Here is a 72,089-nt window from a genome sequence, read left to right on the forward strand (position 1 = left end):
TTGCAGTACTGTTCAGCCCCATCTATTCTCTAGTAGTTTAACAAAAGTTTATCAAAATTACAAACCGTAAAATGATACCTGTTTGATTGCAGAATTCTGTCTCTCTTCCTCCCACCCCACCCAGAGCACTGAGGTGATGAAGCATGATAACATCATTGAAATATTTTGTTCTAAAGTGTAGTGTCACAATTTTTCGAGGATGACCTCTGGAGGGAGTTTATTACTTATTGGCAAACTAAAAATGCTTGTCCTCTTCAGGTTCTTTGTGAATATGTATGTGGTAACCTTGAAAAAGGGTGTTGCCATCAGGTTTTTACTACTTGTTCTAGTAACTAATAAGCTACAGAAAAAGAAAAAATGTTACAGAATTTTGAATTCTAGGAATTATAAACATAATTAATAATCTGTTTTATGGAGGTCTTCTTGAGATAATGTCTCAAGTCTTCAAATACACTTTTATATCAGCTACCATTTCTCCTGCTGTACATTCAGATACCAAAGAATGGTTCTTTCTGTTGATGCTCGAACCAAGTGGCTGAGAGCAGTTTAACAGCACACACTTCCTGAAAAATCTAAAACATATTTTAGTTACTGCAAACTTGCTTCAACGGCATATTACTTTGTTAATGCTGTTGCAAGATATTGTTTTTCTTACCTAATACATTTCACACCTATACATTTAACAGATGCTTCACTTTTGTCTCCTTTTGAAATACAAGGGTCTTTTTTACTAAAGGAAAATAATGGCCACCAACAGATGTTACTGTGGAGTTGCAGCCAAATGAGGTTCCTGCTGCTTTAAAAATATTTTTACAAGCATATTGTGACTTTTCACTATGTGATCAATTCTTCAATATGACATTTCTCCAGCTGTGTATTTGGTTAATTTGTGAATATCTAAACTTTCCCCATATTTTGGTAGACACCTGCAGATATTTGACATTTTTCTTTCTTCTTATAGTATAATATAATAATAATACTAACAATAACTCTGTTATTTAGTAGATTTCATCTAAAAATCTTCAAGTGCTTTACAAACTTGAATGAATGTTGCTTCACAACATTTTTATAGTACAGGCAAATGCTGTAATTTAGAAGCATTTAACAGATGTGGAAATGGAGTCACAGACTTGCTGTAGGTCACAGTGAGTAGCAAAGCTACGAACATTATTTAGGAGTCTTAAATTCTAACCATTAGTCCAGACCCTCAGATTATGTATGGCTGTTGCACAGGTGTTCAAGGGAGGGAAGTGACATAAGTAGCCTCCGTGCTATCTTTTGATGTCACCATAGAGAGACCCTGTCACAATTACAGTTCTTCTGTTCAGCTGACTGCAAAGATTGCTTCTGATCAGCATTGTGATGGCTCTCCCCACAGGCCACATAGGGGAGTACCCCTTGCTCCCCTTTGAAGGGCGACACAGCAGTCACACTCCTGTGTGCAATGGGAACTGCCAGAGTCATCAGGCGTCCTTGAATTGCAGCTGGATTAGAATGGTTCTGCAATGTCCCCAGAAAAGGGCTGTACCTTAATAGTCTAATTGAGCCCCATTTTTATGCATACAATTAATTGTGGGAAACACTAGAAAAATACACTAAAGAACAATTTATAAATAGACGCTCTGTCAATGAACAATTCAGTAATGCTTGCTTATAATGCAATTGATTCCATCAAACAACCCCCTCTCTCCTCAAACAAATTTATTCTCTTTAAGGGCCTGATCCAAAGTGTATTGAAATTAATGGGAGATTTTCTATTAATGTCCATGGGATTTGGATCAGGCCTTAAATTAAGATATATAGATTATATATATTATACACACACACACACACACACACACAGCACCTTTCATCCAGAGATGACAATACACTTCACAATTAACTAACCCTTATAACCATATTGTGAGATCCTGTAGGTAACTATATTTATTTTACAGGTAGTTGTGATGAGGCAGGTAGAAATGATATGATTTTTCTAAGGTCACATGACAAATCAGGGGTATGTCCAGGACTGGAATCCAAGTGTCCTAATTAGCAGTCACCTGCTCTAACCATCATCCTCAACTCCCCCCTTCCCAAAAACATCATATCACATATTAAAAGGCAACATTTTCCCGTTTAAGTTACACAAGAATCTTTCTTCCCATCAGTAACAAGATACTGATTCTGACTTGCACTCCTTATTTTCATGCAAACAGTGGCAAGTGATGGGGTGAGAATGTATCTCATGACACTTGATCAACAGCAGCTGGAACATCTATCAACAGACAGAAATTGGAAATACGAAGACTGATTTGTCCAGAAGGTTTTGTAATTCCCTCAGTTACCTCTGTCTTAATATTCACACTTTGACTGAGTTGTTATCTGACAGAGATGCAACTAAAATTAGGAAAGAGTGGGAACTAGACAGTAAAAAATGCACTGCTTTCTTTGAGAGAAAAGTTAAATCATTATAACCTTTTAATAATATAAATGGTATGCCTGGGCTCAAATGCAATGGTGACAATACTTATGCATTCTGATCGCTAGATTTCTTTATGCAAAACACGAAAACTGTGTTCCAAAAGAGGTAAAAATTATAACGTGTTGCCAGCAACCATTTGAGTACCACATTCTGGAACTGCACTGATGGTAGAACTTAGAAGGTAAGGTTTTTGTTTGTTTGTTTGTAAACCATGAAACACCAGGACATTACAAGGCATCTCTGAAGGACCATGTGATTGTTGCACATTCTTTGACTATAGAGTCTATGTTGTATGAGACACTCAGTGAGTTAAAAGCATACTGATTGAGGTCACTTCAGCCATGAATACAAATCTTTAGTGCACAGCAAATGCACATTTGTCCTGAATGCCCTGAAAATGATTCCCACATCCTCTTCTCTCAATCTGTTCTCTTTTCAGGAATGGTACAGAGCAGTCTTCATATATTATAGAAGATGAACTTCTGACATAAAATATCCCAGGAGTGTCACACAGAAAAGCTATTTTTCACATCCTGTGGTAAAATATCATGTAGTATTGTTCTGAGTTGTGTAAGAAGGTCCCTTTTTCCACATAATGGTGGGAAAATCTCAAAAGGGTTGAACAAGTACCCAAAATGTCATATGCTTTTCTGAAACTTACCCAAATTACTTCACATTTTGTTGAGGGGTCCCCAAATGGTGCAGCTTTCCCCCTCTAGTCCCCACACCAACAAGTTCTGACAACAAGCCACCCTTTTACATGGCGGTCTTTTGGTGGTCTGATTCTCCAAGTCTCTTTTGAATTCTCATTGACTGCTGCTTCCTCCTTTAACTTCAGGAGGTCAACTGAGGGCTCATCTATGTCTATTTCTGGGGAAGGGTTCTCCTTCTTGAACCTCTAGGCTCACTCCCCTAATTAACCCTTGTCTCTTATCATGACCAGGAGTACTTCAAGAAGAGCTTTTCTTACTTAATTTCAGCACTTTGATTTCCAGCCCTAGCCAGAAACTGGAAATGTGGGGAGAAAAATGTTAACTGACCATTTCAGAAACTCAGGTTCACTTCAAATTTCGTTCTGAAAATCAATGAAGCTGCAGGTGTGCTCATATTTTATCCTAAATAGTTCACCCTGCCCTCAGTCAGTCCATTCCAACTTTCTTCTGTCCACTTACCTCTACACACACACTGATTTCAATGGGAGCCAAGATAGGCTAACTCAGAAACTTTTGAAAATCCCACATATGTATATTTCTGCACAAATAACATTAGTTTTGAGTTAAGGTTGCTATGGGGCATATCCTGCCAGCTTAAACTGTAGAAAGCCAGGAAATAAGTAGTTTTGTCATGAAACATTCCATCTACACTCCTCTTCACCACTATAACTATCTCCTTCTTCTACCACAGTCCACAAATTTGCACCTTCATCCTGGTCCATAACTGGTCACCTCTCCATGCCCTGTTTTCATGGAAACTCATGTAGCTAGGGGCTGGTTAAATGATGCCCTTAACTAAACCTTTCCTAACAGGTTCACTTTCCTTTGAAGGGTGGATGAGTTTCTGGACTGGGTCCTTTTTTTTTTTTTTTGCCAAGACTGTTTCTTCCATTCTTAGCTAAAATTCGAAGTTGGGATCCACTAGCCAGTTGTGAAGATGGGAGAAAGAAAGCTATAATTATACAACCTTCATTTCCCCTAAAAAGTCTGGTTTCTGCTTGAAAAGAGAGCAGGGAGGGATATATGACATTCTGTATACTATCAGGAAAATGTGTTCAATAAATTGTTTAGCTCTTGGAAGAAGAAATATTTTAACAACTTCTAAGGCAGACTGCACAATGTTTTGATTTTATCCAAATGAGGCTTTGATCCAATAACTTGCAACATGTATTCAGGTAACTTCAGTCTTTATAAATAAGAATGTTTGTCAACTAATTGAAATTTATGAAAATGCACATTGTTTCCCAATGAATTAGTCTTGTCAACTTGTATTTTTTTCTTTTTCCCAGAAATGTAGTCACTAAACAAACTCAGTTACTATATCAAGGGGGGCGGAGAGAATTAGTCTCAATTAAATAAGTCATGTAAAATAATATATTATATAAATTTATAAAATGGTTGAAGTTTTGTTGCCTTTGGATTTGCCACAGTTTTTTTAAATCAGCTACTATAGTAAGTATAATATGTACAGTTAATTCAGCTGAAACAGCAAAAACTTGACATATTTTGTAAATTTGAAACAAAGTTGCAAAACTGTAGATAGTGCTAATAATGAGGAAACAGTTAATGTATCTCTTTAGTACACAAATTGCTGTATTATATTGTGTACAGAGTGCTGGCAATCAGTAGATAAAATTTTAGAGTAAGGTGCAGTATGTGTAGATAGATAGGGAATAGTGTGAAATTCTGCTTTTTAAGGACCAGATTGTGGTAGCCTGAATCATGCTGAGTTATAGCTTACACCACAAGTCCCATTCACTTCAGTCAGACTACTTGAAAAATGAAGGATTTCTCAGTATGAGTAAGGGTATCAGAATCTGTGTTAAAGATGCACTTGAAGTCTTAGAAATAATAGAATCACAGGACTGGAAGGGACCTCGAGAGGTCATCTAATCCAGTCACCTGCACTCATGGCAGGACTCTAGACCATCCCTGACAGGTTTTTGTCTCACCTGCTCTTAAAAATCTCCAATGATGGAGATTCCACAACCTCATTAGGCAATTTATTCCAGTGCTTAAATACCCTGACAGTTAGGACTTTTTTGTCCTAATGTGCAACCTAAACTGCCCTTAAGCAATTTAAGCCCATTGCTTCTTGTCCTATCCCTAGAGGTTAAGGACAACAATTTTTCACCCTCCTTCTTGTAATAACCTTTTATGTACTTGAAAACTGTCCCACCTCAGTCTTTTCTTCTCCAGAATAAACAAAACCAATTTCTTCAATCTTCCCTCATAGGTCAAGTTTTGTTTTCTAGACCTTTAATCATTTTTGTTGCTCTTCTCTGGACTTTCTCCAATTTCTCCACATCTTTCCTGAAATGTTGCACCCAGAACTGGACACAATACTCCAGTTAAGGCCTAATCAGCACGTAGTAGAGCGGAATAATTACTTCTTGTGTCTTGGTTACCACACTCCTGCTAGTACATCCCAGAATGATGTTCGCTTTTTTAGCAACACTGTTACACTGTTGACTCTTATTTAGCTTGTGATCTTCTATGACCCCCAGATCCCTTTACGCAGTACTCCTTCCTAGGCAGCCATTTCCCATTTTGTATGTGTGCAACTGATTGGTCCTTCCTAAGTGCAGTACTTTGCATGTGTCCTGGTTACTTCCAACTCAGAGCAGCAGGGAGACTGGGAAGGAGATTCTGACTTGGGATGCCACAATCTCCTTCTCAGGGTGTTTCAGCATTAGCACAAGGTGCTTCCCTGTGGTATAGGCTGGATCACAAACTGATGATCTAGCCCTCTATAAAGTCGTAAAGGTCAGACGAGACCAATAGATCACCTAATCTGATCTCCTGTATATCACTGTCCACTAGCACCATCCTGCACCCACACACTAAACCCAGCAATGCAAATTAGACCAAAGTATATAGCCCACAGGAGGTTAGACTGGCAGAGAATAGGAAATATCGAGGTGCATCAGTGCCCTAGGCCCCTGCAGTGGCAGGAAATGATTAAGTGAGATATACCCAGCAAGCGACCCACATTCAGTGCTGCAGAGGAAGGTGAAAAAACCAAAGTTCACTGCCAGTCTTACCTGGGGAAACTTCCTTCCCAACCCCATATATGGTGATCCATTAGGCCCGAGCATATGAACTGCCAGCCAAGCATTTAAGAGAAAGAGAATGCTCGGTATCACCCAGAGCACTGGCTCACCCTGTCCAGTGTCTCATCCTCAGCTGTGGCCATCCGTGATTCCTCAGAGGAAGGAGACCGAAAAACAAACAAACAAACAAACAAACCAAATTGCAGTGATTCCTGCAGTGGGCCTCTGAAGTGCCGAGGCATGAGTTTCTAGGAACATAAGACAAACTGGATGTGATCTCCAGGGCTTCTGAGTCCTGTCTCCTACCACCAGCAGCAACCCCATCATGCATATTATTTATACCACACCATAGTTGTTTAGGCACTATATAAACAAATAAAACTGGGAGATTTGCACGGCTTACATTTTTAAATTGTATTTACTCCTATACCCATATAATTCTTCCTGGGAAGAGGAATGGAAAAGGAACCAGATATGAAGGTTGCTAGTCTTGGGAATGATTTTTAAAAAATGTCTAAGGGATTTAGGCACACCAGTCCCATTAAAAAAATAAATGGGACTGGTGCATCTAAATCCATTAGAGGTTATTGAAAAGTTTTCCCCATAGTGCTTATTGCATCACTGGAAGGTGCTCAGATATCATGCTAAGGGGTGCAGTATAAGAACCTAATTAAAATAGAATAAAATACATACATACATAGTATATTTAGTGCAGATTAAACTGATATAGTAGATATTATACAAATCCTTTGTAATTATATCTACTTAAATTCCCCATTACACAAATACATTTTTGTTTTTAACAATGAAAAGGTTACCAAGAAAATATCTATTATACACACTTACACCTACACATATTCTTTTTGCTCTGTGTTTAAATCAGCACATTCAATTATTTTTGTTTAGTGAAAATGGTACTGGTGTACTATCAACAGTTATGACAGAGAACTGAATTTCTCATGGATTGTTGTATCACTTGTGTATATCAGTAAAAAGCCCAGACTAGACAGGAAGACATCTCATCTGAGGGAACAGCTTAACACGTTAAGGATGATTAGACAAGGGAAATTAAATATCATGTTTTAAGGTACATACTGATCATTGTGGGAGAAATTCCCATTTCCCCCACCCCCTTCCACAACAGTATTGAACAATCAGTGCATTAAGTGGAGGGGGTCACAGACCCATTTAAAAAAAAATGATGAGCTGGTTTGCTAAGTGGCACACTTCAATCACTGTCTGACTACAGCAGCTGCTCCCAGATTACGATAGAAGACTCCCCCATGCACACACTCTTTTTTCAGACCACTGTAAACACTCTGAACAATTGACTGGGCTCAGTCTGGCAAGGTGTTGTGCACTGTGTCCCAGGTCTAGTGAAACATTTAGGGCCTGATCCTCCTCTCACTGAAATCAGTAGAAGCTTTTCCGTTAACTTCAGTGGGCATTGGATCAGACCCTTAGAGCATGTGAATAACTTGAAGCAAATGAGTAGTCCCATTGACTTCAAAAGTTGAGTACCTGCTTCACTGGATCGGGGCCAGACTGCCCAACACCTTGCAGGAAGGATTGCATTACAGGAACACTGGACTGAATGGACCTATCCTCTGATCCAATATGGCTAATCCAATGATCCAAGAAGATCAAAAGGGAGTGTTGTCTGACTTGACATGTATCTAGAACAGGGGTGGGCAGGGGTGGAGGGACAGCACGGGAGGGCCGAGGGGGCTAGTATCTCCGGCCGGGAGCTCAAGGGCCAGGCAGGACTGTCCCACAGGCCGGATGTGGCCCACAGGCTGTAGTTTGCCCACTTCTGATCTAGAATGACTCCAGAGTCAAATTCTGCCCTCATTTACATCTATGCAGGCCCACTGACACCAATGGCCTTGAACCAATCTAACTGAGGGCAGAATCTGTCCACTATCCTCTTGTATGTCTCGGTTCACTCATCTACAAAATAGATATAATAATTCATATGTACTTTTGAGCAGTTTAGTGGGACTTAATTAACTAGTGTTTGGGCTCCTCAGAGTAAAGACACTCTGTGGCACAGATCCAGCCATTTGGATCCAAGTGGACAATTTCTTGTGGAGTCCCCATTGACGGAACTGGGTTCTACACAGGTCTGGGGTTTTCCCACACTGATCTAATTGCAGTCTGAGGCCTATGGCCAAGATTTTCAAAAGTGACTAGAGATTTTGGGTGCCTCATTATTTTGGGTACCCAACTTCAGATCCCTGAAAGTACTGAGCACCCATCATCTGAAAATCAAATCCCTCAGAAGTGTCCCAAAAACAGAGGCAGCCAAAATCACTAGTCCATCTTAAAAGTCTTAGCCTATGTATGCACATCATAACAGAACAAAACAGCACTGAATTAATATAGTAGTTATAAAAAGCTTCTAATTATATTTAGTGTATATATTAAAAGCAGAGCGTAACCATTGATTTCTTTTATTCACAGACCTTACACAAGTCACAAAACTAGTGCTAGCATTTTGCATCAATTATTAATCTGCTAAAAAGACTTTCAAATGAAACTCCCTGCTTTTGTTTTGCAAAGAGATTACAAAGGCTCTTAAAAGCAATATACACTGTTTGGTTATGCAGTCCAGACATTGGGCAGCAGTTCTCTTGCTGCACTATTAGAACTGATCTATGAAAGTGCTGTTTGGCTTGGGAGGTCTATTTACCCATGGCAATTGCAGGGTTTCTACAAAGAACAAAAATAGGAGTTATGAATGTACCCCAATAGGAGGGTACCCTTCTTGTCCTTAATGAAAGGTAGAGCTGAGTGTGTCCCAATGAGAAAAGTAATGGCTGCTATTGGCAGCCTTATAATATATCTCCTAGATGTGACCAAAAAAGCTAATGAAATGCTTGAATCCCTAGCTAAATTATTAACTCTCCGGGTGGCCACAGTTAGCTCTCTGAGCAGAGATAAACATCTTTGTAAAAAGGTATAGATTTCAATATATTTATCATTATTTCAATATTTATCATTCAACTGGCAATTGCAAAAAACTATGGGACTTGGACCACTTCCACATATCTTAAATATATAAGAAAAGTCAAAAGCAATTATCTTTTTTGTTATAAACTGGTAGTGCAATGGCAGAGGAATTAAAGATGATAATACTATTACTTGCCTTTATTGGTCATAGATCTTATAGCATTACACAAAGGAAGGTAAATATCATTAGAATCATGGGATGAGGCAGACTCACAACAATTGCCCAGAGAAAGTTGAATTAGGCCAGGCAGGCCAAATCAACCAATTAAGCAGCAAACGGGGGGGGAAGATGTAGGCTCTGAGGAGGCTGCTGGTTGGAAGAAATCCCTGTGAGGAAAATGGTGGGCCTTACATAAAGCCAAGAGACTGGCAAAAGAAGAAGGCTGCGGGGTGAACAGCGGCAGTCACTCTCCCAAAAGTAAGGGAGAGGGAAGAAAGGGTAGTAATCTCTGAAACCTAGTAGGCTCTAGGACAGAAGGGTCTGACTAGGAAGACTGGAAGCAAGGTAGGAAGTCCTCCAGGGGTGAAAACACTGAGGTTAGGGGAACTGCAGACTGACTACTTGGCACAGAGACCAGGACTGGAACCCAGAGTAGAGGCAGGAGCTGGGTTCCTCTGTCAACTACTTCAGGGTGGTATTTCTTGGGGTAGTGAACTAGAAGACTGACTGGATCACTGCAGGAGTGAAAGAGTCAGGGTGGCAAGCATGAAGACTGCCTGGCTCTGCCTGAAGAGAAGACTTTTAAGGATTCCACCCTGGAAGGGGGAACCACTGAATGACCTGGCTGGAGGGCTGAGTCACAAAGACGATGTTGCCTCTCCTGAAGCAAGAGAGGGGCTGCAGAGAGAGACAGGGTGCAACAGACAGAAGGAGGTGCCATTGAGCGGTGAGTAGAAATGGTGCCCGATCACACACCATTTTACAGATGAAGAAACAGAGGCTCAGAGAGGTGAAGTATCACATAACCGGTCAGTGACAGTACCAGAAAATAGAACCCAAGTCTCTGGAGTCCCAATCCAATGCATAATCTACCAGAGCCTTTTTGCCCATCTCTTTATACTTCTAAAGGAAATATTTTTTATGAATGATGGACATAAAAAGCAAAAAATGGAATGCATTATAATGGGCATAATAGATCTCACCATTGGTCCCTCTAGCCCAGTGTCTTGTCTAATAGAGGCCAATGCCAGGTGCTTCGGAGGGAATGAACAGAACATGCCATCATTGAATGATCCATCTCCTGTCATCCACACCCAGCTTCTGACAGTCATCGTCCAGAGACACCCAGATCATGGGGTTGCAACCCTGGCCATCTTGGCTAATAGTCATTGATGGATGGACCTATCCTCAAGAAACATATCTAATTCTTCTTTTGAATCATGCTGTAGTTTGGCCTTCACAACATCCCCTGGCAATGAATTCCACAGGTTGACTGTGCATTGTGTGAAAAAGTATTTTCTTTTATTTTAAACCTTCTGCCTACTAATTTAATTGGGTAACCCCTGGCTCTTCTGTTATGTGAAGGAGTAAATAACACTTCCTTGTTCATTTTCTCCACACCATTCACAATTTTGTAGACCTCTATCATATCCCCTCTTAGTCATCTCTTTTTCCAAGATGAAAAATCAGTGTTTCTAATCTCTCCTCATATGGAAGCTATTCCATACCCTTAATCATTTTTGTTGCCCTTTCCTGTAGCTTTTCCAGATCTACTATAACTTTTTTGAGATGCGGTGACCAGATCTGTACTCAGTATTCAAGGTTTGGGTGTACCATGGATTTATATAGTGGCATTATGATATTTTCTGTCCTATTATCTATCCCTTTCCTAATGGTTCCTTACATTCTGTTAGCGTTTTTGACTACTGCTGCACATTGACCAGATGTCATCAGAGAACTATCCACAATGACTCCAAGACCTTTCTTGTATAGTAACAGCTAATTTAGATCCCATCATTTGGTATTTATAGTTGAGATTATGTTTTCCAATGTGCATTACTTTGCATTTGTAACCCCCCTTTTCCTCCCTGGGTTTGCTCGGTAGCAAGCAACACTCACCTTTGTGCCCAAGCACTTGATGCTGACAGGAAAGGAGATTCTGAGTAAACCAGTGGTGATGTTGGCTAGGTGGGAATCCTCTAGCCACCCCTCTGCTGCAGTGGGGGAGGGTAAAAGGACCGGGAAGCAGGCTGCCACGACTTACCAGCGGGTCCGCCTCTTCCGTGACTCCCTAATCACCTACGGGGTAGGTCACGGATTGTTGTGCGGCCCGTTGGGAACCGCGAGCGTCCCTGCCGGCGAGGATCCCCCCCAGCCCTCCTCATGGAACCCCTTACCATCGTCACGTTAAACACCCGGGGCTGTAGGATGGGTCTCCGCAGGTGCCAGGTGCTCTCCTTCCTTCGGGAGGGGGGGTACTCTGTGATTTTCCTGCAGGAGACCCATACGGATCCGGCCGCCGAAGCTAGCTGGCGGCTGGAATGGGGGGACAGGGTCTACTTTAGCCATCTCACAGTTCGTACGGCTGGAGTGGCAACCCTGTTCTCCCCCGACCTATGGCCCGAGGTGCTGGGGGTCGCCGAGGCTGTGCCGGGTCGCCTGCTGCACCTCCGGGTCCGTTTGAAGGGGCTCGTGGTCAATCTTGTCAACATCTATGCCCCGACATCGGGTCCAGAGCAGCTACGTTTCTTTCAGCAGGCGTCCGCCTTCCTCGGCACTTTGGATCCTCACGAGTGCCTGGTCCTGGGCGGGGACTTCAATACAACCCTCGAGGAGCGGGACCGCTCGGGGACCGAGCAGTGCCCGGCCGCCGCGGACGTCCTCCGGGAGATAGTTGACCATCACTCCCTGGTGGACGTCTGGCGCGACCACCACCCGGACGACACCTCGACGTTCACCTTTGTCCGGGTGGAGGCCCGTCGGTTGCGCTACTCCCGGTTGGACCGCATCTATTTATCACGTTTCCACCTCTCACAGGCCCACTCCTCCAGCATCCGGCCGGCCCCATTCTCCGATCATCACCTGGCCACCGTGACGGTCTCTCTCTGTGCAGAGAGGCCGGGGCCGGCCTATTGGCATTTTAATAACAGCTTGTTGGAGGATGTGGGCTTCGTGGCGTCCTTCCGGGAGTTCTGGTTGGCCTGGGGAGGGCAGCGGCATGCCTTTCCCTCGGCGCGGCGGTGGTGGGACCAAGGGAAGGTGCGCGCCCGGCTCTTCTGCCGTGACTACACCCGGGGCGCCAGCCGATGGAGGGATGTGGCGACAGGGCAGTTGGAGCGGGAGGTCTTAGAGCTGGAGAGGCGTCTGGCCGCCAGCCCCGAGGATCCATCCCTCTGCGGAGCGTGCCGGGAGAAGCGGGAGGAGCTCCGGGCCCTCGAGGACCATCGGGCCCGGGGTGCTTTTGTTCGATCCCGCATCCGCCTCCTTCGGGAGATGGATTGCGGCTCCCGCTTCTTCTACGCCCTGGAGAAAAAGAGGGGGGTCAAGAAGCACATCACCTGCCTCCTCGCAGAGGACGGCACCCCCCTCACGGATCCGGTGGAGATGTGCGGGAGGGCCAGGGCCTTCTACGCAGGCCTTTTTTCCCCGGATCCGACCGATCCTAACGCTTGCAGAGTGCTCTGGGACGAACTCCCGATGGTCAGCGCGGGCGACCGAGACCGGCTAGAGCTGCCTCTCACTCTGGCCGAGTTCTCGGAAGCCCTCCGCTGCATGCCCACCAATAAAACTCCGGGCATGGACGGGCTGACCGTGGAGTTCTACCGCGCGTTCTGGGACGTCCTCGGCCCAGACTTAGTTACCGTCTGGACCGAGTCTTTGCAGAGCGGGGTCCTCCCTCTTTCGTGCAGGCGAGCCGTGCTCGCCTTATTGCCAAAGAAGGGGGACCTCCGCGATTTACGAAATTGGCGTCCCGTCTCGCTCCTCAGCACGGACTACAAGGTCGTAGCGAAAGCCATCTCGCTGCGGCTAGGGTCCGTACTGGCGGACGTGATCCACCCAGACCAGACCTACACCGTCCCGGGCCGCACCATCTTCGACAGCCTGTATCTGGTCCGGGACCTTTTGGAACTCGGGTGTAGGGACGGTCTGTCGTTCGCCCTCCTGTCCCTGGATCAGGAGAAGGCGTTCGACAGGGTGGATCACGGGTATCTTCTGGGCACTCTGCGAGCGTTTGGCTTGGGTCCCCAGTTTGTGGGTTTTCTCCAGGTGCTGTACGCCTCCGCAGAGTGTCTGGTCAGGCTCAACTCGACCCTCACCGAACCGGTCAGCTTCGGGCGAGGAGTACGGCAGGGGTGCCCCCTCTCGGGCCAGCTGTACGCTCTGGCGATCGAGCCCTTCCTCTGTCTCCTCCGCAGGAGGTTGACGGGGTTGGCGCTACGGGAGCCGGAGCTGCGGCTGGTCCTGTCGGCATACGCCGACGATGTACTCCTCGTGGTCCAGGACCCGGGCGACTTGGCGCGGGTGGAGGCTTGCCAGGCTGTGTACTCGGCAGCCTCCTCCGCCCGGGTCAACTGGGTCAAGAGCTCTGGCTTGGTGGTAGGGGACTGGCGGCAGGCGAGCTCCCTCCCACCCGCGCTTCAAGCCATCCGGTGGGGCGCGGGTCCGCTGCTCTATCTCGGCGTTTACCTTTCCGCCACGCATCCATCTCCGCCGGAGAACTGGCAAGGTTTAGAGGGCAGGGTGGTAGAGCGGCTCCGGAGGTGGACAGGACTGCTCCGGTGTCTGTCCTTTCGAGGGCGGGCACTGGTGCTCAACCAACTAGTCCTGTCCATGCTCTGGTACTGGCTCAACACCCTGGTCCCGGCCCCGGATTTCCTGGCCAACCTCCGGAAATTGATTCTGGAGTTCTTCTGGTCAGGACTGCACTGGGTCTCTGCAAGGGTTCTCCATCTGCCTCTGGAGGAGGGAGGGCAGGGCCTGAAGTGTCTCCGCACTCAGGTCCATGTCTTCCACCTCCAGGCCCTGCAGAGGCTCCTTTATGGTGCAGGTAGTCCGGCGTGGAGCATATTGGGCACGCCTTTTTGCGCCGCCTCCGAGGGCTCCGATATGACCGGCAGCTCCTTTATCTTCATCCGAGGGGTCTTCCGCGAGACCTCTCCGGGCTGCCGGTCTTCTACCAGGACCTCCTCCGGACCTGGAAACTCTTTGCAGCGACCAAGTCCGTGGCGGCCTCCATGGGGGAAGATCTCCTCGCGGAGCCCCTGCTACACAACCCCTACCTCCGTGTGCAGGCGGCGGAGTCCCCCTCGGTGCGCCAGAGGTTGGTCCTGGCAGAAGTCACCAAAGTCGGAGACCTCCTGGACTACGACCGGGGAGACTGGCTGGATCCCCTGACGCTCGCTCAGTGCATGGGGCTCTCCAGACCTCATACCGCCCTGCGCGTACTTCAGGAGGTGAGGGCCGCTTTGCTGCCCGCTGCTCGGGTTTACCTCGACCGGGTCCTGCGAGAGGGTGCGCCCCGCCCACCCTCCACCCCAAGCCCTCCGGACCTTTTCATCGGGCCCCTGCCCCGTGGACCCGCCCGACCCCGCCGCCCCTTCACCGTGAGCCGGCTGCAGGAGCTGCAGCCGGTCCGGTTCCAGACCGCGCCAAAACAACATCTCTACACGCTCGTGCTCCACACCCTTCATGTCCTCACCCTCGCGTCCCGCCCTGACACAAAGTGGCGGGACCTCCTGCCACCTCTAGAGGGTGAGGAGACCCGGTGGGCCAGCCTCTATTCCACCTTAGTCCCGAGGCCCACCGGGGATATCAGTTGGTGGCTCCTTCACGGGGCCGTGAGCACGGGTGTGTACTTGGCGCGGTTCACCCCGATCCCAGACACTTGCCCCTTTTGCGGCGTGAGGGAAACCCTGGCGCACGTCTACCTGGCGTGCGCCAGGTTGCAGCCCCTATTCCGGCTCCTCACGAATATTTTGTTGAGGTTTTGGTTGCACTTTTCCCCTCACCTTCTTATCTACGCATTCCCTGTCCGTGGCCCCACTAAGTCGCGGGACCTCCTGGTCAACCTCCTCCTGGCCCTGGCTAAAGTGGCCATCTATAAAACCAGGGTGAGGAGGTTGGCCGATGGAGTCTCCTGCGACTGCGGGGCCTATTTCTGATCCTCCATCCATTCACGCCTCAGGGCAGAGTTCCTCTGGGCGGCGTCCACCGACTCCCTTGACGTCTTTGAGGAGCGGTGGGCGCTGTCCAGGGTTCTCTGCTCGGTGTCCCCGTCCGGTTCCCTTCTTTTGACCCTTTGACCGCACTCCTGTCCCTGTTTTTCATTAGTTGTCCCCTGTAATTTTTTGGCCTCCAGGTCCTGTGGATCTCCCCCTTAGGCTGTGGGGGGGGATCCTTTAGCAGTGGGCGAGCTTTGCCCGCTCACTTCCTAGATCCCAATAGGACCCCTCTGCTGCAGTCTTTTAACTTGTAAAGGAAATTAAAATTGGCAGTGCCTCCACTTGGCTGTGTCTTGTACCCACTCAATAGCCTGCCTTGGGAGCCTCCAGGAATAAATCTAAACTAATCTGTGCAATGGGTCTTACTCAAAAATGCCCATTTTAAACTATATCTAACCAATATACTGTGGTAAACCCAGGACAAACAGCTACAAAAGGGGGGTAGTAATTAGTCTCAGGGGATTAAAAGGCCCTTCCCTATCCACTGAGGAGAGACAACCAGGGGTCAATAAGGTTCAGCTGGAAAAGGGGTTGGAAAGAGAACCAATTAGGTTCAGCTGACTCCAACTACTTGGGACCTTTTTAAGCCCTCCCCTGGGTGGAAGGAGGGGTAGAGTGATGGAGTGAGAGGAGCAGGGGAGCTACCAGTAGGCTGTTTGCAGCAAGACACCAGACCTTCCCAGTAGGGAGGCTGCACTTGCTCCCTAGAAGGGAAGGAAAACAAGCACAAGGGACTGACTGAAGAGAGGAGTAGCAGGACCCTGTGCCTCTTATAAGGATTCACCTTGCCCCAAACCTGAGTCTCCAAGGCTAAAAAGGACTGAGCCTGCTGAGGTAAATAAGGTATTTTGCCACAATAAATTTAAATTAAAGTTAGCACACTTTTATTTAACTTCAGGAAACATGGCATTTGAGATTGAATGTTACCACTAATATAAATCAGCAGGGGGAAGGTTAATAAATCAAATAACATATATAATTTATAGTAGTAAATCTAACTTGTCTTTACATGGCAACCATTTACCCCACCTTTGAATGTACATGCCTCTGGATTTCAGAGTTCTAAACACTTTCTTGCAAGGTCACACTTGAAAATGTTGAAGCACTTTGTTGGTACAGTGAATCAGTCCAGTGAAGGCAACAAGGGGGCCAGAATGATTCTAATTTGGGATTATGCCATGCTGTAAATCCACTCTGAAGATTGCAGTTGTTTTAAACAGATCAGTTCTGATTTGATGAGAAGCCCACTCCATCTCTTCTTAGACTTAGACAGCCCCTTATGGTCTCTTTGGTGTTTCCCTTCCCCTGCAAGCACTCTCCCAAACAAGGATAGTGGTTACTCACACTGATATTGGGGGGAAAAAACTTTCACTAGGAGGGTGGTGAAGCACTGGAATGCGTTACCTAGGGAGGTGGTGGAATCTCCTTCCTTTTGAAGTTTTTAAGGTCAGGCTTGAAAAAGCCCTGGCTGGGATGAGTTAGTTGGGGATTGGCCCTGCTTTGAGCAGGGAGTTGGACTAGATGACCTCCTGAGGTCCCTTCCAACCCTGATATTCTATTACTAAGGAGTATTCTCTTACAAGTATTCTCTTATGTTCATTGGAGCACTGTGGTTTGGTGGACACATTAGGAAATGCCTAATGGTTACAGATGAGAATCAAGTTCAAGGGATTTAAGGTGATAGAACATGATTCTTCATCTCTTTTTCCATGGTACTTTCAGTACCATCTATGTATGATAGTTTGATTGGAATGACCCAGGATTCTAGAACAGTATGGGTTCAAGAGGGTAGTAGGTATTTTGACTGTAGACTACTTCTGTACAGCTGAGGTACCGTGGTTAAACTCAAAATGTTTCCATAATTTGGGAGCGTTGTCTTGGCCCAGATCCCCAAAGATATTTGGGCAACTAAGTCTCATTGATTTAAATGGAAGTTAGGCGCCTAAATACCTTTGAGGATCCGGGCCTTCCTCTATATACAGTGCGGAATACCAGTAACACTAGTATAGTTTTTCAAATCAGTAGAAGCTTTTTATGTATATGCCTACTGTATAAAGAATTCTGCCTTAACCAATCCCAAATTGTAATAATGACCTGGATGAAATACTGGGAAAGCAGCTGACTGACTGAATTACTGCAAGTTTAAAATAGCAAATATACCTAGTGAACACATTTTTGATAAATGGATAGCAGATTGTTTCCATAGTTTGTATAAAAGACTACAGAGAAATCCAGAAATAGTCTTTGACAATGGCAGTGATTTAGATATCACATTTTCAAGATTTAAAGTAATGTAAGTCAAATCACATAAAAAGGTTTTAGTGAAAATAGCCTGCATTATGAACCTGATTTATGTACCTGAAAATGTGTTATATTAGACACAAGAGCACATCACTAATTCCACTGGTACTATCTTCCATCAAAAGATTCTCATATTTGTCCATAAATTACATGGAAGACTTTTTGTTTCAAATGACAATATAATTGAGATTTTCATTTCTTAGATATTCTTTGGTTTACAGCTTCTATTATATTTTGACATGGTGCAGGAAAATAAATGTCACTTAAAGGATATATTTGTGCTAGACTTCAGTCACCAATATATATTAAAAGATGTAAACAGGGATGAAAGCACAAAGCCTATTGTTTTGAGACACTTCAAGACTTCAGTGACAGAGAACAAATTATAAATTTGCCTCATAGACTGTGGTAGATATCACTATCATGACAGTATTTTAGGAGAGGGAGAAGTGTTTTCCTCAAAACTAAAAGGATTAACGGCATTTTGTGAGATTAACAAGTCCATCAAGGATGGATTTTATCATAATAAAGATTGCCGGTAGCTCTCTCTTTTAAATGTCCTGTGATTGCATTGTTGAACTTCTGGATGGATAACCATTTATCTGATTTATAATTTGCTTTTTCACTTCTAATACTATGCAATGTCTGTCCAAATAACTGGAATTGGCAGGTATGGTACAAACTGCTTTTAAAGGTTTGCCAGATAGGTGTCACCTCAGATGATTTTGGGGGGGCACAATAGGCTAGCCCCAAGGTTTTACTGAAGTCATTAAAACAGATGCCTTTATAGGCAGAAATGGAAGGAGCTGCTCAAATGGTCTGTCTACACCAGGTGCATTCACTTTGACAGAAACATCAGATGCACATACATGTCATATGCTTTGTTTGTCCCTTAAATGTTGCAGCACGTATATACTACAAATCCTCCAACCATTACTGTGCTAGTTCCTGTGGAATCCTATCCCATAGCTTCTGTTCCTTGGAATAGTGGGATCTGGGAAATCCTGCCATGTATCCTAGTACCGGAAGGGAATTCTGGATGATCTGTGTAAATATCCCAGTAAGCCCCAGTTATCAGCATCGTTACCGGCATGAACCCTCAGCATGCAGCCCACCTTTCAGGAAATGTACTTTTTTTGGCACTGAAAGATTTTTTTTTTTCCTGCTGATTGGTTGAGGCCTGTGGTCATTCCTATATGTTTTGCGAACACAAATAATGACCTTGAATCACTGTACTCTCAGAACAAAATGCAAAACTCAGCTGACTTAGCTTCCCTCCATACATTTATCACTCATAGGGTACATCTACCCTGTCGCTGGAAACATGCTTCCCCACTCAGGTAGACAGACGGTAGCTGGATTCTTTTTAATGGTTCATAATAATTGCATTGATTACCAATTGTTACTAGTTTAATGTGCTGGGGTAATTGAGTTCTTGTCTAAGAATCAGAATTAAAACTGACAAGTTCAATATCTTTAAGGGAAGCTTAGGCTGTATGGCAATGACACTCACACAGAGCAAAGCAAAGCCTCGGCTATTTTTATTAAAATGATCAGTAAAGAGATAGCTTTGTCATTCCCTGCATATGCTCAAATACATATATATTCACAACCTTCTCGCAGTTGGAGAGAGATAAAGAACCAGTCCTGTCTCTGGCATGCCAAATGCGTTTGATGGTCCAGGTTTGCCAATGCTCGAAGATTGGTGGTAGATAACAATGAAGAGCTGAATGGTCAATGATGGAAAAGCTAACCCCTGCTACATAGTGGCTTGGCCTATTATAGGGCATGGGCACTATAATGAATATTCATTCTAATATCTAGCTTTCCGTCCAAATCTAATTTCCTCACCCTCATAATATTGGGGTGCACTTATCCTATAGGATAACATATTAATGCTATTTAGATCATTATCATATACATCACCTATTGTTCAAGCAGGTTTGTGGCTAGACATCTGCCAATGATTCTATCCTAAAATATACAAGCCCAGTGTTAGTTCAGTGTTCCTGCAGTTGCCTGCTATTATGTACCAATTCCCTTTCTTGAACAAGGTATTCCCAGCTCCCCAAAATCTAGGGTAACTGTTAGGCCATGTATGTATGCTAAGGGTCATAGGCCTACTTTATGTATGCTAACTTGCTTAAGCCAATGTTTTACAGGATACAAAACTGTAAGTTCCTTGTGTTACTGCTGATTAAAATAAAAGGCTAAGCTAACTCTATGGGCTACAAGACCCATGCTAGTTATGCTCGAGTTAGTGCACTAAAATAGCAGCTTAGCTAGGGGTAGCATGGTCTGTAGCTTAGGCTAGCCTCCTGAACACAAACCTACCTGTACCCCTTCACTGCATACTTAGGCGGCTAACCCAAACCACCACTACTATTTTTACTACACTAGCTCAAACAAAGCTATCATGTCTCTCTCTACCCAGTTGTGGAGGAAAGCTCCAGGCTGCAGTGTGGACGTACCCATAGACCTACAGATAACATGCGCACTCACATATAGAGACCCAAAGAAACTGTGAACTAATCATGCTTTTTCATCTACATGCTACAAGAACCTCAGCAGATAGACTCTGCCCATAACTCTTCAGGCACCCAAGAAATGGGAGGGGACTGAACAAAATTACTGTGCTTGTCATTAAGACACTGTGACTAAGGAATCCCCAAATTGAGCAGAGCCCTGGCTCTGTCTCCATACCTCTGTTTGAGGAAAATCTTTATTTAACTCCATTTATCTTATTATTTTATCTGTTTAACAAACTCCATTTAAGAGATCCTGAAATCCAAGACTGTAATAACTATTAAGCTAATAACTGCTACTAGGGACAAGTGCTGATGGGAGCCTCAAGAAACAAAGGACCTGACTTCAAACATCAAGGAACTTATGATCAATAGAGAGAGTATGGGGTCAAAGGTGAGGGAACTGAAAGAGCCCTCCCCAAAGGCTGCTGCAAGGAGGCTGGCTGTGTTCAGTGTGGGCACAGGGAGAGATGAAAAAATTGAAAGCTGCAAGTCCTGGTTAAACCTTCCTATTTCCCTTTTTTCTGAGAAGCACGTACTATACCATACAAATCAAATGAGGTGGATAACATAAACTGTTCCTTTGAAGAAGCCAGAGTCCAGTTGTTTTAGGTATAAGGGTGCGTATATTGTGAAGTTTTTATTAATACAGAATATCATTGTGTTACTCTGTACCCCAGGGGAACACCCTGTACCCCCATGTTCATCCTTATAATATGATTGTGTGGTATCCAATGCAAAGTTTGTCATGCCGGCTGTCTTTGGAAGGTTCATGATGCACTAAGCATTGTTGTTATAGTGATGTTATAGTAATTGTTGTTACAGCAATGTTATAGTAATCTTATAGGTTGTAATTTCATATATATATATATATATATAGTTATAAGGCTGAAAATGTGTCCACATGACTTGAAACAAGCCCAGGCAAAACTCTCCAGGAACAGAGGGGCAGTTCACACCTCATCGGGGCATGTATGGGACAAACCCAGCTCAGCCTCACAGGAACAAAGGACACTGACCTAGGCAACAAGAACAGGTCTGTTGGACTCTAAAATTAGTCACCCCACCCCCTTTCCCTTGGTCAGTTTGGGACTACGATGAGGTAATGCTCACCTGACTCTGAAGGGGAGAGGTAAAGCCAAGAGGGAAGAAACAACATGATAAAAGGGAAAGACATTTGCCATGCTCTCTCTCTCCCACCTCCATCTACAGACACAACCACCAAGTGGCTGAAGCGCTGATCAAATGGGAGAGCCTGGCTGAAGGGCAACCAGCCAGCCTGGGGTGAGAAGCATCTAAGTTTGTAAGGGCCCTGAAAGTGTTAAGATCAGCTTAGAATGTGTGTTGTGGTTGTTTCATTTGACCAAAACAGATTTGTTGTGCTTTGACTTATAATCACTTAAAATCTCTTGTGTAGTTAATAAAATTTATTTGTTCTACCTGAAGCAGTATGTTTGGTTTGAAGCATGTCAGAGACTCCCCTTGGGATAACAAGCCTGGTACATATCAATTTAACAAAGAAATTGACAACTCATATAAGCTTGCAGTGGGCATAACTGGACACTGCAAGATGGAGGTTCCTAGGGTTGTGTCTGGGACTGGAGATATTGGCTAGTGTCATTTGGTTGCACAATCCAAGCAGTGGTTGGCCAAAAGTGCTCACTCACGTAGCTGGGAGCAGCTTACATGCTAGAGGCTGTGTGGGAACAACCCAGGAGTGGGGATTATCATAGCAAATCAGGGTAAGGCTGGCTCCCAGAGTTGGGGATTGGAGTGGCCTAGCAGATCACCAGTCCAGATAACACCAGGGGAACGTCACAGTGAAACAGCTAGCATGATGTATGTACAGCTTGTTACTCCAAGTGGCGTTCACACTTTAAGCACTGATATTTGTGATTTTTTTTTTTTTTTTTTTTTTAAAGGAGGAGGTCACAGGTTTGTTTGTTTTTTTGCGTGAGGGAAATAAGCACAAGACAGCAGAAAAATGACTACCAATGAGGAAGCTACAAAATTAGAGCTGGCCAGACTAGAAGCGACAGAGAATGCAAAGAACCATGAGTTTCAAATGTGGCAGGCAGAAATGAGGCTCAGAAAAGAGGAGGCTGCACGCAGAAGGGCTATGGAAGAAAAAGAGAACACCACGTGGACCTGCTAGAGAAGCAGAACCAGAGGCCCCCAACCCCAACGACTCCCATCAATCCAAAAATCCACAAATGGGAACATTTATGTCCTTCATACAGTGAGGAAGAAGATATTGCTGAAAATCTGACTACCTTCAAAAGGCTGTGTGAAATACATGAAATCCCTGATTGTGAAATTAACTGATAAAGCTCGAAATTTATTCAATGGAATGTCTATTGAAGATGCTTTAGACCAATGGTTCCCAAACTTGTTCCGCTGCTTGTGCAGGGAAAGCCCCTGGCGGTCCAGGTAGGTTTGTTTACCTGCCACATCCGGCAGGTTTGGCCAATCGCGGCTCCTAGTGGCCGCAGTTCGCTGCTCCAGTCCAATGGGAGCTGCTGGAAGTGGCGCGGGCCGAGGGACATGTGGAGAGATTGCAGAATAGAACCCAGAACTTGGAGTAAAACCATGACCACTAATTAGATACAGATAAGTTGGAAGTTGCCATACAAACTGCGAGAGGCTAATTAGCCTCTCACAGTTTGTATGGCAACTTCCAAATTATCTGTGTGTGTGTGTGTGTGTGTGTAATCCATTCTATGCATCCGATGAAGTGAGCTGTAGCTCATGAAAACTTATGCTCAAATAAATTTGGTCTCTAACGTGCCACAAATACTTTCCAAAAAAAAAAAAAGAGTAACTGTGTCTCTTTACATCACCTGTGCCGGCAAAGGAGTTGAAACCAGGAAATTGCCAGGTTGTAGTTTGTGAGAACACAAATGACCCAACTGACAGAGAAGGGAATGTTTTCCCCCACACTGGTGGGACACAGAAAGCCGTTCTGGGAAAGGGTACACCTGGTCAAAGGGTAAACACACTTAACCCAGAGAGCACAGATCATAGCCCTGTAGAGGGCAGGGAAGGACTCCGTACTGGGAGGGGGAAACACAGGGTAACCCCAAAAAGGGAACCATATGTACATATGTTGCATATGTACAGTCCTGGGGTTGGGAGACAGATCCCCAAAGGGCCAGCCAATATGCAGGATCCCCCTAAACACCTATCTTGCCAGACTCTGAGGCACAAACATTCCAGAAACATGATTAAATTAAGAGCCCACACAGGGGGGAACACTGGAGGGAACGAAAAGCCAGTGACTGATTACATGGGATAGAGTCAAAGTAGAAGCTGAGACAGGTCCTTATCTGCCAATCAGGAGAGCTGTTCATCCATGCAAATGGTAGCAAGTTGCAGCCCATAGAGTGATGTAGTAATGGATGCACAGCCTCTGCACACCCAAATGGAATGTCTCTGCAGGTCCACACAATGTCTTTATTCAGCTAGAGAACAAAGACAAAACACAACACATTTAACACAGAAACTGCTGTAGTGAACTAACAGTGAAGTGAGTCTCTTTATATAAATATGGCTAGGGCTGCTGAATTCTAGATTTCCATTCATATGCTGGTAGAAAATGTGAAGCACTTAGTTACCTACCATCAGTAGAAACTAGCAGCAGGACAATATGGAATTACTGGGTAATAGCTACTCTGTCGCAAAAATCATGTTACAATATTGTGTGGCTTATAAGGAGAAAAGTGAATTCCTGCATGCAGTAGAAAATTGTTGACCAAATGGCACTCAGTGTATATTTTTCCACTTTATGCATTTACAAACCCAAATATTGTTTAACCTTTAGTAAAACAAGGTGTTCAACTTGTCAGAAGCTTTTTTACTTGTGACTCTTTGTAGGGGTATTATTACATCTATTAATAGAACATTTAATGAGACAATTTTTATGAAACCCAGGCGCGGACTGATTAATATATTTAACATGTTTACCAAGAGCAGACGAAAGGAAGAGGAGATAATAAATGCTTGATGAAAATGCTCAGCTGCAACAATCAGTGTGATTATTTCAACTTCATTAGATTATTGTTTTTCTTCATATCCTTAGTACCCAAATAATTTAAGTGCAAATTATATTTCTGATTAATAAAGGAAGTAGTTAAAATAGTAAAAGATTTTTTCCCCCTTTTTTTCTATAAAAGATTAGAAAAGGAAAGTATCCTGATTGAATAAAATGCTATGACCCTTCAGGTGAAAACTATTATAACATGCTGAAAATGTGAACTTTGAGAGAAAGCAGGAAGAATAAAACTAGCAGGACAAAGAAAAGATCACACATTATAAAGTAAATTAAAATTTGCACCCAATATCTCTGTCACTATTTAATGCGGGTTTAGAGGCATGTAAAATTCCATGCCTTGATTTTATTTTACAAATACTATTATGGTAAACAGACACTTGACAGAAATGTCAAATTTAGTCTACATTGAAACTTTTTTTGTATTTCCCAACAAAACAGACTATGCCCCTTGTGCTTGCAAATACCTAGGCACCTATATAACTGTACTCATCCAAATAGTCTCATTGTAATCAATGCACCATATGGCTTTGTGATGTACCCAACTGGCCTGGGTCTAGCAGAGTAGCCTTACTGGGACCCAGGAAGTGCTAAAAGATTTCCCCCCCCCCAGCCTAAGAGGGGGTCCACAGGATCTGGAAAAAACAAGTAATTACGGGGGACAACTAATGAACAACAGGGACGGGAGTGCGGTCAAAGGGTTAAAAGAAGGGAACCGGACGGGGACACCGAGCAGAGGACCCCGGACAGCGCCCACTGCTCCTCAAAGGCAGCAAAGGAGTCAGTGGACACCGCCCAGAGGAACTCTGCCCGGAGGCGTGAACGGACAGAGGATCGGAAATAGGCCCCGCAGTCGCAGGAGACTCCATCGGCCAACCTTCTCACCCTGGTTTTATAGATGGCCACTTTAGCCAGGGCCAGGAGGAGGTTGACCAGGAGGTCCCGCGACTTAGTGGGGCCATGGACAGGGAGTGCATAGATAAGGAGTTGAGGAGAAAAGTGCAACCAAAACCTTAACAAAATATTCATGAGGAGCCGGAATAGGGGCTGCAACCTGGCGCACGCCAGATAGACGTGCGCCAGGGTTTCCCTCATGCCGCAAAAGGGGCAGGTGTCCGGGATTGGGGGGAACCGCGCCAAGTACACGCCCGTGCTCACGGCCCCCTGAAGGAGCCGCCAACTGATATCCCCGGCAGGCCTCGGGACTAAGGTGGAATAGACGCTGGCCCACTGGGGCTCCTCACCCTCTAGAGGTGGCAGGAGGTCCTGCACTTTGTGTCAGGATGGGACGCGAGGGTGAGGACATGAAGGGTGTGGAGCATGAGCGTGTAGAGATGTTGTTTTGGCGCGGTTTGGAACTGGACAGGCTGCAGCTCGCGTAGCTGGCTCACGGTGAAGGGGCGGGGGAGTCGGTCGGGTCCACGGGGCAGGGGCCCGATGAAAAGGTCCGGAGGGCCTAGGGTGGAGGGTGGGCGGGGCGCGCCCTCTCACAGGACCCGGTCGAGGTAAACCCGAGCAGCGGGCGGCAAAGTGGCCCTCACCTCCTGAAGTACGCGCAGGGCAGTAAGAGGTCTGGAGAGCCCCATGCGCTGAGCGAGCATCAGGGGATCCAGCCAGTCTCCCCGGTCGTAGTCCAGGAGGTCTCCGACTTTGGTGACTTCTGCCAGGACCAACCTCTGGCGCACCGAGGGGGACTCCGCTGCCTGCACACGGAGCTGGGGGTTGTGTAGCAGGGGCTCCGCTAGGAGATCTTCCCACACGGAGGCCGCCACAGACCTGGTCGCTGCGAACAGTTTCCAGGTCCGGAGGAGGTCCTGGTAGAAGACTGGCAGCCCGGAGAGGTCTCGCGGAAGACCCCTCGGATGGAGATAAAGGAGCTGCCGGTCATATCGGAGCCCTTGGAGGCGGCGCAGTAAGGCGTGAGCCAATGTGCTCCACGCCGGAATAGCTGCACCATAAAGGAGCCTCTGCAGGGTCTGGAGGCGGAAGACATGGACCTGAGTGTGGAGACACTTCAGGCCCTGCCCTCCCTCTTCCAGGGGTAGATGGAGAACCCCTGCAGAGACCCAGTGCAGTCCTGACCAGAAGAACTCCAGAATCAATTTCCAGAGGTTGGCCAGGAAATCCGGGGCCGGAACCAGGGTGTTGAGCTGGTACCAGAGCATGGACAGGACTAGTTGACTGAGTACCAGTGCCCGCCCTCGAAAGGACAGACACCGGAGTAGTCCTGTCCATCTCCGGACCTGCTGTACCACCCTGCCCTCTAAACCGTGCCAGTTCTCTGGCGGAGACAGATGCGTGGCAGAAAGGTAAATGCCGAGATAGAGCAGCGGACCCGCGCTCCACCAGATGGCTTGAAGCGCGGGTGGGAGGGAGCTCGCCTGCCGCCAGTCCCCTACCACCAAGCCAGAGCTCTTGACCCAGTTGACCCGGGCGGAGGAGGCTGCCGAGTACACAGCCTGGCAAGCCTCCACCCGCGCCAAGTCGCCCGGGTCCTGGACCACGAGGAGTACATCTTTGGCGTATACCGACAGGACCAGCCGCAGCTCCGGCTCCCGTAGCGCCAACCCCGTCAACCTCCTGCGGAGGAGACAGAGGAAGGGCTTGATCGCCAGAGCGTACAGCTGGCCCAAGAGGGGGCACCCCTGCCGTACTCCTCGCCCGAAGCTGACCGGTTCGGTGAGGGTCGAGTTGAGCCTGACCAGACACTCTGCGGAGGCGTACAGCACCTGGAGAAAACCCACAAACTGGGGTACCAAGCCAAACGCTCACAGAGTGCCCAGGAGATACCCGTGATCCACCCTGTCGAACGCCTTCTCCTGATCCAGGGACAGGAGGGCGAACGACAGACCGTCCCTACACCCGAGTTCCAAAAGGTCCCGGACCAGATATAGGTTGTCGAAGATGGTGCGGCCCGGGACGGTGTAGGTCTGGTCTGGGTGGATCACGTCCGCCAGCACGGACCCTAGCCGCAGCGAGATGGCTTTCGCTACGACCTTGTAGTCCGTGCTGAGGAGTGAGACGGGACGCCAATTTCTTAAATCGTGGAGGTCCCCCTTCTTTGGCAATAAGGCGAGCACGCCTCGCCTGCATGAAAGAGGGAGGACCCCGCTCTGCAAAGACTCGGCCCAGACGGTAACTAAGTCTGGGCCGAAGACGTCCCAGAACGTGCGGTAGAACTCCACGGTCAGCTCGTCCATGCCCGGAGATTTATTGGTGGGCATGCGGTGGAGGGCTTCCGAGAACTCGGCCAGAGTGAGAGGCAGCTCTAGCCGGTCTCGGTCGCCCACGCTGACCGTCGGGAGTTCGTCCCAGAGCACTCTGCAAGCGTTAGGATCGGTCAGATCCGGGGAGAAAAGGCCTGCGTAGAAGGCCCTGGCCCTCCCGCACATCTCCACAGGATTCGTGAGGGGGGTGCCGTCCTCTGCGAGGAGGCAGGTGACGTGCTTCTTGGCCCCCCTCTTTTTCTCCAGGGCGTAGAAGAAGCGGGAGCCGCGATCCATCTCTCGAAGGAGGCGGATGCGGGATCGAACAAAAGCACCCCGGGCCCGATGGTCCTACTAGGCCCGGAGCTCCTCCCGCTTCTCCCGGCACGCCCCGCAGAGGGATGGATCATCGGGGCTGGCAGCCAGACGCCTCTCCAGCTCTAAGACCTCCCGTTCCAACTGCCCTATCCCACATCCCTCCGTCGGCTGGCGCCCCGGGTGTAGTCACGGCAGAAGAGCCAGGTGCCCACCTTCCCTTGGTCCCACCACCACCGCGCCGAGGGAAAGGCACGCCGCTGCCCTCCCCAGGACAACCAGAACTCCCGGAAGGATGCCACGAAGCCCACATCCTCCAACAAGCTGTTATTAAAATGCCAATAGGCCGGCCCCAGCCTCTCTGCACAGAGAGAGACCGTCACGGTGGCCAGGTGATGATCGGAGAATGGGGCCGGCCGGATGCTGGAGGAGTGGGCCTGTGAAAGATGGAAACGTGATAAATAGATGCAGTCCAACCGGGAGTAGCGCGACCAGGCCTCCACCTGGACAAAAGTGAACGTCGAGACGTCGTCCGGGTGGTGGTCGTGCCAGACGTCCACCAGGGAGTGATGGTCGACTATCTCCCAGAGGACGCCCGCGGCGGCCGGGCACTGCTCGGTCCCCGAGCGGTCCCGCTCCTCGAGGATCGTATTAAAGTCCCCGCCCAGGACCAGGCACTCGTGAGGATCCAAGGTGCTGAGGAAGGCGGACACCTGCTGAAAGAAACGTAGCCGCTCCGGGCCCGATGTCGGGGCATAGATGTTGACAAGATTGACCACGAGCCCCTCCAAACGGACCCGGAGATGCAGCAGACCCCCAGCACCTCGGGCCGTAGGTCGGGGGAGAACAGGGTCACCACTCCAGCCGTACGAACTGTGACATGGCTAAAGTGGACCCTGTCCCCCCATTCCAGCCGCCAGCTAGCTTCGGCGGCCGGATCCGTATGGGTCTCCTGCAGGAAAATCACAGACTACCCCCCGCAAAGGAAGGAGAGCACCTGGCACCTGCGGAGACCCATCCTACAGCCCGGGTGTTTAACGTGCTGATGGTAAGAGGTGCCATGAGGAGGGCTGGGGGGGATCCTCGCCGGCAGGGACGCTCGCGGTTCCCAACGGGCCGAGCAACAATCCGTGACCTACCCCGTAGGTAATTAGGGAGTCACGGAAAAAGTGGACCCGCTGGTAAGTCGTGGCGGCCTGCTTCCTGGTCCTTTTACCCTCCCCATAAGGGCCCTCGTGGCCCGGAGGATGAGATGGAAATCCCCCCATCGCTGCAGGGCGAGCTGCACCTTATTACGGGAGCCCTGGACGTCCTCAAGGAACTCCCGCAGCTCCTCCCGCAGCGTATGGGGGGCCGGGGCCACTAGCCCCCAGCTGTCCTCCAGAGGGACTAGTGACACAGCCCCATGGCCCACCAAAACGGGCAGGCAAGGGGCAATCCATCGACGTGGTGCCCGATGGGCTGGCGCCACACAGCCCCCCTCAAACCCTGGCTCGATTGGGGGCGGCGGAGGGAAGGTAGCAGCCCCTAGTGAGTCGGGACTGGGGAATACAGAAGCCGCTCCCTGGGGCCTATCCTCTAGGAGCGAGGAGATGACGGCCCCAGGGGCGGCAGTGACAGCACGGGAGGTGGGGGGGGGACAGGGGCGGGGTTGACATAAGGGGCAGGGCAGGGATCCAGAGTAAGGGCAAGGCAGGGGTTGGGTGCAGAGCCAGGGAGAGGGGCAAAGGTAGGATCCTGGGCCCCAGGAGCCAAGCCGTTGGAAAATGGCCCCTCTCGATCAGGCTCTGGGAGGTGGGGGTGGGGCAGAGGGCCCTCCATGATGCTGGGCTCTGGCACCACGGCCGGCATAGTAGCCACAGCACCGTCAGTGGGGTCCCCGCCCGGGAAGGAGGTCAGTCGCCCCACGCCCTCGAGGGGCAACCCGTGGGGCTCGGGTCCCAGCCGCAGTGCACCAGCGGTCGCCTCGGTGGGCTCGGCAGCTAACCGCAGGGTGCCACCCGCGGCCGAGGAGATGGAGGAGCCCTGGGAACCCTCAGAGGCGGGAGCAAAGGTAGCTGTTAGGGGAAGGGGACATGGGGAAGGCGGGGCCGGGGTGAGGTCGCTCAGATCGAGGCCCGCTAGCAGTGGGTCGTCCTCCCCCTGGTTGACTGGGGTCAGACTCAGGGCCTCGATCTCCTCGTATATGGAGGGGAGCTCTCCTTCCACCACCCCGGAGGTCTCCCCGCTAGTGCCGGAAGTGACACTCGCCCCGAGGCTCACGGGGGCTCTGGGTAGTAACGGGGCAGGTGGGGCTACATCGGGGTGCTTGGAGGGAAGGGACTCCAAGGGAGGGACAGTACTGCCCTCCCGTGCTGCCACGTTTTCCCCAGCTGGCACCAGGGGATGGTATGCGTCCGCAGGCAAGGCAGAGGGCTCGGCATCAGCGCCCCCCCTTCTGGTCTTTCGGGGGGCTTCCGCATCGGTAGAAAGGAGCAGAGCTCGAGCCTTCCGTTTGCCCCAATTCCCCTGGACTAGGGCCCAGCCCTCCATGGCATCATCGGGGGACTGGCTAACAGGGGTCGGATCAGGGGGCAGGGACAATGGGTCAGGGACCGTGGGAGGCAGTGGTGGGGCGGAAAAAGGGAGGGAAGAGTCCCCCTGGGGCAGTCCCTCTCCCACGCTTTGCGGTATCCCTGCCGCACCCTCCTCCAGGGGCCCGGCCGAATTGCAGACAGCAGAGGCGGGGCTCTCCCGCTCGTCTGGGCGTGCTGGGGGGAGCACCCCTTGGGCCCGAGCGGGAGCAATGATGGACTGAGTGGGAGGAGGGGCGGCTTCGGGCACCGGGCAGTCAGGGGCACCGGCGATGACGGGGCCAGCGCCCTGCCAGGGCTCGGGGGTCCCGGATGCCTCTCCTTGCTGGGCCAAGGGGCAGTCCCTCCGGACGTGCCCCATCGCCCGGCAGAGGTAGCACCGGGCCTCCCCCGTGGAATAATGCACCCAGTAGTGGGACCCCTGGTAGGGGATCAAAAAGGACCCCTCAAGCGCCTCTCCATCACGCGCCACTGGCGGCAGTTGCAGCTGCACTTGCCGGCGGAACGAGAGGACATGACGGAGGGCGGGGTCCTTGCAGCCCAAGGAGAGAGGGCTCAAAACAGAGATGGGCTTCCCCAGGGTAGAGAGGGCAGGTAACAGGGCGGCATTGGGAAGGAAGGGAGGGACTGAAGTCAGGACCAGGAGGACGCCCAGGTCGTCCAGCGGCTCGAGGGGGATGAACACACCCCCCACTGCCAGGCCCTTCTCCACCGCCTCCTGGGCGGCAGCCTCCGATGCCAGGAAGAAGACCACCTTCCCGTACATTTCGGAGGCCGCCACAATGGCTGTGGGTCCCACCGCCCTCGCCAATGCCCGCACATACGTCTCCACGTGGAGCGAGGCGGGCACCAGGAGGCAACGGACGCCGTGCTTCCTGGTCATGGTGGGAAAGGGGCCCTGCCCGCTATAGCTGGTAGCGGAGGCGACGGGCGGGAGAGATGACGTAACGGTAGGCGGGGAGGCTGCCGCCACCTGGGCGTATGCCCTGGGGGCCGGGGGACGGACACCCGCAGAGCTGGTGGAAGGAGCAGCGGGGTGGGAGGCCGCGGCCGGTGGCGGGGCCATGGCAGTGAGGGCAGTCCCTGCCATGGAAGGCCTGGACTTTTTAGCAGGCCCCTTCCCCTTCTTCCTACCCTGGCCCTTCCCACCGGCTTGGGGGGGCTCCCCCAGAATCTAAGGGGGGGAGGGACGTGGCAGCAACAAGGTCACCCCAGTGCCCGCCGCTGCCAGCGCCCCGGCGGGGGCAGTGACAGGTGGTTTGGCAGCGGCGGCTGAGGTAGAGGCTTGGGGGGGTGACGGAGGGGCAGGCGGGGGAGGGGTATCTGGGGCTGCTGGAGGGGCCCCACCCATCGTATCCCCCCGCCATAATGAGCGGGGAGGGAGGGAAGGACACCAGAAAGAGGAGGGGAAAGGGGAGGCAGGTCAACCACTCCTCCCTGCTAGGCTGCAGGCAGGGGAGGAGGGCACCAAGGGGGATGGGCTGGACAGGGGGGCTTTCGAGGGCTTGTGCGGGACAGTCACCGACTCAGAGTAGAAAACCGGCTCCTCTAGCTGCACTAGGGGAGGGGGGTCATAACATTTGGGGAGTGCAGTAAGATCAGGGCAAACTCAAACAGGGGAAGGGCACAAGCGCATGGGAGGGGGCATGGGCACACTGAATAAGGGGCCAAGCAGGGCAGGGGTATCACATGGGGAGGGGGGAGAACCAGGCTGGAGGCAGGACAGGAAACCTAGGGGCTGACTTCAGAGGCAAGGGCGGGGCAAACAAGCAAAGGCTGCAGAGGGAGAAGGGCGAGGCAGGCAAACAAACTGAAGCCAGCGAAGTGCTGGGGTAAAGGGGAGGGCAAAAAGGCTGCAAGGGGAAAAATGGGGCAGGGAGCCAGGGACAAAGTTGGGGGCTGCTGAAGGGGGTCAGTCCAGGATGGGGCGGGGGGCACGTGTGCTTGCAAAAAAGTCAGTGCGGGCTGGTTGCTGCTGCAGGCCCAAAAGGTGGTGAAAGGGGCAGCAGGCCAAGCAAGCAGCGGAGTCCCAGAGGCAGGAGCTTGAGGCAGATGGTAAATGTCCACTGGGGATGGTGAAGGGGGCAGCGCCGATGGTGGGGGGGGGGGGTTGGGGGGGGGACGGACACTGATGGACCAGGGGGCAGGCTCCACGCCACACCCCCTGTGTCCCCACAAAAACAGTCAGGACCCCCACCACAAGAGCACAGTCCAAAAGTTACTCAGCTTTCAAGCCCCCTCCACAGTGATCTACAGAGTCCTTGTGCGCTCTCCCAGCAGCAGATGGCCTCGTCCCCTCCTCCTTCGGGGTCCGGCAGCTCTCAGGCAGCAGCAGCATCTCCAGGCAGCAGCCCCATGGCCAGGCAGGCAGAGAGGACCCCTCACGTGTGGTGTTGATGGTGGTGGTGTCCACAGCAGTGGTAGCAGCAACGGCTGGGGTAGGGGTCCCTCACTTCCCCCCTCTGGGGAGCGGGCCAGCAGCCCCCCCCCACCAAGGAGCTGCAGTTGGAACAGTAGCAGCGGCACCCAAAGATGGGTGGGTGGGGGAGTCCAGCAGCTAGCCAGCAACCAGGTAGCGGAGAAGGGGGGTGGGTGGATGGCGTCCGGCCCAGCCAGGGGAGCAGCTGGAGCAGGGGCAGTGGCGGCAGCAGCAAGGGCCCATGGTCCAGCAACAGGAGCAGTTGTCTCCCTCCTCCCTCCAGGCCAGTCAGGTTCAGCAGAGGAACCAAAGACGGGTCTACTGACCACTGGCTGAACAGGGTTCCTTTCTCTGACTGACCAGAGCAGGGGCTGCTCCAGGCTAATGAGAACACCTGACTCCAATTAACCTGCAAAGAATCAGGTGAGGCCATTAAGCTAATGTGACCACCTGACTCTAAGTCCCCTCTGATGCTATAAAAGGGCTCACTCCAGTCAGACAGAGAGGAGCGGAAGTGTGGCTGAAGTACTGGTTAATGAAGACAACCTCAAGTCATTGGTAAGAGTGAAGAAGGGAGGAGCAGGAGAAATGTGGGGAAGTGGCCCAGGGAAATGTAGCAATTCTGGTAATAAAAGGTTGGTTGCCAACAGATGTTACCATTAGGATCCCTGGGCTGGAACCTGGAGTAGAGGGTGGGGCTGGGTTATTCTCCCCCCGCCCCGCCCCAACCTGCCATTACAGAAACACCTCCTGGGAGAGGAAAACAGGCCCATGTCAGGACTGGAAGCTAAACTGTTTTGGCATGAGGCCATAGAAGCAACAGAGACTGGGAATTCTCTCCCCAACCTCCATTGCTGGCTTATGATGAAAAGGGCTCAGTAGACTGTATCCCTGGCCCTAGAGAGAAGGGCTACATGTAGGGTTATAGTGAGCCTCTGAAGCTAGCATAAACCACCTGGAGGCGTGGGACCCCCAGGGACAAGGTTGGAACTCTGCCACAGCTTAAATGGGCTTTTCACTTGAGTGATGTTATGGCTATGTTAAGTGTATGCAGAATTGTGGTCTAAACTCTATTATCCCATTAAATAGAAATGATAGAGTGTGGGCTCTATAGACCAAGCATGATACAAAAGTGCAGTCTTTTTGGGGGGGGCTCATGGTTTTCTTTACCTACCATCCAAGAACCTCAGAACAATGGGAGTTTTGCCACTTTCTTCATTGGAAAGAAGATTAGGCTGCAAATTTTACTTTGCTCTTCCAGAGGTAGCTCACTTCCTGGTGGGCTAAAGACCAGTTATGGTAGGTACTGAGTAGTTCCTCAAGCATCTTTAATTTTCATTGCTGCTGCTTATTTTTCTTGCTATTGTTGCTGTTATTATTATGATTTAAATAATACAATTAAATCCCCATTTTAAAATCAGAAAAATTGGGGATTATACAGTTCATTTGCTAATCAAATACATTCAACAAATCTGACATAATTATATCAGTAAATGTAATTATATATTTTTAAAGTTGAGTAAAAATAAATATCAGAACTATAACCCCACATTCATGAAAGCTTAGTATTTAACTTTCTTAATGAATGTCACTTTATAATTAGATATAGGAATAAACCACCTATTGATACTTTCTGTTTTCACTAACAAGATACCCATCATGTACAATCATCTACTGGGAACTACACAGAAGGGTGGCTACTTACATTGTTTCCACAGATATGAAAGTTTGTATTGCTTTGAGAAATATTTTCTCCATCCTCTCTACCTGCCAAGGCCCAAATGTGGAGCAAAATGTGTGACAAAGATCCAAAATGAGGAACATAAACACAGGAAGCTTAAAACACTTTAAGAATCATTAATGTAATGTACATAACTCATTCTCTCACCTCAGTTTCATGACTTTTATTTCTGATGTAAATAATTTTCAGCAATGAATGTGAAAGGATACCAAAGTTGCAAGGAACATAGGTAACTTTAAGACTCAAATTAGTGATCCCCCTTGAAAGGGGGTACATATGAGGGATATGATCTATGCATAAAACAGTGGTAAAATTAGTACAAAGTTTCAAAGTGGTAGAAACTGTCAAAGTGTACCTATTTTTTCTTGGCTTTATAAACTTTTTGTAGTATTTACGAATTCTAGTAAATAGAGAACATGCATCAGAATATGCCCTTCATCTCCAGCATTCAGAGTCGCATAAATTATACTTTTGTGGGTGGGTGGGTATGTGCAGACTGCAGCACTGTTTCCTCTCTCAGCCTTTCTGGCACATCATGTGGGCACCACTCTCAGTCTGTTACATCTTCATGGAAATGAAGACCCAGAGCCCTTCTGAATAGATCCTCAGGTCCATTGCTAACACCAAGATTCCCCAGTAGCTTAAATACACTTTCTCTGATTATACCATGAAAGGTATGAGATTTCTGGGTTACAGCTTAACTCTCCCAGGAGACACGTGGTAGTTGTAGACAATGACACTTTGCACAGCGCCCTATGTTGCTCTTTATTTAATCACATGAGAAATGTACAGATCTTTACAAAAATAATAAACCCTACAAGCATTTTCCTTGACCCTAGATCATCCTTCCCTTAGGAGTCCTTGGAGGATCATCTGTATTCAGGTAGGAAGGGCCCCCCTCCCACTGCCTCATCTGGCTCCTGCACCAGTATCACTCATTCTAAACTGGTGAAAAATGGCTCAAGAGTGAGCAAATAGATCAGCTCCTGCCATTTATAACCTTCCAGTCTCCTCTATCATATGACTCCCTGGTCAGCCTCAACAGGTGACCTCAGATCCTTACTAGATTACTTCATTGCTAGGTGATCTCCCCTTTCATAAACAGTGATCATGGTTGCCAGTCAACATTTTGTCTAGAGCAATCACATTTCAGTGGTGTCATATATATATATATATATAAAGGGAACGGTGAATACCTTTAAAATCCCTTCTGGCCAGAGGAAAAACCCTTTCACCTGTAAAGGGTTAAGAAGCTAGGATAACCTCACTGGCACCTGACCAAAATGACCAATGAGGAGACAAGATACCTTCAAAACCTGGGGGGAGGGAGAAACACAGCCTCTCTCTCTGTCTGTGTGATACTTTTGCCGGGGACAGAACAGGAATTGAGTCTTAGAACTTAGTAAGTAATCTAGCTAGATATGCGTTAATTCTGTTTTGTTTAAATGGCTGATAAAATAGCTGTGCTGGAGGGAATGGATATTCCGGATTTTGTGCCTTTTTGTAACTTAAGGTTTTGCATAGAGGGATTCTCTGTTTTGAATCTAATTACCCTGTAAAATATTTACCATCGTGATTTTACAGAGGTGATTCTTTTACTTCTATTCAAATTCTTCTTTTAAGAACCTGATTACTTTTTCATTGTTCTTAAAATCCAAGGGTTTGGGTCTGTGTTCACCTAGGCAAATTGAGGATTTTTATCAAGCCTTCCCCAGGAAAGGGGGTGTAGGATTTTGGGGGGGAAGACATTTCCAAGAGGGCTCTTTCCCGGTTATATATCTGTTAGACGCTTGGTGGTGGCAGCAATAAAGTCCAAGGGAAAAAGGAAAATAGTTTGTACCTTGAGGAAGTTTTAACCTAAACTGGTAAAAATAAGCTTAGGAGGTTTTCATGCAGGTCCCCACATCTGTGCCCTAGAGTTCAGAGTGGGGAAGGAACCTTGACAAGTGGTCAGGCAATTAAGCCACTGACCCTCTGTTTATCCATTTGCCACCAGCCTTTGGAATTCTAGTCCAACATGGAGGTAACAGGGTCTCAAAGAAGGGAAAGAACACCATATCCAAAAAGGATTCTGCTGACTGGTAAAGATACATACAGAGAGTTCATAGTTTCACACAAGTAATAAATTTTACAGACAGACTTCCCCAAATCATCAGAGTCCACAACATTTCACAGTAGGCACTCAACATCTTCTAAGGAAGAACCACTGGTGAGTGGTCCTGCTTAATCCCTATGGCAAGTGGTCTACTAGAGATGATGGTCTACTAAAAAAATACCCCAAAAAACTTTGCCCAATGCTGTTTGCAGCCTCAAAGTCTTGAACGCTCTGCAGATATACAATGCAAAGTGCAGTGATTATAAAACACATACACTTACATGCAAAATATACTCTACTGCAGGTGGCCTTTTCCTCACTCTCCATTCAAACACTACCTTGAATTATGGAGGCTATAAGCTCTTGAAGGGCTAGTGAAGAGTCCTGCAGCAACCTGATGGGTGGATCCTCATGTATCCTACCCATTAGTCCCAGCCCTTCATGTTACTTAAACATTCACTAAAGGGTTATTTTCAAGGAGTTCAAGCTGGAAAGTGTAGGATTTGTTTAAAAAGAGTAAAGTTATGCATAATCCAAGATTAATAATAATGAGTTGTTTTTCACAATTTAAAATTGAAAACATTCTCCGGTACTGTATGCAAACACAGTGACAAGGGTTAAGGCAGAAGGCAACAGCAGAAGTACAATTCTTCACAGGGTGTGGAGGGAAAATGGCTACATAGAAGTACATGAAGGCCTGCTCAAAGGTGCACTAGATGTGAAAGGATAGGGGGAAATGCCACTTGACTGCTCTTGATAATTCTTCAATCCTCTAGTTAGCACCAGATTAAAGTAACCTCCATATATAACACTGGCTGCTTTGTCAGGTCACCCTCTAATGGTTGGTTGACATAAAGAGTAGGAGGAGCTTACTACTGCTATCTTCTAATGGAGTTACTACTTTTACTTAAGTGGCAGCGACCAATTCTTTTGATGATAAAGGACTAAAGTTCAATACCCACAGTGCAGATGGAACTATCCTGTGCCTCTGGGGCTAAAGACCTCGGTTTCTATTCTTGCTGACAACCCATGAAGAGTGGTGATTACAGAGAGCTTGGTGGACTCGTGGAGAGGACTCCTCCTTCCCATGGATTGCTCCATGGTTCATTTGAGATACTGGAATGTGGATTTACTTCTAAGAACCTAAACAGTCTATTTTCAATAAATCAAATGTAGTGCAAAAAAGTAAGGGCAAGATTGTTTTAAGGCAAAGCTCTGTATAGAAGGTGCACATGTAGAGTAGACATAGATAAATAGTTCTTTTGGGATTGGAGCAAGGTCTTTGTCTTGACAGTGTCCTTTTAAAAAATCAATTTTGGGACTCCCCTTTGTAACATTTCAAAATTTGCATTTGTTAAAGGTTATATAATAACGACTGCAATGTGTGAAAAGTAAATACTTTTCATTTCAGATAGTTTGTAACTAAATAAAATATAATAAATATATATTCTTCAAACTGCTGCAAGAGTACACTATGGATGCTGCACAGTATATACTATTGTAACAGACTGGGGAGAATTTACAGCCCTCAGGATGACTCCAGAACATCAATACTATTTTCAGAATCAGAAATCCATTTTTGGAAGAAATTAGGTTGAATGATATGACTTTTTCTTTGACCTTGAAACTGTATAGAAGGAACAGGGAAATGAATTTTCTCTGTACCAAATGAACATGTAGTTATCAATAGTTGATATCTCCTTCAACGGAAAGGGAAATAAATTTATTGAAGGAAATGAGTTGGTGGTGTCACAAAAATGTGTATTTTTAATAACCGTAACACATGTCTACAAGGGGGGCACTAGACCAGGCACTTTAAGTAGCTGACCCCATTGTACAAAGTAACTGCAGCCTAGTTGGATGTAATAATGTAAATCTATGACAGAGAATAGAAAAAAAAAAGAAAATGTATCCTACTTTACAAGCATGAGAGATCCCATTTTGGATGTTAAAGATAAGGGTTTATGAAGTCTAAAAAGCTAAGTGAGCAAAGAAATAATGTGGCATGGCTGCATGAACACCCCAAATAACTTGCAGGAAATTTCCTTAATTAGCAGTGCTGTAGAGAGAGATGGTTATAACCCATGGCCTTGAACATCTTTTCATTCATATGTAAAAACATTTTGGCTGTAAGTGTTTTTCCTCACTTTTAATTGTATAATGGCTTTGTGGTCAGGGACCCTCTAAATCTGAGGTCCTCTGAGTTTTAATGGGTTTATTTCAGGTCTGTTAAAGTAAAAAGTGCTTGGCTGAGTTGTCTAAAGTGCAATGGAGATTCTGAAAAGCTCTGTTTTCTTCCCTCCGGTGTAAAGTATCAGAGGTAGCCATGTAAGTCTGTATCCACAAAAACAACAAGGAGTCCAGTGGCAGCTTAAAGACTAACAGATTTATTTGGGCATAAGCTTTGGCTTTCGTGGGTAAAAAACCCACTTCAGATCCATGCATCTGAAGAAGTGAGGTTTTATCCGCAAAAGCTTATGCCCAAATAAATCTTAGTCTTTAAGGTGCCACCCAACTCCTCGCTGTTTTTCCTCCAGTGTAAAGGTACTACTATATTTTTAATTGCACATAAATGTCAGTGCAAAATAGTATGATGAGCCTGTGCTTTGATGTTGTGACAAAGGAGAAACCTTCCTAAATTGATTGGTACCTATGACATGGAAGACGTATTTGAGTATTTCATGAACAGATACAATAATATCCCGATGTGTGTGTTTTTAGGTAGTCAGTAAGAGCATGCAATGACAGTAAGCAAATATAATCCTTCAGGACAAACTGACTGGTACAGTGGGGTTAAGAAGGATTTTTCTCTCCATTTACAGACTGTGACCAAGTCAGATGGAGGGCTGTAAGAAAGTGGTCCTTTTGGGTTCCAGAAGGTGGGCAGGCCTTTTTCCCCCTGAGCTGAAAAGAGGTCAACTAGGAACACCCGAGTCCAATAAAGGCTGTATGTGATCTTTAAAAACACCTCTTCTGGTGGGAGAGATGGGAGAGAAGCTTCAACAGTGAGAAGAGGCTTTGCCTGGGTAGATAGCTTGGTTGCTTCCCTGGTAGGGAAAAAAAGCTGACAGACAGTTTGGGCGAAGGACTGGCATCCAGAGCTCAGTGTAATGAGACAATACCCTACAGAGGGGCTAGGGAGAGGTATTCCCTTTTTGTGTTCTGAACTTGTTTCTTTGTTTTGGATGAAAATTACTCCTGGGGCACACCTTGTAAATACCGAAGACTTTAAACCTGAGTGAGGCATAAACTCTGCAGAGGGGGACTGATTTACTCCAGCCCCCCACTCCACTCTCCTCCCCACCAGAGAAACGCTGAGCCTGGTAAAGCGAAGAAAGTGCCTTGCCATAAGACTTACATTGTTGTCTAGGCATGTTGCATTTGGTGTTTGACACAGCTGGAGGTAGAAAAGGAGACTTGATAATTAAATGGCCTGGTCTGCTGTGCTTACAACTGTCATGATTGTATTGAGTTTTATGGTATTTGGTGTTCTCTGAAGGCCCCAGTTTGTGCAGTCAAATGATTGAGAAACTCTCATCTTTCCCTCGTAACCTAATCATTACCACAATTCCCTTTTATCCGCTGCTACCTTGTCAGATCTTCATAAGATGCACAGGCTGTCCTAAGATCAGTTTATTCCCTAATCTTCCAATGTAGTGTTAAATTTTAATTTTATTCAGTGTTTGGGATTTCTAATCTCTCTTTGATCTTTAAAACAACTTATTTTTGAAGGTGATAAAGCTAATGAATTGCAAATCACCTTTGATAGTTCTAATATTCTCTTAGCTATACTAGCAAAGGATAACAGAATATTCTACAACAAGTTAGAGGCTTTTGAAAAGTACTGTAAAGCTTCTTACATCAGAATAATAGATTTACAGAAGATTTATCTCTCTGGGGAATTAGTGCTACTCCTCCATTACTTTTGGGAATAGTACCTTTTAGTTGACTTTTAAATTCATCATTATGTAAACATTTAGATTAAGGCCTGGAAAGGATAGTGTGAAAAATATGGGATCACTGAAAGTTTGCAAAAGAGACAAACTGTGGGAGTGGTAGATAATGAAGAGAACAGGTCACTGATTCATATGATCAGGGTCACTTGGTAAACTGGGAGCAAGCAAACTACATGTTTTCATATGGCTAAACAAAAAAGTATGTCATGCTGTCTAGAGTGTCACTCATGGTCATGAGCCAATCTCAAGGCAGACTGTCAAGAGGCAGGGCAGAGACCCCAAACTGCTGGTGCATTCTAGAATTAGATTTCACCAACCCAACAAGAAGTGTGAACCCGCTAAAGACAATAATGGTCTTACCATGGAGTCACAGACAGTCCCCTTGGGCATTCTAGTCTATCTTGCCCCCAGGCAAGCTGGACTTAGTGATAGAGGTTGCTGTACATCAAAGATCTCAAAATATTCAGGTTGCCCCCAGTCCAAAGAGACCAATCACTTACCCCAGTGTATAAATTAGATCTGACTTCAAAGACAAAGCTTGTAGCCAGACCTATACCAAACTATCTGAGGTTTTATTAACTAACGAGGAAAGGAAAGAAAAGAGGCTATTACAAGGTTAAAGCAGGAAAACATATATAAACAAATAAGTTAGTCTGTGGTTTCCAAGGGTGATAGAGTTGTAGTAATATGTCAACTCTGAATGTCTGTTAGAGCTAACCCAGGTTGACCCTGGTGATCTCTTTCTGTTTTATAGCTCTGGTCCTGAGAGTCCAAATAGCAAAAGAGAAGTAAAAAATTCTTGTCCACTATTTTTATTTCCTTCTTCCAGAATTCAGGCTGATTGGATGAGCTCTTTTGCATGTAGCATCTTTATGGAAGTAAGGGGGAAAATAACAAAGTTTTTGTATTGTGATGCCTCACACTGGCCCATTTACTTTTGATAGGCCTTCTTTATGCGGGGGGGGGGGGGGGGAGAAATCCCTCCTGACTGGATTCATAGTTTCGGAGCAAACTTTTTTACAGTTACAAAGCAAAAACTTAAGTATTACCTTATAGCAGCTGATAAAGAAATAAGTGACGTTAGTGCATGCAGCACCTTACAAGCATTTCATAAAGTCTAAACGCTGACCACATTGTTAAAGTCTAATACACAGTTTAATCATACTAACACACAAGTGAAACAGACTTGTTTCCAGCAATGAATTTCAGTGTTTGGCTGAGGTCTAAAGCCTAAACCTGTTCTGCCAGCATCACAGTATACATCTAGGCTCAAAGAATATAAGCCATACTTATAGGATGGTGGACTCTGTCCTGTAAGTATGTGAGTCTGAAAAAGATTTGGTGGTTGTGGTGGATAATCAGCTGAATGTGAGCTTCCACTCTTGCCTAAAGAAGTAATGTGATCCTGGGATGCATAACAGGGGAATCACAAGTCAGAGTATCAGAGTAACAGCCGTGTTAGTCTGTATTCGTAAAAAGAAAAGGAGTAGAGTAAGTAAGTCAGAGTAGAGAGGTTATTTTTCTGATGCAACCACTGCTGGAATACTGTGTCCAGTTCTGGTGTCTACAATTCAATAATAATGTTGGTAAATTGGAGAGGGTTCAGAGAAGAGCCATGAGAATAATGAAATGATTAGGAAATTTGCTTCACATTGACTCAAAGAGCTCAATCTCTTTATCTTAACAAAGAGAAACTTAAGGAGTGATTTGATTAGTCTATAAATACCTACATGGGGAACATATATTTAATAATAAATAGGCTCCTCAATATATCTGAGAAAGGTATAATATGATCCAATGGCTGGAAGCTGAAGCTAGACAAATTCAAACTGAACATAAGGTATACATTTTTAACATTCAGAGTAATTAACCATTGGAACAATTACCAAGGGTCACAGTGGATTCTGGATCACTGACAACTTTTAAATGACGAAAGGATGTTTTATCTAAAAGAGATGCTCTAGGAACTTTGGGGATGTTCTATGGAATGTGTAAGACAGGAGGGCAGACTAGATGATCACAATGGTGCTGTCAGGGCTTGGAATCTGAATCACAAAGGTTGCCTGTCCAATTTAGGAGATTTTATTTTTCAACATGTTACTAAAGCTACATAGAATCAGAAGGGGAAAAATGTTGACACTACAGAATAAGGTTGCTGTCCCACAAGAAGTCCCATATTGCTGAGGATCCTAGAAGTCAGTGGGGCTCTGGGACACTTTTTGGGGTTACCAGAGGTGTCCAGGATGAATAATTACCACTTGCTTATAGTGGGGGGGAAAAGCCTTATCTGTGTCTATAAGCAGAAATCTTTCCCAACTACTGGCTGCAGGTAAGGCAAGTTCTCCACTCTGCATGTTGTAGTAATCTGTCCCCTCTTTCTCTCTGTAGGCTACCAATTCACACACCCCACAGTTACACTTAGGTGCCCAGTCCCCCATCTTCTGTATACTCACAATGTACACTGATTTGCTGCCTCCGTAGAACACTGCACCCCAGTTCAGTGGCTTTACCTCAGTTCAACACTTTCCTTAGCACAAGACTTAGGCAGATTTATAGTAAAACCAAACTGAAGTTTATTTAACAGAGTTTGAAATAAAGATTCAAATAAAAGTAAGTATAAGATTTGGAAACATAAAGTGACAGGTAAAAAAACTTGAAATGTAAACAGTAGCCTCAGCTTATTATTAAGTTAAATTTCTGTCTAATCTTTCTCTCACCCAGAGGTCAGTCCTTGCAGTGTTGGTCTAGTTTAAAGAGCTGGTATCCACCTTTCATGAGACACCCATGATGGCAAAGTTTCTCCTCTGTGTTGGATTAAATCTTGTGCCCATTCCTCTTCACTTATAGACTTGCAGACTATGGTCCCTTTGAATAGGGGACCCCCTATGGTGAGATTTTTCTTGAAGTTCTTATGTTTTTTGTAAATTCTCTAGCTTGCATCTGGTCTGGACAGTAAACATAGACCATCTCAATGGATGTTGATTGTTCCCAGTGTTGACTTAGATACCCCCAGACCCTGCCTCACCACAGGTGACAGTTTCACTTCAACAATTTTGAAACCCAATATTCTACATTTTCTATAAATTATTTCCTGTGCAAACATCTCACAGTAACCATCAGCTAATTCTTAGCTTTAAACAGAGACCTTCAGTGAAACAATGAGAAGATTGTCAGGCACATAAGTAATATGCATGTCTGTGTCATATGTTCTGCCCTCAAATACAAGATATCAGGATAAGGAACTTGAGTGTCCACTTATTGCTCTGGTTTGTCCTAGTGAAACTTAAGGTGGTTCCAGGCAGAAAGATTATTTTTCTTATGATTATGTGAAAATATTTTTTCATATCTGACCAGAATCCTGAAGCAGAAAAGTATAATGATGATGCTCTACTCTAGGTAGACCAGAGGACAAAGCTAAGATAGATTCTATACTTCCAGATTTCAAAGAGTACACTTGACTTTTCTGAACTATTTCACTTTATATTAACTAAACAGTTTTGTCTTCCTACTTTTTGGTCATAAAATCCTTTAACTGTAGTGTATTTTAAGTGTTCTGGACTAGCTCAAAGCATTGTTAATACTTGTCTGGACAAATGGGTGTATAATTTGCTATATTTTTCTTATTTTGTTAATTGAGGCCTTTCTTCAGAAATGTTCTTAAGAATGTTCATAAATTTGGGCACATGAGTAGTCCCACAGAGTCCACTTTAAAGCCCATTGAGGTAAATAGGAAGACAGCCTATTTGATTTCAATAGGCTTTGAACCGGACCCAAAATGCTTAAAGTTGTGATTAAGTAGCTTCATGAAGGCCTTTGCCTTCGTTATTTGGATGTTAAATCAATACATTAATTTTGATGGATTGTTCTGATTCTAAATGAAATATCTAGAAATGTTAAGAGCTCATTGAATCAGAGTGCATCTAATAAACTGATTCAATTAAATATCTGATTTCTCTAACTGCTAGCTGTATTTTCATTAGACCCTGATGAGAGATTTGCATATTGGGGAAACAATCTGCTGCTGATAAAAGGCATGTCACACTTATCCAAATCAGGATTATTTGATACGTGGTGGTTTTACTCCAAATTCTGGGTTCTACTCTGCAATCTCTCCACATGTGGAAAAAACATTTGTCCCTGAAAGTCCTGTATTTATTGCTAATGCAACTTCTCTGAGCATAAGAGCTAGCAAAACTGTTCTTAGTTAGTTTCATAGTGCTGATGGTAAAAAAAAAAAAAAAAAAAAATCTTGAATAGCAATGGACAATTAGACTTGAGATAGTGTTAGCTACTGGATGAATTTTGGTTCTCTCTCATTTCCTCTACATTTCTTTAGCTGAGCTAAATTGGTTGAATAATTTTACTGAATGATATTGTCTTAACACTGAACTTTTATGTAACGTTTCTTGTAAATGACTTCACACTATGAAATTCACCACAGGTCAGTGGTACAACCATGTAAATGCAGACTTTTATTCGTGTTCAACAACTACTGCCAGCTTTTCACATCCACAAAATCACAGAACAAGTTGAACTTCCTTTGTTTTTTGCATCCCAAATAATTTGTCAGTGTTCTATTTTAAGATTTGACTCCGTGTTTTGCAGACTTTCTCATAGTGAGAGAGAGTGTGCCATGGGCATTCTGCACTTGCACCTAGGACAGTTGACTGTTAGTGGTTGCGGCATTTTTCAAGACTCAGTATGCTATGAGGTTGAGACTGAGCAATGCATCTCACACATTTAATTAGAACCTGAAAGAGCCCTTGTTGCTTTGCTCTTGGCAAGCAAAGCTGCCTGTAACTATGGAACTGTCAAACCCTATAAAGTGCCTAAACCCTCTCTAGCATCTATTCAATTAAGGCTGTTCTTTATATATGTGAGAAAAGGCTTATCTGCAAGCATAGTCTGTACCTAAAATTTTGACCTATGCAGACAGAGAAAATTATATCTAGTGGGAGGAATAAAAGTGGCAGTGTGCTTTTCACAACTGCTTTAGCTTCATACATTTAAACAACCTAATCTTATTTAGAGTTTCAGAACCAATACTGAAAAATGCAAGTCCTAATTTAAAACAGAATCGGGAGAAAAAACTACAACGACAAAATATTAGTGTCAGGTTTCAGGGTAGTAGCCGTGTTAGTCTATATCCGTAAAAAGAAAAGGAGGACTTGTGGCACCTTAGAGACTAACAAATTTATTAGAGCATAAGCTTTCATGAGCTACAGCTCACTTATATATAGGTGAAGAGTAAAATTAGAGAACTGAGATTTGCAGGACAAGTACAAAAAGGTCAGAAGAACAAAATTCCCTAGACCTCTGATTTCCCTCCATCTGCATGAGAGGAAATTCAGGCCCTTATTTTTTAAATATAGAATGTTCTATTAATGTAAAATAGAAAAGCAAGATGTAAATTTTCATTCCATACACATCAACAACAAAACATACAAAATCATTAGATACCTCCTAAGATTTTTTTGTATCTTTAATGATATGTTATATAGAAGGGCTCCAGTTGTGTTGCTGGGCAAGGGTATTTCTGCACAGAAGCTGGGAGGTATAATTCTTATCTTGGGTGGACATACACATGTTAGCCTGTGAAGAGCTAGTTTGCTGAAAGCACGAGCATGGCTATGGTCGTACAAGAAATTAACCTCTTACCAGTCTGCTAGTCACTGAGAGATGCTCTCTAGGTCAGTGTTTCCTAAACTTTTGAAAGGTGAGGCCTTTTTCAGGAATATGAACCTAATCAGCCACCCACTGCAACCTCACAATGTGCTGTTGAAAGCCTTTGTATTTTAATTGATACTTCCATGTCACTGCCCCCAACTAATCCTTTGAGTCCTTCTCTCCCACACATGCTTTGGGATGCACTGGTGGTTGTTCTTCATCATATGATCCTTCCTCTCCTTTCTTACATGCTTTGAGCAATGAAATATTTAAGAATGTTGACATTTAAAGTATAACCACTGGCATCTGAATTAGCACCCATTGAGCTATTGATTTGGGCTGTCTGCAAACTCAGGCAAATATTTCTGCAGCAAATATTTCTACACTTCAAAGGTGTTCTTTGCAACTATAAGAGCTAGAGACTCACTTTAAAAAAGGAAGGATTTTGGAGAACAACTGAAATGTATTTCCTTGTCCCCTTCCCAGCTAGCCTTTCACGTCCCTGCCCACCATGGTCACCCTGGAGGGACACACCCCACACATTGGGAAACACTGATCTAGGTGATTGCTACTGTATTAAGTACATGTTCCTTTCACCGCTAGTCCTCATGGATATGGGATGAGTTTCTTTGGAAACAACACTTAATCACAGTCTTGTCTAAAAAAAACCCTGCAATTTTGGGGGAAAATATATAATGGCTTTAGGCTTCTATTTAAATCTATCTCCGTTATTGTATGTATCTTATCTGAGGCACACTTAAATCTACTCCTCTACTGTGGTTTCCTGTTCTCTGCAATATTGCTCTGCCCAGTGTCTGCAGAGAGGAAAGCTTAACAAAGCTCATAACAAAATTACGTGATATGCCACATTTATTATTAAAGACTTGTTTACTCCACCACATGCTTGACTGCCCTCATGTCGCTCACTGTGGAAAAGTTTACTGGGTGAAGAAATTCAGTAGAGGATATGCGGCGAGCTTCGTGACAAATTATTTTGTTTTGGATCCCACTCAACATCTACTGGGTTTGATTTACCACAAAGGCAATGAAGCCTACTGAACTGGTTTATTACTGGACATCATAATCTGCTGCAGCCCTAATTCTGTGGCATTTTAGAGACAGTCCGCTATGTCAGTGTGGACAACAGGAAGTCCATGACACACATTGTTGAGGCCTGCAAAATGACTCCACTTCCTGGAGGTCTTTGTGCCTTGAACATCATTGTTAAGAACGCTGTGGCTTGGCTTGATCAGATTGCATATGCCAAATAAATATTTTATTAGTGATATTATTTATATAGACAAATTTGAACCAAGTCCCGCTTGTGAACATGTGGAAGTGGAACTTAACTCTGCTATGAAGGGTCAAAAATCAGATCCCACTTGGATGTGAATTTTTCAAGTAGATCCCACATACAGTTATTTATTAAATTAGAAAAGGCGTTGTAGTATATCAATAGTGTTGACTAGTGAAGCTTAAAACTTGAATGCTGCTATGTATTATGCAGCATACACGCAAAGATACAGTACTCATACAGTTTTCTGGTATTCCATAATAAAACTGTCCTTGTTGGAGAAGCTTAAAAAAATCACATTGCAAAAATATATAACCAGTGCAGTGACATTGAAGGCTATCACCCAACTTCAAAGACCAGTCTGATTGTACAATCAAATACAACCTCCAATCAGGAAGAACGGATATGGTAAAATAAACAAGCCTTGTCACATTAAATTTTCTACAAATCACAATATTGAAAGCTTGTGTTTCCTTTTCTCTCACCCAGAAAAAAGGTTCATTGGGAGAGCTGGTCATCAACAGCAAATGTCAAGTTAAACATTTTTGTTTGGGGGGGGGAGGGGAGCTGCATAATGTCAAGAAGGATTTTCCATACCCACAGCAGCCAATGTTATGGTTAATAGCATACTCTCTATCTCAGTGTTGTGGGGGAAAGTGCAAGTGTGCTGGACATGATTTCAGCCAATAAGTTGAGCAAATGTTCTAGGTTTCTGATAAAAGGGAGCTTGACATCACCACTCATTTTTTACTTACAAAGTATTAGGTGTGCTCCTAACATATCTTTGCTCTAAGCTGTCAGATGTAAGTTTCACAGTGACCTGCTAAAACCTTCCCCTCTCTTTTCAAGAAATGTTCTGTGGTACAACCTTGATTTTACTTGCTGCAGGTTCATTATATTAACTGATTTCACTGTAAAAATATTGGCAATTTCTTAAACTGCATTTCAGCTAGCATCTTATTTTAGTCTTAAATGTATCATAATGGGCCTGATTCTGCTTTAACTTACACCAGTATAAAACCAATATAAGTGAGAGAAGAATCTGGTCCACTACAATGGATTTTCTCTGCTTGAGCTCAAATGTTTCCAAGACATGAAGATCATTACATTTCATGACCCATGTTAATATATTGAAGACTCCTGATCATCCACAAAGTAAGAGATCTCTTTATACATTACTTCCACCAGGGTCAGCCTGGACAGGGGAGAACTTCTTCCTCTTCCACTTACCCACTATTCTAGTTATGACCTAAAAAAAAATCAAGGAATGATGTGGGAAGACAAAAGCTATATCTGACTGGACAGTAAAAGTGGGGCAAAGAAAGAAGGTACTAAAAGATGCACTCAGCTAGGAAGGAAGAAGGACAGAGGGCCCAACTCAGGGAACACAGTAGGGCCAAGACCTAGAAGAGCACATGCACTGTAGCTGGAGAGAAGCTACATGCGAACCAGTCAGAGCAGAGGTAGGGATACTATCTGTGAAGTGAAGTTGGGTTCAGTTCTTGGTTTTCCAATTCCTAGAGAGAATGTTGAATGATGGACTTAATAAACGGTGGTACATCTGGGTAGGAGGTCATTCTCTAGCTCTCTGCAGAATTACAGGTTATCACTTACCTCTGCTTGTACAACATAGTGTCAGAAGCAGCTGAATGCCTCTCTCCAGCTATGAATGAGACCACAGGGAAAGATGGAACATTAGCAGGTATGGGCCAAGGATAGGGGAGCTATGCTGGACAAATGTCACAATGATTTAAATGGAACAGTACCACAAATAAGGCACTCACTCCCCCATGCATAAGGATATCCTAATCTGCCATGTTTTTAGTTTTTATTCCTAAGACACCTGTTTTGCTCTAAAGAACTGTGCCACCAGGCTGGGTTTCTCCCCAACTTCAAAACGTGCATTGCCACACCCAGTGTACTGGGAGGAGTTTTATTTCTATAACACAGGTTAGCACCCAAACAGTAAAACAGTCTTAACTAATTCCTTGGCTTTAGGGCCACCTCTCCCAGGGATCTCTTGCACTTCTACTCCTAGCAGCTTCTCAGTTTCAGTCAGCTCTGCTCCCTTCTGGGAGCAACAGCCCCAGGGCTGCATCCCTGAGTCTGTGGCCCCTTCTTCCACAACAGGAGCTAATTCTGCTCAGATATAACTATGCCTCCCAGACTGCAGCCTGCCTCAGTTCCTCCACTGGCAGTGCTTTATAGGCCCAGGTGTAGCCCATCCCTCTTTAATTGGCTGGATTGGGCTCACCTGCTGTGGTCTAGGGGCACTGGATTTTGTCTATCCATAGGGACTAACTACCCTGTGACAAACTGCTATACATGGTAAGTGCTGGATTTATTTCTTGGAGGCATTTTCCCCACTTGGACTAGTTAGGGTGAGAGCGAGAATTCTAGAATTTAATTGTGAAGACTGGCATTGTAGAGCACAATGATGGAACTCATAGGGCTATGCATATTTGGGACTGAAAACACTTGACATTTATCATTGTATATATCTCTTTTCCTGTATTTTATTTTTAGCTGTTTTGAGAATGCCTGTTTGCTTTTTGGTGATGGTTAAGGGAAAGATGTTGAAGTTGACTTCTTCAGTAAGTAGGCAAAGCCCACCCTTGGTAACTCAGAAGCTACCATGTTCCACTCTTCCTAGCTGTGCTTTTACCATCTCCCCGGAAACTCTTAGCAAGACAATACTTTGTGAGTTCCTTTCCAGCATATCTGTACTTGCAGTCAATATGCCAGATGAGATGTAATGATTTAAAACTTCTAAGCACCTTTTCAGTCTGTGCAGAATCTGATGTCGCTAGAATTTGAAGCAGTAATCCTTAAATCCAAATGGAAGTAATCTACTGAATCATACAAACTAAAGCTACATTTCCAGCATGTAGCAGTATATTGAAATGTACTTCCTACATCTATTTCCTGTATGAGGAAGACCATTATAGTTCAGTGCTACAGTAAGTAATATGTTAAACCTAAACAGTGCAATTGCAGTCCTATGGAAGTCTTAGAAGTCCTTTTCAGAAATATTTCATATGTTGTCATTCACACCAGAATAAAATTAAGAGTGCTGGGACTCTATAGCTCTTCAGCAAAGATTCACCTTTTTCATCATTTTATAAACATATTCATGGGAGACCTTGGGTGTCCCAGGATTGTGTTTATAGCATCTCTGCAGTACCAAAGAAGTTCTCATGGTTACAAAATAAACTCATTTAAGTTCCTTAGCTGTGCCCAAGTAGCATGGTAGTCGATTGCATCAAGTACTCCTTTTGGCTAATGCATTTCAATGTGTGTTAATTCCACTGGTCTACCACTAGATGTAATGGAGTAAAGGGATTTAGAAGGAAAAGAAACAACAATATTGTGAAAGAAAAGAGTATCAATGTTGAGAGTCCACAACTGATTTCTTCCTTGTTATAGAAAATAGGAGCAAGTTTATTTAATATTAATAAAACTTAAACAAGTCACCTAATCTTTTTGCATCTCTGACTCCAAAAATGAGGCTGTTACTTATCTATGTTTCTAAAGTGTTTTGAGATCCACAGTGTAAAACAGTATTGGAATGGTATTATTATGTTATTTATTATAATCTATGGGGTTAGAAAACACTCCATGCCCGGAGAGAGAGAGAGCTAGATAGTAAATAAAGTTTCATGAAGAATTATTGTGCTGCTACCCCACTAAGATTTTTCTCTAATTTGAACATAAGTGGCCATTGAGCAAGAGCACTACAAGATGGTAAATTAGTGAACATATCTTGTGTTATGTACTGGTGGATTATTTTCCCAATAACGATGACAGTAATAAACATCTTTTCATGAAAAGATATGTGCAGCTATTCTGATAGTGACCTGTAGAACCATTAGCCAAAACCACAAACAAGCTGCTAAGACAAGTAGAAAGTCTCTAGATGGCAATGATCTTATCTTTCACAAGCTAGGAGACCAGTTTATATTTACTTATGCAGTTGGACATTTACAATGCACCGGTGAACACTCTAAGCACATGTACAATCTAAGAACAGTAATTAAATAAAAGCAAGTACAAACTGGTTAAGTGCCAACAAAGGACTCTTCCGACTATCAGTTCCAAAGTCCGATTAAACACTCACATCTCCCATAGTACTGATGTATTCTGAAAGTCATAAGATTTGGATTCTAGCAGAGCAAGGTTGGAAAAGAATTCCTGAGCCAAGAATTCCTGTTGCTTAAATCAAGAGACTACAAGTTCAGGGTCCCCAGTTGATCACAACTGCTGTGGAATCACAGGTGGAGATAGTATTCATTTAGAATTTATAGGTTAAAATCAACATTTTAAACTTCATTCAGAAATCAACTAGATGCCAAAGCATATTGCACATCACAGGTGGATGCTGCTTATGGGACACTGCTTAATAGGTGGGCAATTATACAGAGCTGCACTTTCTGAAAGGTCTTAAGGAGCAGACTCATGTAGAACACATTTCAGGAATGCAAATTTAGGGTGACAGGTACAGCTGACTGTGGTGAATTCTGCATCTGAAGGAGAAGGAGGCAAACATTTTGTCAAGCTCAGTTAATGTAAAGTATTTTTGGCAACTGTTGCTTCCTGAATATGCAGCAGTAGCCGGGTTTCCCAAGATCCTATATGGCAGGACTGTGTAATAAATGGTGAGTATTAACTCTCATGTGGGGGGTGCTGGTATAATCTCATCTGCTTATTCAGGTTGCTTATCTTTCCCTGTCATCTTCCCTGTTTTTCTTATCTGAGTTGAACCTCAAGGATCTAGCCTTCATCTACACCCCACTCTTAGACAATAGGTAAGTGACTCAACCACACCAGCCAGGTTGAAAGATATGGAAATATAAATCTATAAATATACCAGCTCTGGTGGTGAACAGGAGAAGTGGCAGAATAGAACATCATGAAAGCTCATATGTGAGAGTCCTCTGAGTTGATGAGAAATTGGTCAGTATACCCTCTGGATTCTTTTTAGAAATAAAGAGATGGAGACATTTAGTAGCATGAGGTTGCTGGGTTGGGAAGTAAGTGGGAGGAAGAGAGAGCCACTGGGAGTGGCTAGGTGAGAGTCACTGCTTTAGATCCCATTCTGGCCCAGTGACATCTGGAAGAACCTGAATGTAGGAGGCAGGGAGCAAGCAATGCTCCTTACACTGCTGAGAAGAAGGCAGTGGAAACCTGTGGAGATGGTACTTTTTCAGCTCCAGAGCTGTGCTATTGTTGGCTGATGCTCTCTGTGGCTCAGTGTATAAACAGCAAGAGCCTCTTGACAATATATCCTATGGCTGAGTTAAAATCAGGGATTATTCTGGCTTTAGTTAATACAACCAGGAACTCAAGATTATCCCCCCAAAACAGGATATTCCTGGTAAATTAGAACATATAGCCACATTATTCCTGCACATGGCAGGAATGCATGTCGGAGGCTTATGTACCTTTTGAGAATAATATCGACAGATGTCGTCTGAATGTGGTTTTATATTAATTTACTGAACACTAAATAAGAAAGATCCTAATACTTTAAACACAACTTGTGTTTATTAGCAGGGTGAAACAAAAGATGAGGTAAAAGAGCTAAAAAGTAAAACTTGTGAGTATGTAGACCAAACAGATCCTTCAATAAAGTGCAGCATAGTTTGTAGTATTTATGACATGTTTGAAGTAGCAATTGATAAAAGATCCAGGATTAACTTTAACTAAAGCAGCAGATGTATGCTGAGCTCCAGAAGTTAGTAAATCACATAGAAATCCTGATAAACCAGAGAGAACATAAGATATATTTGGTGTGTATGCTACTCAAAATACCTTGCGTAGATTTTATGTCCCTTGTCTCTCTATTGGCTGGGTGAGAGGGGTGAACCCTTCTGTCCATCCTGGAACATTTTAGATCAGTGGGAATGGGGGTTGAAGGGAATGCTAGTTTCTTGCTTAGCAAATTAATCACATCATGCTGAATTTTAAAGTGGGGAAAAAAAGTCAGTGAATTAAATGAGGGCACATCCAATGGCAATAATAAGATAAGGTAATAACATAAGATGGTCAGGAATTTTTCTATTAAATGTTTCTTTTTTATCGGAAAATGCCAATGTGGCTCCTTCAGAAGTTCTTTAGTGACCTGAAAATCAAAAATGAATCCTACAAAAAGTGGAAATATGGACCAATTGCTGAGGGAGAAGTACAAAAGAATAGCACAAAGATATAAACACAACATCAGAAAGGTAAAGGAACAAAATGAGTTACACCTAGCAACGGACGTAAAAGGCAAGAAGAAGGGGCTCTTTAAATACATGAGGAGAAAGACGAAGGAAAGTGTAGATACCCTGCTTAGCAGGGAAGGAGAGCTACTAACTGACGACATCAAGAAGGCTTAGGTATTTAATGCCTATTTTGCTTCAGTCATCACTAAAATGATTAATGGTGACCAGATATTCAACACAATTAATATTAACAACAAGGGGGAAGGAACACAAGCCAAAATAGGGAGAGAACAATAAAAATATTTAGATAAGATTATATTCAGGTTGGCAATGTCTGATTAAATTCATCTTAGGGCAGTCAGGGAACTAGCTAAAGCATTCTCGGAACTGTCAGCAATTATCTTTTGAGAGCTCGTGGACTTTGGGTGAGGTCCCAGAAGGGCAAACATAGTACCTGTCCTTAGAAGGGAGGGAAGGGAACAAAGTGTGTGGGGAGGAGGGGAGGGGGTCAAATTACAGACCAGTCAGCCTAACTTTGATGCCTGGAAAGATACTGGAACTAATTATTATAGTTTGTAAGCACCTAGAGTATGACAGGGTCATACAGAATAGCCTGCATGGATTTGTCAAGAACAAATCATGCCAGACCAACCTAATTCCCACCGGCCCAGTGAATAAGGGGGAAGCAGTAGGTATGATATGTAAGGCTAAGATTTTGTCATAGATATTTTTAGTAAAAGTCATGGACAGGTCATGGGCAATAAAGAAAAAAATCATGGAAGCCCTGACCTGTTGGTGACTTTTTCTAAAAATATCCTTGACAAAATGGGGATCTGTGGGCCCTCACACTGCCTGCAGCAGGGAAGCTGTGCAGTGGCTAGGAGCTCTAGGAGCCCCCAGCAGGTTGGATGTTGGAGCTCCAGGGTCCCCCACAGCCCAGGACTGTGAGCTGCAGGGTCCTCCACCACCTGCAGCATCTGGGGAGTCCCCCTGTGGGGGGGCCAGGAACTGTGGCTTGCCCCCACTGCCTGCAGATCTGGGGGTCCGCAGCAGCTGGGAGCTCAGGGGTTCCCCTGCTGCCCATAGCTGTGGGGTACCCCCACTACCTGTGGTGGCTGGGAGCTGAGAAATATCCCCACCACCCACAGCTCTGGGGGGGGCCCCACTGCCTGAGGTGGTTGGAACCTTGTGGGTTTCCCTACTCCCCATAGCTTGGGGGTTCCTCTGCTGCTCGGGGGTTCCCACGGCAGCCGGAAGCTCAGAGTTTCCCCCACAGTGGCTTGGAGCTCTGGGGGCTTTCAAAGACTGCAGGGGAACCCCACAGCTCCCACGAGTGGCAGGGGACTCTGCAGCTCCCAAGCACCACAGGCTGAAGTCACGGAGGTCACTAGAAGTCACGGATTCTGTGACTTCCATGACTAAATCATAGCCTTAGTGATATGTCTTGATTTTTAGTAAGGCTTTTGAAAGAGTCATACATGGCATTCTCATAATGAAACTGGGGAATTGTGGTCTAGATGAAATTATATATGATGGGTGCAAAACTGGTTGAAAGACTCAGAATAGTTTATCAATGGTTCAGTGTTAAACTGGGAGGCCATATCTAGTGGGGGTCCCACAGGGGTTAGTCCCAGGTCCAATATTATTTAATACTTTCATTAATGACTTGGATAATGGAATGGAGAGCATGTTTATAAAACTTGCAGATGGGAGGAGTTATAGGCATTTGGAGAATTAGAATTCAAAAAGACCTTGACAAACCAGAGAATTGGTCTGAAATAAACAAGATGAAATTAAATAAAGACAAGTGCAAAGTATTACAGGAAAAATCAAACTTGCATCTACAAAATGCGGTGGTAGGATTGCTGAAAAGTATCTGGTGGTTATAGTGGACCACAAACTGAATATGATCCAACAATGTGATGCAATTGTGAAAAAGGCTAATATCAGGGATGTACTAACAGGAGTGTCGTATGTAAGACACAGGAGGTAACGGTCCCACTCTACCTGGCATAGGTGAGACCTCAGCTACAGTACTTTGTCCAGTTCTGGGTGCCACATTTTAGGAAAAATGTCAATAAACTGGGGAGAGTCCAGAAGACAGCAACAAAAATGATAAAAGTTTTAGAAAACTTATGAAAAGTTTTTTTTTTTTTTTTTTTTTTTAAAAAGGGCATGTTTAGTCTTGAAACAAGACCGGGTGAAGCTGATAACTGTCTTCAAATATGTTAACAGTTTTATAAAGAGGACAGTGATCAATTGTTCACCATGTCTGCTGAAGGAAGGTCAAGAAATGATGAACTTAATCTGCAGCGAAGGAGATTTAGTTTAGATATTATTAAAAAAAAAAACATTTTTCTAATTAAAAGGGTGATTAAGCTCTGAAATAGGCTTGCAAGGGAGGTTGTGGAATTCCCATCATTACAATTTTTCAGGAACTGATTAGACAAACCCTTGTCAGTGATGGTCTAGGGTTACTTGATCCTGCCTCAGTGCCGGGGCTGGACTTGATGACCATCTCAACATATCGATGATTCTATTAAACAGAACGTTTTATTGACATGATCTGATTTTCCATTTTTATTTATTTAATGAAAAAAAGAGATTTACATTTTTTGTCATAAATTGGGTTGGGAATTTTTTTTTAAATCTCAAATTTTCTCACGGGATGGGAAGATAGTTTCCTGGCCAGCTCTACTAACAAGTTAAAATCACCAAACAACTCTCTGAGAACATGGCTATATCCAAAGAAACATAAAAATCATAACAGCAGAGCACATTCAGCTGCTAGCTGTGGGAGAAATAAGTTGCAAAATGATTGGAACTAACTTCTTCTCTACTTTTGGAGCATTCAAAGGATTTTAGTGAATATGGCTGGTTAAAAAGTTTGAAATACAGTCCATTTGCCTGGCTGTTGGACAGAATGTTTTTTTTCCCCCTTAAGTTATCTTTCTGTGAACCTGTCTAGAGAACTGTGGAGCCCTGGTACATCATGGTAGCTGTGACCCGATCCCCTCCCATTTCACTTTATTTAAAACACGTTACAGATATTTTAGGGACCCCTTGGAGCTCTGGGGTCCAGTACAAGTGTACCCTCTACATCCCCTACCTCTTGTCAGCCCTGCCTTTTCGTATATCTAGTGCACCAGACTTGTCCGCACTATAGAAGCTGAGCTGTTGAAGAAACAAGATAGTGCTATTACTTAAACTGATGATATCTTGATTGTCGACTGAACCCTCCACAAAAACATAGGACTGGAAGGAACCTCCTGGGTCCATCTAACCCTATATTAACATACCATTAGTCTGAGAACATTGAGTGCTTGAAATGTAATATAAGAAAATGTCACATAAATACGCTAGAGGTAAAATATTTATTAAATATATTAAGCAAAAAAGGGATGAAACAGGATGACACTAAAGTGGAGGCTATCGTAAATATCCCACAACCTCAGAATAAACAGGAATTGCGGAGATTTCTAGGAATGATTTTCCAGATTTGTGCCACAAACGTCTCACTTAGAGAAACTGTGCCATCCTACAAGGTGCTGAATGACTCTTGGTACAGATGAGAACCTTTTACTCCCAGTGAAGGCAATGGGAGTGGAGCGTACTCAGCACCTTCTAGGAGGTGCTCAGAATCTTGCAATATTGGGTCATCTTTTTTTTTTTTTAACCAAAACAAACTTTAAAAGCAAAAGAGAGAATAACAGCAAACGTGGGATACACATTGTCATGATGCTGCTAGAGTTTCTCTGTAATGGAGTCTGCCTTCCAACCCACTCACGTTTTGAAACAGGAATGTGACATGTATGACCAGATCTCAAGAGTGGTACGCATGCTGCTGAAGTATCTAGAACACAAGCTACCCATAAGCAGCCAGTTTTGGAGGTGGTGACAGAAGGAGAGGGAGAGGCGTGTGCTAGCTTCACTGTGTAAATCTACACTGCAATTAAAAATCTGCAACTGGCCCATGCCCGCTGCCTCAGGCTCATGGATCTGGGGCTAAGTGGATGTTTAATTGTGGTGTAGCTGTTTGGCATCAGGCTGGAGCCCGGGCTCTGGGACCCTGTGAGGTGGTTTACATGACAGTTAAACAGTCCCTTAGCCCAAGCCCCGCAAGCTTGAGTCAGTTGGCGTGGGCCAGCCACAGGTTCTTAATTGCAGTGTAGACACACCAACTGAGTCTCGGTCAGGTCGGTGTTTATGACTACTTCTGCCATTCTTCTAACCTTCCTTTTGCGATCACTAGGAGAATCTCCGTGCTGCTCTGCTTCTGAACTGGAATATAAATTTTGAATTTGATGGAGTCCTATACCTTACAAATGACAAGTAAAAGATCAGGCAGTGGGTTCTGTTGCTCCTGCCAAAAGGCATCTTTTACGTGTGATTGTTCACTTACCCACATTTTTCCTAATATATTGGGATGATTTCTACAGGAGTAATGGGAAACAATTTGAAGTGCTTGAATTCACAAGCTAGTGATGAATGTTGTTTTCTGGTACTCAGATAAACAGTGACTCACAAATTGTTTGGTTTTGCTTTTCAGTGTGTATAATAGAAATTATCCCTGAATAATGCCTAGGGGCTTTTATGTTCCTGGCACAGGATTTGTCCAGTTATTGCTGTAATACAAGGGGAAGCCTATTAATAATTTCACTTGCTTCAAAAGATCAATTGCTAATTACAAAAGATTATACTATCATCTGCCTTAATTTCATAAATGTATAGGTTACCTAAATAATAGCATTCACACTCCCCAAAATGCCAGTGATTCCCAATTGCTAGTTTGTAATAAATGCAAATATTAATCTACATTGCCAATGGAATTGCCACTGTAATAAGATTTATTTTAGCTGTCTCAGAGAAGATGGAGTCAATGCAACAGTAAGCACAAATTCATTTCCAACTGTGATATGTCAGAGGATTTTTATTTTTAGTTCTACAGAATACATTAGCCTTTGCTGACTGGTGTACTGGTGTTTTCAGATGTACTGTGTCTGAGATGCTCTGGATTAGAAATATCTAATACTTGAGAGGATTGGGAAAATGCCTAAATTCTTCAGAAACGTTTGCTTTGTTTATTACATGCAGATTAGGGTTGTTCAGCCTAAGTGGCACAATCTGTTTTCAAATACAGACTTCAAACTTAAACATTTTAAAACAATGTAATCTGAGGACATCACAGAACAAAAACTTTGATAATTGTATTTCTCCTCCCTTCTCCACATGAAGATGAGCCCTGCATGTGAACTCACCCCATCAGCTTGAACTCAAGGGGAAAGGAGATAAAAATCCCTAACAATAAGAAACTATATTTCTATGCTACTTGGATTTGGAAGATCAAGATTTCTAAGCATAAGCAATGGATCCACAGTTGCTTATCCTGAGTTATCCCTAAAAGATGTATCGAGCTTGCATATTCCAGCAGTTTCTATCACCTTTTGGAACCTAAGACTGTAACTCACATGCTTTTTACCTGCTTTAACCTTGTAAGTAACTCTCTTACTACTTTTTTTTTTAGTTAATAAATCTTTAGTTTGTTTCTTACAGGAGTCATAAGCATTCTCTTTGGTGTAAGCTCTAAAGTGCAACTGGCCTGTGGTAAGTAACCGGCCCCTTAGGACTGGAAGTAATCTGAATATTGTTTTGAGTGTTGGTGTAAGGTACCATCTATCACAAAGGCAAGCTACCTGGGTGGCAAAATAGACTGTCTGTGACTCCATGTTAAGGCTGTTCTAATACTTCTAGTTCTAGTGCCTGATGTTTGCACCAAGTTTAAAAAATGACCCGAACCTTCATAAACCAATCATCAGAGTAGGAATATGGGCTGTTAGGGGTATGTATTAAGGGAAGTGTGCCATTGTGACCAAAGTATTGGAAAGACACAAAATAGATATATGTGGGATCTCAGAGCTGTGATGAAATGGTAAGGTCACTTCTGATGACTGATGGCTATGCAATGTGTACTACTCAGGATCAGAGAAAATGGAGTTCCGTTTATCCTGTCCAAGAAGACATAAAAGTGTGTACTTGGCTACAACCCAATCAGCAATAACATCATTACAATTTGCCTTTGAGAGAAGCCAATCAAAATGACAATCATACAGGACTATGCTTTTGTGATAGCAGCTGATGACATCGTGATTGAGTTCTATGAATAACTTGCAGAGACACTCATTAGAATACCAAGCAAAGGTATCATGCTTGTAACTGGGCACCTGAATGCTAAAGTGGGAAACATAAGATCTCATAAAGAAGTAATGGGAAACAATGGTCTCGACTTACAAAATGAAAAAGGAAGGTGTTCAGTTGAATTCTGCAGCTCTAATCACCAGGTCATTACAAACACTAGTTTCACCCAACATCATAGGCATCTATACACATACAGGTGCCAAAGAACTAAACCAACTATGTAATGATACAGCAGTGCTGGAGATTGAACGAACAATAGACAAAGACTTTTGACCATCAACTGTTTGCCTCAAACAAAATTAAACCTTAAAAAAGAAGATGTTTGGCAGGTCCACTATGACCGGACTTCCCCAGAATCCGCCAAGACAGCAAGACTACAAGGTTTCGGTTCAGAAGGTGCTTGAGACACTGTCAGACGTGAAAGGGGAGAACAACCCAAATGAATTTTAGAATAAAAATGAAAATGATCATGCTCGAAGCCACCGAAGCGCACATTCTGAACAGCCAGCAACAGACTGCACCATGGTAACTGAGAAGGTGTTTGAATTGGCAAAAAGAAAAAGATGCAGAATGAAAAAAAAAGTCCTGGAGATCAAAGAACATAGAGAATACAAGGAATTGACCAGACTGATCTAGAGGCAGACTAGACAAGATAAAAGTGAATACATAAGGGCAGTGTGCGCAGAATTTGAGAATTACAAATACCATAATACAAAAGGTATGTTGATAGTGGTCAGACTTCTTACCAAAAAGTTGTCTATGTAATCGAACATAATAAAAGATCATGATTGCAAAATCCTCACTGAAGGTGATGATATCAAATGCCAGTGGAGAGATTACTGTACTGTGTGACTCATTAGAACCACTTACAATACAGAATGACAGACAGAGTACAGAGTTGGAGCCATTAGTCCTACAAGAGGAAGTGGTATGTGGTATTATGAAAATGAAGTCAAGAAAGCACCAAAGGTAGATAACATACCAGCAGAATTGTTAAAAGTAGTTGGTAACCACAGTATTGATCTCACCCATACATCATTACAAATTTTCCATGTAACTAGAAATTGGCTGGATGACTGGAGAAAGGGAATCTTTCTGCCCTTACTAAAGAAAGGAGACCTTACCAAAGAAAGGAGACATAACAGAGTTTATTAACAATCATACCATCTCCCTGATATTGGACATAAGCAAAAGTCCGCTTTACATTTATTCAGGATGACATTAAGTGAATGCTATATGCTAACAAGCTGGTTTCAGAGAGGACAAGGCACAAGATTAAATTGCAAACATCTGTCACATCATTGAAAAATGCAGGGAGTATAATCACCCATTGATCATGTGTTTCATTGACTACTCAAAAGCATTTGACACCATCTGACATGATGTCTTTGGCAGATTCTGGTAGACTAGGGATTACAAAACACCCCATTGAACTCATTCAAGTCTCTACCGTCAATGGTGGAAACAGCAGCAGACAACAGCGAGTGGTTATCCACTGGGGAGGATGTGAAATAGGTGCATTCTGTCACCAACTCAGCATGTTTCATAATAAATTCTGCATACAAGCCCTGAAAGGTTTTGACAAAGTGGAAGGAGCTAGGATTTCCACGCCGATGACACGGTGCTCTTACTATGATAACTGATGCAATACAAAACATTTTTGGAATCTGTTTTAAAAAAGATGTGGTAAAAATTAAATGCATGCATCCTGACACAATTAACAAAAATGAAATGCCAGGGGATATCACAATTAAAGGTTAATTTGTAGAGGCGGTTGATAAATTTGATTATCTGGGCTCATACATATCCAACCAAGGGGCCCATTCCACAGAAATCAGACAATGACTTGAAATGGCTCACGCAACATGGCCTCCCTTACGAAGGTTTGGGAAAAAACTTTAGCACCTCAAAATGTACAAAGGTTTGATTAGTGAAAAGTTTAATTTTGTCCATAGTGACTTATGGATGTGAACTGTGAGAAGTTCTGTGAAAAGTTTTTTCTGACTTTTTTTATTTTTTCTGAAAAAATCATTTAGTCCACAACCCAATTTTCTGCCTAAAAACACTTGGGTATTTCACCTGTACGTATTTATTACAACTTGTTTAATCTTTACCAATCTCATAGAATACTTGACTGAGAACCACTTTGAGTACAGAAGGAGGGTTAATTTGATTAAATCCATGTAAAGCAGTTCGATTTTAACTTCCCATAAATAAACTCTCTCCACAGCATGCAAAAAGCAAGAGCTAAAAGACTTGTAAACATAAACTCAGCTGTGATTGCTACATAGCAAGTAATGTATTGCTGTGTATTTCTATAGCAGTCACATAATTTGAGAATAATCTTGAAAAAAAGGATGCTTTACAGTGCACCCCAGAAAACTCCCTTATGAATCATTCAAATGGACAGGTATAGGAAATAACAATAATAGTCATGAAAACAAAGAAAAGCCTCCAGTTTGATTGTTTCCAAGTGATTCTACTGTTACCTTAGTTTGGGTAAGGTGATTCTGCTCTCTGAATTATAGCTCAGATAAAGATAAAACCTTCAGCCTGTATGTCAGAGATAACATAACAGAAAGGTAAAGATTCCATTCGCTGAACAAATCTTACCATCAGCTTCTAATGAGACACTATAAAAGTTGAGAAAACTTGTTCCTGATAGAATGATGTATTCTACAGAGGGCACATTATAGAGAGGATCCAAGATATTAAATGAAATTCTTGCTACCTAAACACCAGTGGGCAAAGCTGTCGACTTGAGCCATACGTTTAATTAAAAAAAAAAAAAAAGTAAAATCCATGTCCTATTGTCCCGCTGTCAGATGCAATCCTTCTGTGAATACAGTATTTTCTGTAAGAAAGCCTGTGTCTGAGGAAAACACCGATCAGAAATAAACCAACCGCAGTTCTTGTTTGGTTTGTTGATACTAAGATGTGATCTTATGACAAGGTCACATCTGGTATTTCTGGTTCCTGATAATTTTAAATTAGCTATGAGAAGACCTCCTCCAATCACAGTGCTCAGTATCTCCTCTGATATGGAGAACTCCCTCAGTTCCCACTGAAGTCCATGGGAGCTCATGGTACTCAGCAACCCATAGGAGATGTTCTGCATCTTGCAGGATCAGATCCTACACCGGTGTTTCGCTTTAACAGGGCCCACTCCTACCCCCATCTAAATCAATGGGAATTTTGTTAATGATTCTAAGAGGGATCGGACTCTGACACTGAAGTACCCAACCCTCAAGCTCTTTCTGCGGCAGGTGGTTCTTGGATGCTTCCTGATTTCTGCTGATTGGCTTAGGGGGGTTGCGCTTGTATCAGAGAGATTTGTTTGACATGCTTGCTTTTTCAGAAAATTGGATATTTGTTCAATCAGCTAAAAGGCTGAATCTTCTGTTCTGTAGCAATGTTCAAATAACACTAAGAGCTAAGGGTAACATTCAGACTGTCTCATATGGGTGTGGGAAAGGCAAAAGGGGGTGCAGGCAGACTCCTTTTCTGCTCCACAAACGGCAAGAGACTGACCTAGCCATTCAGGAATTGTTTAGCTAGGGGCCTGGCTAAAACGCTCATCAGCACTTTGCAGCCCCAGGGATCATCTGGCTTGGAAGTATGCTGCTGTTGGCTGTAGGTGCTATGGAGGGACATGCCATGCTTCTTTTGAAAGAAGGATTTGATACAATGGTGAAAGTTGCCTTGTAAATGAGTGAGATGAAAGGCAGGGAACAGCTAGATTCAATGTCCTCCAAAGCATGTTCCCTGAGCCACCCTGAAATATCCTCCACTGATATCTAGTTGGCTGCTACTTTTCCATGCCCCTTCTAGCCACTCTACATCCCTAATCTGACTCACACTCAAAAAGGCAAAATTTATCCTACATCTTTTAGAATGCGTGCTTAAATTGTACATACAAAGCCTACAGTCACACACACAAAACAAGTAATTGAAAATTAAACAATGGGAAATTGTAAATTGCACAGATGTTTGCCTGTCAGTACATACAATTGAGTTATCCTTAGCTGTCTGATTTAACTGTTCACAAGCACAGAAATAAGGCTAATAGCATGCCCTTAACTAATTCTAACAGGTGCAGGTATTTCAGAACACAAAAGGCCCCTGAAATTACAAGGCAGCACTGGGTAAACTAAGAAGGATTTTTCATTTTATCTTTGAATTTCCTTCCTTTTGTATGATTAAGTTAGACTCTTGGGAGTAAGTGTTCTACACAATGCATCAAGAATTGGATAAACAACGGTTATACTCAGTGAGAGCTGTGTAGCTCATCCCCTGTGTTCAAAATTGAAAATATAACCTGTAACAAGAACTAAAATAAAGCACTGATTCCGGCTAGCAGCTGCACGGCAAGGTTCCACAATTCGCCCATAATTGCAGTCTGATTGGGTCAGCATAGATTCAACACAAGGCAAGGAGGATTTGGTCAACCCCACCTTCTCACTGGACTCTGATGGACAAACAAAGAACTAGTAGTTACTGCTCACCTAGCATATGTCCAGAAGACAAGAATCAATTTCAAATGCTGATCCCAGGCAGAGGTGGCAATCAAGAAGCACCAAAGATTGACATAAAAATAGTCTTATTTTTTTTAAAGTTTTCCTTGAAGTGGCATCATTTTTTAGACCATATGTATATTCCAAAGCTCTGTGATTAACTTGATCATTATTCCTGTTATATATCATAATATATTATATGTATTCCAGCAGGGCTTAGAGGCCACAATCAGGAACGTGAGGCTCAGTATACATAGAACAAAAAGACAGTGCCTGACCCAAAGAGCTTACAATTTTAGTTTGTGCGAGGCATTGCTGCCTCCTTCGTTAGGCCTCAACATGGAATGTCATCACGATCATAGCTTTTATTACAGTTTCTTTTTAGTGCATGAGGCTGACATAGCTTATCACAGAAATCTGTTTATCTACAGAAAAGAAGAGCTTAAAATATGTTTTATCAATTTCTAATGTTCTGAAGCTGTTGCCATATATCATACAAAAAACATTGGGGCTAAACCTGCAAAGTAGGGAGCATTCTCTCATGCTCTTTGATGCTCAGCATCTGTTGGGTTCACACCCTTAGTCAGATGCTATTTTAAACATGTAGGATGAGGACTGGAGAACCAGTTTAAGAAAAATAAAATCGGACACAGACCTTGCCCAAAGTATAAACTGAAGTGGAATTATTTTGGCATTTTGAAAAATGCATATATATTTAAAAAAAACTTTTGTGAATGGCTGCACTTTCCTCACACCATCTCCAGAGTCCTGCACAACACTGAGTAGTGTGTAGAGTAACCAAGCATTGCTAAACCTCTCAACATCAGTGGTGCAAGTAGGGTGGTATCCTCCAATATGCAGTACCGGCAAGAGATTGTTAGCAGGTACGGGGTACCGGGAAGACATGGGGCTAGCCCCCCCTCTGGGGGGCGGGTGGGAGGCTGCACTCTGTTCCTTAAAGGAGCAGAACAGATCTAGGGAGAACATTCTTTATATGGCTTTAACAGCACAATACATATGCTAACAAACTTAAACAAAGCCTTTGTTTAAGTTTGTTAGCATATGAATTGTGCTGTTACATTGGTCAGGAGTCCTCAAGAGGGGAGAGGAGTGTGTGTGGGGGGGCGGGGACGGAAGGTATTTAAACAGTGTTTTTGAATTCTATTTCTCCCCATTGGTCTGAATTATCCATGACATCCATACTGCATCGCATCAAGTCCAAATCATTAGAGGAATGCCTCCGCTTGCACTGACAAGAGGATGTTTGGATTCTGATGTCAGCTCAGTTCTGCAGCCTGATGGGAATAAGGTGTTGTGCCCAGTGTATCTAGAATTCTTCTTTGCAGCCAAACTAGTCTAACATGCACTTTGTTAACTGGAACTGGAGCAGCAAAACAAAGAAAATAAATGCCTCATTTTCCAACTTTGTGGGTCAGAGAACTATAAGTGAAGATTATAATGCTGGACACTGACAGCCTTAAACCATCCAGCTGCCTCAAGAACCTGCCAAGAACTTTGCTGAAAATATGTTCCTCATCTTAGCAATGGAGCTAAGACTTATCCCACATCTGCCCACGTTTATTCAAATGAAGCTCCTTCTGATCTGATAGCTCAGGCATTGTGAGTTTCATCCAGAACAATTTACAAACTTGGAACCTAATCCTGTAAATGTTTAATCATTTGATCAATCACACTGAAGACAATGCGACTATTTTCATGACTATGGACCACTTTTGTGAGCTGGTAAGAGTTTCAGGTGTCTGTTCCTATAAAGGAAGTTGAATCTCCCATTGAATGCAATGTTTGGGTACAATACCATAAATGCAGTTTAGGATACAGTTCTACTTAAAATTTGTCTTTTAATAAGTCATACGTTTGCTGAAATGGCTCCTCACCCATTCCCATACTCCATATTAATAGATTGAAATACTACATATTTTGGGGGAAAGTGAGTAGTTAAGCATGTTGATGTTTGTATATATAAAGGGGGGGTGTCTGAGGGGATGGGGAGAGTGTGGGGGCCCCAAGCTGGGGTGGGGATGAGTCACATGGGGAGGTTATGTGCCCCCCCTTGTGTACCTCCCATAAGTGCAGTACCAGCAAGAAATGATTTCTACATGCACCACTGCTCAGCACAGAATCATCAGGAAGTGTTCGCAGCAGGCTTCTAGCTACACCAAGGATGTTCCAAAATCTAGAGGGGTACTAAAGACCAAAATTGGTGAGTCAGTACCTGAAGCTGGTAGGAGGTTAGAATCCTGATCCTTAAGTGAACTCGCATATTTAAACTACGTGTATTTAAAGTAGCATCTAGTGATCCATAAAAGTAATTACAGGTAAGCCCTCTAATAATACCCTGAAAGTGTGTTAAATAGTGGCAGGACTTTGAAGTTCTGCAAAGCACAGTGAAGAACCAAGCACAGTCAGTGTGGCCAGCCTGGGCCAAAAGCAAACCTCAATCTAGGCCATGCTGATAAAGGAAACCAGTGTGGTGTCTTTCATAATGTGCATATGTTTTGCCTCAAAATTGTCGATTACCCTCTCTTAAGGTGCAATTTGTTTTCTTCAGTAACCACAGTCAGAGTGTGTGTGCCCAGAATGTTCTGGAAGAAATCTGTTGGTGTGCAACCAGAGGTATTAGTGACTGAACAACTCTGGTGCTGGTGAGCATGGGATACAGAGGGCCCAAACTAATACATCCAGGAACACTGGCGATGCTGACATACGTCGCAGATCCACAAACATGCTATGGAACATTGTGATTCTAGCTTCTTGGATCAAAAGACTGTAGGCCCTGCCCTCAGCATACTCAGCAGCTGCTTGATTTGCTCGTTCCACTGTTTTGCCTCTGCTGGGTTCTGTTAATTGTTAGTATCAATCCCTAACGCTTTGAGGGTAAAAAGTTACTTGTTACCACACAATTGCTCTCTTCCCCAATAATCTGCATTATTTATACGGAATACCCACTATCCTCAGGGGTCTGAGAATGTATAGAGAAATGAAATGAAACCAGAATGGAATCAAAACAGAGTTGATACTATAACACTATGAATACCAAAACAAATTAAGAACCTCCAGTACCATGGAAAGTGAAACCTGTCAATAAGAACTTGAAGCACTACAAAATTAAAAATATTTTCCAATATAGGGTACTGTAATTCAGCTACTAATTCATGACAAGTAGACATATAATAAACTTATGGTACAATAACTGATGCTGTTTTTCTTTTTGTTTTGTAAAGAGATGGATTCTTAAGTTACCCTCCTGAAAAGTTATTCAAATTCAAGTCACTTGCGTGCTCTGTAACTGACACTGTGAAAATGAAAGCATGTGTACTTTGTCCTACATTTTGATGTGATGTCTACAATAATAATTCTGTATTACTAACACATTTTCTGGCCTTTTTACCAGTTTTATCTGAAGCATTTCTGAATTCATTTAAGGCTATTGTTGGATGTGAATTAATTACCTTGATCATGTGAAATTTATTTGGACATATGGTTGAATAGGTATTTAATGTTAATCTCCCTGAATAATTTTCTAAGGCAAGTTTTAGGTGATGTAAAATATCGGACGTCATAGCTAGCAAGTATCTTTATTTATTCCTTTTATGATATAGGTAAACTAGAACTGAGTCAAATTACTTGCAAGAGAACATAGTTCATTTCAAAATGAGGCAATTTAAGGAGACACAGTGATATTTTTCAGTTCCTTATTTAGTGATATTATTTAGCAGAAGAGGCTTTAAAGAATTTGAGAATTTTTTAACTGCATCTCACATTGGAATTTTCAAAGGAAATAAAGAGAGTTAGATGCCCAACTGCCATTTGATTCTAGTGGGATTTGGGCACCTGAGTCCCTTCGGCTTCCACTGTGACACTGTGGCCAAAAGAGCTTGTAATCCTGGGATGCCTAAACAAGGGAATATTCCACACTGGTGGAATATTGTGTCCAGTTCTGGTGCGCACAGTTCAAGAAGGATATTGGTAAATTAGGAGGGCTCAGAGAAGAGCCAAGAGAATGATTAAAGGATTAGAAAACATACTTTAGAGTGTTAGACTCAAGGAGCTCAATCTATTTATCTTAACAAAAATAATGTTAAGGGGTGATTTGCTTAGTCTGTAAATACGTACCTGGGGAATAAATATCTAATAATGGGCTCTTCAATCTAACAGAGACAGATATAACATGACCCAAAGACTGGAAATAAGGTGTACATTCTAAATGGTGAGAGTAATTGACCATTGGAGCAACTTACCAAGTGTTCTAGTGGATTCTTCATCACTGATAATTTTTTAAATCAAGATTGCATGTTTGTTTGTTTTTTTTAAATGTTATAGGAATTATTTTGGGGGAAGTTCTGTGGCCTGTGCTGTACAGGAAGCCAGACTAGATAATCACAGTTGCTCCTTCTAGCCTTGGAATCTATAAATCTGTTAAAATTCCAATTTTATTGTTTTAGACTTTCCCTATATGACAGTCTGTTGCAATATCTGGGGTATCACTGCATGTTATACGACATGACCTTGTAATCGTTTACTCGTGTGAATAAGGACTGTTTATTTAACATACTTACATACCTCCCATCACTGCCTCACAGTTGTTAATGTATTTTGCCTCACAACACTCCCGTAAGATATGGAAGTACTATACTCCCATTTTACAGATGGGGAACTGAGGCACAGTGGTGCTAAGTGACTTGCCCAAATTGACATATGGAGCAAGGAACTGAGCTTAGGTCTTCCAAGTTCTAGGCTAGTGCCCTAACTCTGAACCATCTATCCTCTCTCCCATCAGTCTTTCCTCTCCCTCCTTCAGCTCACCTCTTCCTCGCATGATTCAAATTTGAATGATTGAGAACTTATAATTCATTTAACCGACAATTTTTAAAAAATTATCCTTTCATCTACTCATCAATGTATTGTATTTATTGAAAAGAGAAAGTAAAACAGCTTCCAAATGATTCTTGCTTTTGGCATTGCATTGGCCACCCAGATATTATGGTAAAGGCCCTTTAATTATTATTCTTAGGCTAGATTTCACTTGGCCTTTATGTGGGTTTAAGGTGGGGAAATAAGATGTCTTCCCCACCATCCTTCCAAGGTCTGTGTAAGACCCAAGGACAATTACATTCCCTGTGTTCTGAGGGGATTGCTCCCTTGTCCCTTTATACTTCTCTGAAACTGAGCAGTGCCTCAAGGGAGCTGGGAAGCTGCAGAACTGGAGTTCTATCCCTCCTACACACTCACCAACTGGTGCCAGAGTAGATGCAGACATGAATGAGCTGCAATTGAGCACATTATTAATTATTTGCTACGAGCTCAGCACTATACTGGACACAGAATGAGGAACATCACTCCCCCAAAGAGCTCTTAATAGGAAACACTGATAGAGAAGTTGGGGTCCATACACTGGGGAAACTCAAAGGCAGGAATAACCGGGGTGTGTGTTTGTTTGGCTCACTGTTTGTGAGCATTGCGGAAAAGGTGAATTTTTAGGAAGAACATGAATAAGGGAGGGTAGTGTCATGGCAAACTGGTTTGTATGGAGGAGGGGTTGCATGCGAAGGGTTGGGTAGGACAAATGCACAGAGATAGGAGTGGGAGAAAGAGATAATAGGGCATCAAAGCTGGCATCATTGGCAAAGCAGAGGAGACTGTAGGATGAGAGGAAGGAAGGATGGCACAATAGATGAAATCAGAGGTGTAGAATGGGGAGATATGTTATGTCTTGAGGGAAGCCCTGAATTTTAAATGTGACATGGTGGCCAAGAGGGAGCTAAAGGAGAGCTCCAAGGGGGGGGGGGGCACAATTTGATTGACAGGCAAAGAAAATAATTTTAATGGCCTCATTTTGGTTGGACAGGAGGGAGGGGGTGATATAGATCAGAGGTGAGCAACCTGCTGCCCATCAGGTTAATCCGCTGGCGGGCCACCAGACAGTTTGTTTACATTTGCATGGCCATCTGCAGCTCCCAGTGGCTGCGGTTTGCCATTCTCAGCCACTGGGAGCTGTGGGAAGCGGTGGCCAGCATATCCTTGCGGCCCGTGCCACTTCCCGCAGCTCCCATTGGCCGGAAACGGTGAACTGTAGCCACTAGGAGATGTGGGTGGCCATGCAAATGTAAACAAACGGTCTGGCGGCCTGCCAGCAGATTACCCTGATGGGCCGCAGGTTGCCCATCACTGATCTAGATATTGTGGAGGCCAGCGTGGAGGAGGCTGTGGCAGCCAAAATGGGGGACATGAATAAAAAGCATTAACTCAGCCATAAAATTTTTTTGGTATGAGTAATAGCTATATGTTACTGTCTCTTTTGTTCGCTTTCGTTTACGTGGGTGTGTATGAGGGGGTGATTCCATTGTAGTCAGTGTAGTTACACCAATGTAACATGGGTGTAAGTGAACAAAGAATCATCGCCATGGGTTATAATTTTGACTTAAACTTCTGAGCCTATTGATAGAATTTCTTGGAGTAAGACAGCAACTGGCCTTGAAAAGGCATGAGGGAGGAGGAAGCTGGAGAGAAAAGATGCTGTCAGCCACAGCATGGCTTAGGGGCAGAGGACCAGCCAACGGCAACTACTACCAGTATAAATTGCCTCCCTAACAGCATAGGAGTAAAATATGGATAACGTGAACAATACTTTCCAGAGCACTTTTGGGGAGACAAGGCATAGCCCTGCCTCCTTCAAGCCCTTTTTGTTGTGGCTAATTTCACAGGCAGTGGGGGCAGTGTACAGATTGAAACTGTGCCTGATCCCTATACATGTGAGGTCCAAAGAAGGTGAAGCCTCCTTATTGCCTGGTCCTCCCTTGTATGCCTGGAGAGGGGTGTCATAAATATAAAGGGAAGGATAAACCCCTTTAAAATCCCTCCTGGCCAGAGGAAAAATCCTCTCACCTGTAAAGGGTTAAGAAGCTAAAGGTAACCTCGCTGGCACCTGACCAAAATGACCAATGAGGAGACAAGATACTTTCAAAAGCTGGGAGGAGGGAGAGAAACAAAGGGTCTCTCTCCGTTGGTATGCTGCTTTGCCGGGGATAGAACAGGAATGGAGTCTTAGAACTTTTAGTAAGTAATCTAGCTAGGTATGCGTTAGATTATGATTTCTTTAAATGGCTGAGAAAAGAATTGTGCTGAATAGAATGACTATTTATGTCTGTGTGTCTTTTTTGTAACTTAAGGTTTTGCCTAGAGGGATTCTCTATGTTTTGAATCTAATTACCCTGTAAGGTACCTACCATCCTGATTTTACAGGGGTGATTCCTTTACTCCTATTTACTTCTATTTCTATTAAGTCTTCTTGTAAGAGAACTGAATGCTTTTTCATTGTTCTCAGATCCAAGGGTTTGGGTCTGTGGTCACCTATGCAAATTGGTGAGGATTTTTACCAAACCTTTCCCAGGAAGTGGGGTGCAAGGGTTGGGAGGATTTTGGGGGGAAAGACGTGTCCAAACTACGTTTCCCAGTAAACCCAGTTAGAGTTTGGTGGTGGCAGTGGTTATTCCAAGGACAAAAGATAAAATTAATTTGTACCTTGGGGAAGTTTTAACCTAAGCTGGTAAAAGTAAGCTTAAAGGAGGTTTTCATGCAGGTCCCCACATCTGTACCCTAGAGTTCAGAGTGGGGG

Source organism: Chelonia mydas, chromosome 2 (genome assembly GCF_015237465.2).
Source record: "Chelonia mydas isolate rCheMyd1 chromosome 2, rCheMyd1.pri.v2, whole genome shotgun sequence".
NCBI classification, from domain to species: Eukaryota; Metazoa; Chordata; order Testudines; family Cheloniidae; genus Chelonia; species Chelonia mydas.